Consider the following 72,089-nt stretch of genomic DNA (forward strand, 5'->3'; position numbering starts at 1 on the left):
CTCAACAGTACTCAAAAGATTGAAATTTATTTAGTCTTTGCTATTTTCCCCATTATTTCCCAAAAAGCCTCGTGCTGGAGCTGTTGCTGTTCTAGATGCAGCTGTAGCGGAATTAAGCTTAGCGGATAACGAAATTTATACGAGGCAGCAACGAGATCCGTTTGAACTTCCAAATAGAGTTTTTAACACAATATCGAGTGCCGAAAGACGATGTAAGTAACTTGTGCGAAATATTAAAGAATTGGACAAGCAGTATGTTGAACAGGATGTTCTAGCTGCTCTGATGTTTTATGGCTCTGGTTTGTTTCAACGAGCAAGTAGCTACGAAAAAGTGATGAGCCAACCATCTGTCAGTGTGGCAACAGGAAGAGTAAGTGAAGCCATTATAGCTAGAATGTGTGCATTTCCCACACAACCAGAGTACGTTGAAGAAACCAAGGTACGTACAAATGACTTTATTCAACATATAATACACTAATTCCGAGTTTTACTTTTCAGAGGTAATTCTTGAGTAGGTGCGTTGAACTGTACACATGTCAATTATTCCATCAGTGTACAAATAGTCTGCGATAATCATCTGAAAATTATTAACCTTTTTGCTGGCTGGCCAGGCTGCATCCATGACTCATTTATTTGGTGTCACTCGGGTATGTTCTGAGATTTCTTGCATAATAGAATGCCTGTGGGATATCTGCTGGGTGATGTGACCCTGTGTTATGACTTCATTTCTAAACCCTAACACTCCAAACGAGGTTGAATTTAACATACGCGACAAGCGAGATATTCCATAACTTTCGCCAAAATAGTTCCCAAACGTTTATACATTTATTAAAGGGAGGTGTATGCCATCGTAGCAAGCAAATCCTGGATTTCTCCAACATCTCGACAAATATGCTTCTCAACTTCCACGAAGTCGTCCATCACACTGCCCAGCATTTGTTTCAGAGGAAGTTTCTTTGATGGTGGCTCTAGAAGTAGGAAATGGTTAAGCTTCAAGTGGAAGTTTCCCTACCTCCAACTGATGAAGGCCAAGCGGCCAGTTCTCAAATCAGTCTTGTAGTGGTTATCAATATCGTTCATCTTAGCAGGTAGTTCTCATGAACAAATGGCAAAAGATATTTGTTACTAATGGATTTCAACTTACAGTAGACGCTGCTTCTTTGTTGATTGGAAGAGGACTTGGAATCGTCTCTCCATCGTGATCAAAGAAAATATATGCAATGGAGCTCTAATGACTTTCTTCACCTTGTTCGTTCAAAGCCGTATCAGCGGAAGGAACAACCTCACTGGACCCGGATTGGCAACTTATGTCATGGGCCACAGCATTAAACAAATCCACGAAGTTGGTGACTGAATAACCATTGCTGCCCCCGGATAAAGATGTTTTGTCAATTAAGTGCCTTACATTCGAAGTGCAGGGAAAAATTTCAACTCCCCAAACTGCGCAGGGACAGTGGTACTCCTTTGAAAGACATTCTAATATTACAAGGTGTTCAGATCTTTTGGAGAAAGATATTTCTAGTCATTGCTGTGCGTTATTCATTGAAAGAATGGGTTTTAGGGGGGTATGTGTTAAAAACAAATTTCTATTAATTTCTCGCATGTTTGTTATTTTCTTTAATTTATTCAATTTCATTTTTACTTGGAATTTTATCATATTTTGATTGTGGAATATTGTGCATGTACACTGTTTTTTTTTGACATCTTATATGTTTTTGGTTGGCCTTTTCAATGACTTAACCTATTGGTTTTTACATATGTTTTAATTTCGGTACTCATTTTTGTTACATTTATGGCTACCTAAGTAGCTAGCTATTTCTTTGGAACTATGAATTGCTAAGCATGAATTGCATGTTGGTAACCTATTGTTAATTAGTATATTAGATTTTTAATGGTCGTACTCGTTACTTCCAGAAGGAACTGGTGTCTCTTGGGGAAGAGTGGAAACGATACTCCCTGGTATCCCTTAATTTATATGTGACGTTAGTTACGAAAGGGCTAATGCTCTCCTCCGTTGGAGTTAATTCAGGCACATCCGATGAAGATCGTCCATCTGTTTCTCGCAACTTCACAGTAACATTAGCAGCTCTGTCCTAATTTTTTCAGGCTGTCTGTTGTTTCGTCCAACTTAATTATCACAGTTAGTGATGATGTCCCATAATTCAGATTAACAGGGTTCGTACACGACCTGGAATACCTGGAAAACCTGGAAAAGTCAGGGAATTTTAAAATGTTTCCAAAAGGTCAGGGAAAAGTCAGGGAATTTTAAAAGGTTTCCAAAAGGTCAGGGAAAAGTCAGGGAATTTTAAAATGATTCCCAATGGTCAGGGAATAGTCAGGGAAATTGAAAATGGTCCAAAATAGTGAGGGAATTTTAAAATGACCCCAAAAACAAATCCGACAAATAAATTTTTGAAAAATGTATTAAAAATACACAATTAACATATTTCAAGATTTTACCTCAAAACATAAATTTATTCTACAAAAATGGTCAGGGAAATTTGGCAATTTAGTCAGGGAAAACCTGGAAATGTCAGGGAATTTAATACCGGAAATTTTGTACGAACCCTGATTAAGCGGATGTTATAGCCCCTCCATTATGGCTTCTCAATGCAGCAAACCCATCATCCTCCATCTTCGATACAAGCAGGGTCGTGCAGAGGTTTGCTGGGCCCCCGGGGCTAAAGATACTGGTGGGCCCTTTGATTTGCATCCCCTTCGACCCTGGATTTTTTTCCCTAGATCTCTAAATTTATTTTCCCAGGTCTTCCCCCTTGATGTTTTTGAGTGGGCCCCCTTTCTGTACCTCATGGGCCCTTTTCAGTTGGGCCCTGGGGATTTCCCCCCTCTGTACGGCCCTAGGTGCAAGTACTTCGATTTCTTCATGATTGTTTTCTTTCTTGACTTAGGCCCCATAGGAAATAGTAATAAAACAAGATTTTTTTTATTATCACAGCAAAATTTATTAAAGAAGAAATTTGTATGTCATACTGGCTTTAAATACCAAGTGTTATACCATAAATAGAAAGAATAATCATTGTTTCATTTTAATATTGTATTTTATGCCTATGATTTCATTGAATTAAATTAATGGTAATTGGATGAATATTAGCACCATTATTATATGTTAATTCTAAATCCTATGAAAATTGCAATTAAACATTAGTCATGCCGGCTGCAGCATGTGAAATTTCATGTGTTTAGAGACTTACGTAACAGGTGGCGGAAAATATTAAAGTTCGAGATGATTTGCATAGATGGCAGTAAAATTACGTTTGTAGGTCACGCTATAGATGGCAGTCAAATTACGTTTGTAGGTCATGCTGTAGATGGCAGTCAAATCAAGGTCAAATTACGTTTGGCGGTCACGCTGTAGATGGCAGTATTTGTTTTTGGGTTTTTTTCTCCAAATAGATGGCACTTTATTATGAGCTTTGAGTTATGCTAAAATAGATGGCAATGAAATATTTCTTCCGGCAAACGCGTAACATGTGACTTTGACTCACTCAGATCCCGCTAATCAGGTCTCTTAGTCAAGAGGGGTGAAACGCGGGGGTCGTCAGCGTTCCGCCCAATGAAAGCTCTTAGTCAAGATGACGTTCAACTTACCTTAAGCGCAGAATACGGGTGTTTATATCAGTTCCTAGGGGGCAAAATAAATAAAGCTTTGTTCAAAAAAAAAATTATTAATAATAAACCAGTTCAAAACTAAATATCGAATTATTTTATAAATAAATATTTATGTAAAGGTCCATACTAATTTGTATTCACGGTTAAAATATAGGACAAAAATTAAGACTATTTACGAAGAAATACCGTGAATGAGAGACAAAAAATAATAAAGGTAAAATTATTTTTAATCTATAAAATACGAGATGTTTCAAGCCGTGGCTCGTCATTCAGTCTGATAAGAAGTTAAAAATCATACACTTATATAACGTTAAAAGCATGTACATACATTCCGCAGAGAGATGCAACGCAAAAGTGACCTGGTGGGGTTTTTTTTTTGTGGTTCCTAACAGATACAGTTGGCGCAGTCACAAAATATACAGGTCGGTAATATAAGCTTACAATGGGGGATTACCTAATTTTGAATTTTAGGAGTTTATCGATGTTCCAATTGTTTTTTAATGTTATGCTAATTCTAGATTAAAATTGTTATTAAATTTCTTAATGTATATACTTTCTGTTATCTTCCTTTTAAAATATTCGTTTTCTTTGGCTAGAATAGTTACGTTATCCCAATTAATAGTGTGCGATGGGTTATTTTTTAAATGGATGTAAAAGGCATTCGTTGAAATCTTTTTGGTGACATCACGTTTGTGTTCATTTACCCTTAGTTTTAATTTTCTGCCGGTTTCGCCTATATAGACTGCATTGCACGCGGATCACTCAATTTTATATACTACGCCAACTGTCTCGGATGGGTTGTTTTCTTTTTTTGGTTCATTCCGTTCCCACTTTAGTAGTGTACCACCCAGGTTTTTGGCTTTTTTATTTATAATTTTGATGTTAAACGTCCTAAGTTTTCTCGTTAGTATTTCATTAAGACCTTTGTAATATGGAAGAAATAACCAATTATCTTTGGATTTATCTGTTGGGGGATTGACCATCGGGGTACATACATGGAGGAATTTATTTAGTGTTTTGGTGGGGAACTGGCTTGATTCAAATTGTTTTTTAATTATACAAATATCCTTCATTGGATTCGTTGAGATTTTATTTAAGCGGAAATTTTGACTTTTAATTATGCCATTTTTGACATGGTGTGCATGGTAGGAATTATAATTTAGAAATTTTTAGTGAATGGGTGGACTTTTGATATAAGTAATGGTCAGGGTTATTTCGATTTTTTGTTCTATCTATTAAAATGTTCAAAAAAGGTAAAACATTATTGTTTTCGATCTCTAGCGTGAATTTGATTTTGGGGTGTTTACTATTGATATTATCTAGAAAGGTATTAAGTTCTTCTTTGCTGAGATTCCACAGGGGAAAAAACATCTATTGGGGTGTTAGGATAAAGACCTACAACATCAAAACTAACCATAAAACAATTGTCACTAAAATCTAAGTTGTGAAGTTTGTCTATAAAATCAAACGAGTTCTTAATGGATCTATTGGTATCTACAAGGGTATCAAATATCAAAGCGAGGTGTATGGCAAGATTGCGCGTGGGGGCAGCTGACATATCAACAATAGGACGCATTATTGGAGTTTCTAAACACCAATGTTAACAGCAAAGCCTGCACTACACTAAACTGACGAAACTAATAAGAAGTCATAATACATTAATTAAAATAACAAACGTTTATTAATTAAAACATATTAATAATGAATACTGTACAAGATGGAATGACAGAATATAATGCTACTATAAACGCTGTTGAGCGGATATATATATATATATATATATATATATATATATAAGGTTAAAAAATAATAAACAAGATTAGCAATAATTAAAAAGAATATCTTATTTACATTTAACATTTTAACCTGTTAAAAAACGAAACGGGAAAAAGCCGATAACGTTTCTTATCTTCAACACGCATGGGATTATTTACTTTATGAAGTTTGACATAACCTTTTAAATGTGGAATACGAGGGTCATTGACACGAAGTGCGAATTTTTGTTTGTTATTAAGTTCACCCTTTTTCTCTAGTTCGATGGTGAAATTTGTGATGTCACGGGTTTGTTTCAGTATACTATATTTCTTATTTTCAATATAGTCGTCATCGTTGATTACAGAGTTTAATTTGGAGATGTAGCAGTCCCTATCTAAGATGGTGATTTTTCCTCCTTTATCGGCAGGAACTATAACTATATTATTACGGTTGGCTAATGATTTAAGGCTTAGTCTAAAATCCCTAAGTAAGTTATCTTGGATGGAGTTGTGGTTGTATGTTTTGAGTTCTTGGGTGACGATGTGACAGTTGTCGCTAATTTGGTTATCGTTAAAATTATTTGTGTTTTAAATAAAAAGTTTTTCAATCTCTACCGCGATATTCAGATGGTTGATGTATTTTGGTTTAGGGATAAAGTTAAGGCCCAAGCTAAGCACCTTGATTTCATTGTCATCAAGGGTAACACTAGATAGGTTTACGACATTGTCGGTATTGAGAACCGGGGGTCGGGGTAGGGCATTTACTTTTGATAACATGTCGGCCCGATGTAACATTTCAAACTTACGTCTCTGCTTGTCACTAATGTCTTTAAACATAAGGTTGTAGTTAGTTGATATCCAGCGTCTGATTTCTTCGCCTGTTTGGAAATCTACCGCAATGTAGAAGCGTTGTACACTATTCACAATTTCACGATTCACCTCGCTTATGATGGTTCTGATTTCGCCAATCTTTGCTTTTAAGATGGTTCGTTGTAGTTGGTCACAATGTTTTTGGACTTCTCTCTGCGGAATGTATGTACATGCTTTTAACGTTATCTAAGTGTATGATTTTTAACTTGTAATCAGACTGAATGACGAGCCACGGCTTGAAACGTCTCGTATTTTATAGATTAAAAATAATTTTACCTTTATTATTTTTTGTCTCTCATTCACGGTATTTCTTCGTAAATAGTCTTAATTTTTGTCCTAAAAATATTTATGTTAATTTTCTCGTAAATATAACTTTATTATTTCCAATAATCAATTAATTTATAATTTTCACACAATATCACAATATATTGAGAAAAGTATTAAAAGATACCACAAAAACCTTTTACATTTCGACGTAAGTTCCTTTGAGAGAGAGTTTTGGGTAATAAAATGCTCGTAATTTTCCAAACATGCACTTCTTCTATTTAAAAAGCATGGCGGCACTGATTATCTATCGATAACTTGTAACGGATTATTCTACAGTGAACATTAAACTGAGAGTTTGATTACTAAGTCGATCTCCTGTGAAAGCGTTGTTAATTTAAATAATGAAATAACTAAACTCATGATTAATTGCTTTTAATAATATTGATATCAGGAACTAAATCTACATTTAAAGTGTCAAAACAGCAAAATCAGTGCAATCTCGCGCAATAAGCGAAAATCTTTAAGTAACATTAAACATTGTTCATACTTCGGTACAGTTATTCTTTTGAAACTGAACTTTGTAACCGCACTACGGCTTCTGGATTAAACTGAACGAAAACCACAGTATACGAAATACCCAAACCGATGAAAGACAACAATATCTTCTGGGAGATAGAGAAGCAGGATCCCGCTCTGAAGTACAGTTTCCTAGAGAGCAATTCGCAGTACAACAGTAATATTTGCTTCGAATTTTCTTCGCCCGTAAAAGCGGGTAGAACATCAAAAACACGATCATATTCCTCGGGCAATTTCGACGCGTGGAATATTAGTAACATCAGTAGCGCCAAATCTTTCAGATAGATTGAAATAAACGAGAAGTAGTTATTAGTGGATTTCCCTAAACCTACACTTACGCAATGACTACACGTGAACAGTGTAACTGTAAACCAGACGAACACTACATTCGCGAAAATTTTGTTCATTTCGTTAACCACGGCTCTAATGTCCGCCATTTGTTTTCGAAATGAAAAGAAACAAAAAGATTCTTGATTTATGGAAAGTCTTTTCACGTTATTTTTAAAAATTTCGGCTACAATGTTGGTTAAAAAACAGTACAACAATACCTGCCCAATTCCAATTCCGACAACTGCCGGGATATTTAAACTGTTGAATACCAAAATGTGCTCTTTATGATATTTCTTACAACCGAAACAAGTTAAGTTTAATCTATTGGGCTGGTGGTTTTTAGTTAAGGTTTCGCTAATGTTGGTTACATAATAAAAAGTCATACAACATGAAAATATAACGGCTATTATAAGTATCATCACAAACCGTAACATAAATATATCTACTATTTTCTTATCAATTGAATTTGCCCTGAGAATAACATCAGAGTAAATCCTTAACAAACATTTCCTATTTAAACAGAAATAAAAAAACGACAGCACAAAACCGCTGCTGGATATCAAAGGTCCAAGATTAATTTGCGATTGTTTGTGGCGAATGCCGTTTAGAAATAATAAATTAATTATTAAATATATAACCCACGTTAGAAAAAGCGACGCCAGTGAGGACCAAACTATTAAAAATTTCACTGCAGCTGTCCAGATTCGCTGCGACACTCTCAGATGCATCATTCTTATGAAATTGATTAAATATTTTCTTCGCTATAGAGCTAATATATCTGTTCGAAAAATAAGGTCTGTTTGTGTGTAGGAAGGGTGGGTCTTTAAAATATTAGATGATCTTTGTTATTTGAAAAAAAAATCGAATTGATTTAGAATCGATTTAAAATTAAGGCGTTAATGTTTTGTTATCATCCAAATAAAAAGTATTATTTTTCATTAAACTGAAATGGACGTTAAAATAAATGAAATATATGTCTCACCTTATAAAAATATCGCTACCAATTTATTGAATGTTAGATAAAATTAAGCAGATATATTAGATCTATAATAGCATCTGACCAAAGATGCACAAATTATTAATTGTCTCGCTAATTATGCACGCTACTGGCCAAAGTTACGCACTTACTTTCCACTTTGTACACTCTGTTTAAAAAGTCTTCGACAGGTGAAATTTTTGCCCTCTTTTTAATTCTGCTAGAAAACTATATACAGATCGATGAAACCAATTGCAACTATTATTTATTTGCCAATATCTTTCGTTATTTATAGGTTTCGTCCACCAAAAATTAATAGTTTTGGCAGCTACCGTCAAAACTAATTTTTGACAACTTTTTAAATATTGGTTCTACGGTACTGACTCGCGCGTTTTTGAATTAACAATGGTCGATTCATATTTAGAAAGTGGAAAAAATTTCCCTATACAACCAACGGTTGAGAAGTTATCGCGTTTACAAACTTTCCTTGAAATTGGGAAACACCTAAAATGCATCAAGCGATTATTAATAACGCAACTTCGACAGCGATTCAATAACATTGAAAATATATTTAATTAAAGGCCGGTTTAAAAAAAAAAACAAATCCCAAGAACAACTTGGCAAGTGATTTTAGGAATATCCTTTTTTATACGCTAAAGCTTTTAAAAAGCTATTTGCGTTAGATATTGTTTATAATAATGGTTACCACAATTTTAAACCAGCCTTTAATTAAACATGCTGTTGGATCGCTGTCGAAGTTACGTTATTAATAATCGCTTGGTGCATTTTAGGTGTTTCCCAATTTCAACGAAAGTTTGAAAACGCGATAACTTCTCAACCGTTGGTTGTAGAGGGAATATTTTTCCACTTTCGAAATATGAATCGACCATTGTGAATTCAAAAACGCGTGAGTCAGTGCCGTAGAACCAATATTTAAAAAGTTGTCAAAAATGAGTTTTGACGGTAGCTGCCAAAACTATTAATTTTTGGTGGACGAAACCGATAAATAACGAAAAATATTGGAAAATAAATAATAGTTGCAATTGTTTTCATCGATCTATCTATTATAGTTTTCTAGCAGAATTAAAAAGAGGGCAAAAATTTCACCTGTCGAAGACTTTTTAAACAGAGTGTACATGTTAGACTAAATTTACGCAGATTTTGAATTGGCCTGAACCTTTTTTTCAGAAATTTTAAATTTGAAACTTAAGTGCATATAAGCCCATGGTAAAATTTAAAAATCGGTGCTGTCTAAGAGTAATCACTTTTCATTAAAAAAATTACAAACGGGCTGGTCACCAAACCATTCGAAATTTATCAGGCCTCATCGAATTTTTTCCAATTAAGTTTCAATAATCAATTTTTAGCATCATTGAATAACAATTATTATAAGCTTTCGATTTTTAGTCCAAGCACTGTTCCAACAGTTTTTAGATTAAATCAAACAGAAAGCCATGTTGAGGTACCCATTTTAGTATTTTTACGCTCATCAAGCGCTTGAGTCTACCCATCCACGTCGCATTCAGTTGATTCAAATGTTTTTACGATTATCAGTGATAATGAATTTTTAATAAACTATTACATTAATTATTTTGTTTGTTATTAAAAGAATAATTATAATTTTGATAAGATTCATAATTAAAAAAATTCCGACTTTGCGTATGGATATAAAAACACTGCAACATTTTGTTAGGAGCGGGGAATGATTCCAAAATGTTGGTAACGTGGCACAGGCTGGAATTTTAAATCTAGATCTACGTCCAGGATGAAAAAATATCCATTTAATGTACACCCGGGAAACTTATACCTTCATCGCTAAAATAATTAACGAAAACTGTGCTGAAAAGCTAATGAAATGGTGCGTAACTTTATAATAAAGTATTTCCTCGGGAAACTAGAATAGTTATTCAATTAGAGCCCCGCCTTCGCATCTCTATAATATCAAAATTATCTTCCGTCATCCGAATCAAATTCGTGTTAGTTATTGTTATTACTAACTTTATGTTCATCGTACAAACTTTCTTGAAAGCAATGAATCAGCAAGAAATTAACGCGGATAAAGGCTTAACAGTTGTCGATTGATAATCTCTTCAATTTCAATGTTCTAGTGTTAAGATAGTTCACGATTTTAGAATTTGATTGTTTTGATCTGTTACTATGAGTGGAGTTACGTGAAATTCGTGCCAATTTTACAAATGATTTTATTGCCAATTAAACAACGAATGAAATTATAAAGAAAATATTAAAAGCAGAAAATGATATATTTATTTAAAAAAATCTTATTTTAAATTTCCTATCCCAACTACGCTACGAATATCTAGCCAAGAATATCTTTCTTTAAAGAAAGACAGGTGCTGAGAGGAATATGAAGTTGATTTAGTCGCTTCAAGGTAACACAATTTTGATTTATTTTCGTTATTAATCACACTGAATTGTTTTATAAAATCGAATAAAGAACTTATGGAAGTTTACAAAACTATCAAAAATGATCCTATAACTTTAACAGCTTACGCATTACGTGTTTAAGATATTAGTTAACGAGTAACTAAAATTGGCGGATACCAGTTAGTTTTTCTAAATATTTAAGTAAAAAGTAAAGGTGATGTCCTTTACTTTGGAAGAGCGACTAAAATTTAATCGTTTTTAAGGATTTAAAAAACAATTAATTTTTTTCAATTAACTTAGAGCAAAAACGACAATTCTGACGTTTTTCTGTAAAAGTCTTCGTCGTTTGTCAAGATAAACAAAGCCCCGACTCGTTAATCTGCAATGACTGCCTCCAAGTGTCTCCTACGGGTCGTCGCCTCAACGTCCGCTAGAAAGCTATAGACAAACTATTTCTTCGATAAGTTGTGCTAATTAAGGAGTAATTCTTCACCATATACAAAAATCGTTTTAGTTCTTAAGGTGTAAAAAAATTGCTAATTTCAAAAACGTAGTATTAATTTGGACTTTATGTTAGTTTTATTCGTAAAAAAATTTACTCATTCTTTTAACCCATAAATTTTGCCACTTTTTCCTTAACTTGTAAAAATTACTTCCCTCGAATTCAAATCACCTTTTTAAAGTAAATACCTTTAATATTAACTATCTAAAACGTGTCACAATTTACTCAATTACTGCGAAATTTTCAAGGCATACCTTAATGTTACGATGCATTTAGAAAGGTTTATTATCATGACAACACTCCGTGCAAATTTCGATAGTAATTTGAATGTCAGTTTAAATCGAAAGAACTAACAACACTAGAGGTTCTCAAGCCAACCGGCTAAAGAATTGATGGAGAGTTTCTCAGGAAGGATGAAAGTGGTAGTCAAGAACTCTCCAGACGTAACTCCTTGACCACCCTAAATCGTTGCTAGCGATCATAACGCTTGCTCGAGGGTAAGCAGCAAAGTAAGCCCGAACGATATCTTCCATGTTTATGGGATGATAACCCGGTCTTCGGAAATATATTACCATAAAATTCAAAGTCACAATTCACGAACCACTCAGAGGACAGTGCGGTGATTAGGTCTTCTATTAAATTAGCTCTTCTAAACAATTGGAAAGCTCTTTTAGCATTACGATTGCCTTCACCAAGAAATATAGCTCTAGCATCAACGGGCAATGTTATAAAAAAGGGTTTTTTTTTAATTTAATGAATAACATGTCAGAATGAAAAATCATACGTGTCCTTGTTCCAAGTAATCTATTACTTTCAAACAAAGTGTGATGAGATTATCTTAGACATCGTACCACCCGATAAAAAAACGGAAACTTTTTTATACTTACAAGACTTATATTGACCAAGGAATACTAATAATTATTAGTTGCCTTCTCAATTCGTTTTCATTGCGTCTATTTTCTAAGCATCAAGTAAAACAATATATCGTGATTTACTTAATTTATTTAGGCATTTAGAGAAGCACGCTGTTCCGGTTCACGAGACAATTCCTCCTCCACAACTTAATCCTTGAAGAGAGTAAAGCCGGCATCGAAAGTAGAAAAACAAGTATGTTGAGATCTTGACTTCATCAATACACATCAGGTTGAAAGTAACAATTATACAAACGAAGTATATTGTAAGAGTAAAAAAGCGAATTCGAAAACTAATGTCACGTAATATGGTTATTTTGCGTCGTACAGTTAAAGCTATTGAGCGCGGACAAAACTTCGCTGAAATATTAGGGGCGTTCACCTGAAAAGGCAGAGAGGGGGATGTCTATCCGGTGATTGAGAATTTCATTCTCAATCACCGGATAGACACAAAGAGCTTGGCTCCAGCCGTTCACCCGCGCCTATCCCGTTCCTCCCCCACCCGCGCCCCCATCTCAATCACCAGAATTTCTAATCACCAGAATTTCTAATCACCAGAATTTCTATTCACCAGATTCTCCCGTTCACGGGTTGCTTTCCCCCAACCCCCATTCACTGGATACTTTATCTCTCGTTCACCAGCTCCTTTCCCCCATTGCGTTCACCCCTTCTAATCACCAGTTGCTTTCCCCCATCCCCATTCTCCAAAATTAGTTTTCCTCGCGCAGATATCTGGAGATTAGATTTTTACCCGTTTGCTTATCGCTTCAGAACTCCTTAATTTCTAATCTCTAGGCAATAATAACAAGTTATTTTCAATTTAATTAATTTTTTATTTTATTTTAGAACTTTGTTTACATGTTAGTAGGTACTATCAGATATTCCATTAGATGGTTATCTTGTGCATTACACAATGAAAACAAATTAAAGTAGCTAAGTTTACAGGTTAATTGATTATCTACGAGTAAATTAGTAAAATCTTGTAGTACTTCCGAGGGTGATTTAAAACAGCCAAAATAAGATTTTACTTGATGGTACGAATTAAATTGATCTGGGTACAAAAATAAACCCTCGAAAGGTTTTCCATATAATAATTCGTGAATTTTTTTAAGGTTTTTAACAATAGCTAAGTACATGCATTCGATAACATTTTTATGTTCGTTTAAAAGATTTATTTGAAACCGAATAAAATCAATTTTTTTTTGGAACTCACCGATTTCGCGAGCTCCCAGATCCAGAACATGACCGTAGGCAGAGTTCAATTTGATGTTGTTGGTAGTGGCGACGACGGATACGTTGTTGTCGTGATAGTCGATGATGTTGTGGGTTAGAGACGATGCTCCGGTTTGCGTAGCGGCGAAAAGCTCTCCCCAAAGAGAGAGTAGATTGGTGAAAGCTTCGGAGGTCAGGAACAGAATATTTTCGTTCGATTTTTTGAAGAAGAGAACTTGTAATTTTGATCCGTCGAAACCAAAAGAAATGTAGACTGATCCTCCTAACGTGATTTTTATGTTGATACGTCTTTCTTGGCCCCTGCGTTTGGATACGGTATGCGTCTCGGCTATAGAAAATGAAAATGTTAAGCCTTTGTCCATTGAAATAGTAATAGTATTAATAAAATAATGCTTACCAATAGATCGTTTTTCCATGTTTACGGTAGATGACGAGAGCAAAGCGGATGCACTTCTTTTCAGTTCAGCGTCTCAGAGAGAAATGACGCATGGGAGATTAATCAGTTCCTATCTTGTTGAGATTAATTCATCACGTGATCTAAACTTCAAATAACCCTCAAATTCTATCGGCTCTCTCTCTCTGAGATAACAGTTCTAGACACTCGAAATTAAACCGTCCCGTGCTCGAAACTGCCTCTAATTATCCCCATTGACGTCACATATTAATCCACTTGGAAGAAGAAAAAAAACCCATTGTAGTTTCCTTTCGAGAGCTTGTGATGCAATCATATCCTAGAAAACAATACAATTAATAGAAATTAACATAAAATTAGTATACTTTTAATACCATTTTGTGAGCTACAGTGAAAAAAGTTACAATTTTACGGTAGAAACGTTTTCAAAATACCACAAAATGAACTCAAATAAGAAAATTGTAATTAAAATAATCACTACGGCTATAATTTTAGAAGGTTGTTTCAGGACGGTGATTATGGCAGATGTTTGTACTTCAGTGTCCATATCGGAAATGAAGTTAAATGGAATATTTTGCGAAAATAAGTATAAATTTTAGCATAACCCTAATATATTCTCGAGAACTGAACAAGTTCTTTGGGAATAAGAGATAAGCTTACTATCTTCCCCTAGGCCCTATATAAGGGGGGCGCCTGAACCGGGGGAACGTCACTCTATTGTTGTTCTTTGTGCGTCTAGTACCAGGATTTTTGAAGCGCGCTCTCTCTCTCTCTACGTAAGTTTATTTTGATTTTTTTTATCGTAATTTTTTGAATAAGGTTTAAGTAAATCGGCATTAAAATGAAAGGTGTACAATACCCAGAAATTAATTTAGTTGATACCCCGGAAATGATTATAATCGACTCCCCTGAATTGATTGATATAACTGATAACGAGCTCCCGGAAGTACCCATAGTAACTTTACCCGATTCTCCAGAAATGGAAATAATAGATTTAACTGATACCCAAGACCCTACCCTTTCCTTAACTACAGTAACTGATTCGCAATTGGAACGTTTAAAAGAAATGACAATGGTACGAGATTATCTTAGAGAATATCAACTAACCCATCAAATCTGTTCGCCCCCTATCGATAATTTACCTTCACCCCTTTTAAGACCTAGTTCTATTCCACATGACGAAGTACGTTTTTCGCCCTCGTATACGCCTATGGATGCTCCCTCACCCTTTCTAGAATCAGATGACACATGCCACTCTTTATCTTTGGAAGATAATTTTATCATGTCGTCCCTCAGTACGGACAGCATTCAGCGCTTAGCTGAGAACGTACAAGTTGCCCGACGGGACGCGGAGGAACTTGCAGCCGCAGCCGCAAGGGCAGCCGAAATGTTCGAGGAAGCTAAAGCGTTGTTAGCTGCTCGTACGGCTAGTAGTAGTAGTAGTAGTAGGCCACCTCATAATATTTCCCCTCAGCGTAATAATGACCCTATAGCGGTCGCAGGCCCCTCACGAGCTCCGCAGTATTCACCTCCATCGTCTCAGACTGCTGAGAAAAACGCGAACCCCGAGAACGCAAATTTGGCTGCCCCCACTTCGTCTCCTCCTCCTCCTCCTCAAGTTGGAGGTGGGTTGGTTGACGTTCCAATAACGCCTCCGTCCTTTCCTAATTTACCAGGTTCTGTTAAAATATTGAATAATAATATCCAAAATTTCCCAAATTTTGGACTAATGGGACGGACTTTAAATGTCCGGTTAGAAAATAATATAGAAAATGGTATTTATATATTGATGGAAACCCTATTAGAGGACTGTTTGCCTTCAGATATGGTTTCGGTTTCATTCGTGAACGTCACTAACCCCGGTTTTCAAATTAACGTCAGTTTCCGGCGTCGGGACCAATTAGACTTGCAATGGTTGATGACGTATATCGATGAAAAAAGCTATAGATCCGAGAACGATGGTAGTTTTTTTGAAGGAATAGTTACGGTTACGTTTAATCGAGTCAGATTACCGCAAGGAGGAATTAGATCAGTTGGGTTAGGGATTTCCCTTGAAAAAGAGTTTTCTTTTTATAAACATTGCACGATAACGATAAATAACCAGGATAAAATTTGTTTAGCACGCGCTCTTGTAGTAGCCATAGCTCATAGAGAATACATGGAAAATAAAAATGATGGAGAACTTAAAAGAAAATATACTACTATAAGACAGTGTAGAGGAAAAAATATTGAAATGCTATTACAGACCCGCGAAGCTAGGACCCTTTTGGCTTATTCTGCATTAACAGACGAAGAATGCGCGGGTCCGGACGCTTTAACTCGGTTCCAAGAAATCTTGCCCGAATACAGTATTATCGTTTTTCGATTACGCGATCCCGTACCCTTAGTTATTTTCGGCGACGTCAAAGAAGAGAGGGAACTAGAAGGGCCTCTCCGCAAACGTCTTTATCTTCTAAATATTGACACACATTTCAACGTAATTACTAACCCCAAACCCCTTTTCGCGTTTAATTACTTTTGCGAAAATGTTTAGTAGGTTTTAATAATCTCAGTGAGCATAAATGCATTCTTTTCTGTCACGCTTGTTGTAGAAAACAAGATTGCAGGAAGGACGTAGATAAAATAACTTGCCAAACATGTTTAAGAGTTTTCCCTAATCAAAATTGTTACGATTACCATTTATCAGGACCCGAGCCCTTATGTAATAAAATTTACGTTTGTAATCTTTGCGGAAAATTTATCAGTATGTTTAAGCGTAAGGCAGTACACGTTTGTGGAGAGACCTATTGTCTTTCGTGTAGTGAGTTTAACCCCGCAGATCATCTATGTTACATGCAACCTTTAAAGACCGTCCGTAAAGATTCTGCCGATAAAACTACTCGTTCTCGAATAAATAGCAATAATAAACGGGTCCACGACTCCGATAATGAACAATCACCACTGACCAAGAGAAGTACTCCAAAAACGGAAGTCTTTGTTTTTTATGACTTGGAATGTAAACAAACAAATCGTACTGACGCCAATGCTTTGATTCACGAACCAATTTTATGCGTCTCGCAAAAAGCGTGTAAATTCTGTTTCGAAGAAAAAGATAGTCAGTACGCATGCGCTAAATGCGGTAGTGGTCCTCGGGAGAAAATATTTCTCTCAAAAGACCCCGTCGGCGACTTTCTAGAGTATCTTCGTACGCTTAACAGAGTGGCTGATAAGATAATATGTATTGCCCATAACGCTAAAGGTTACGACGCGCAATTTATAGTACGTAAAATGGTCGATTTAAAGTGGACCCCTAAAGTCTTGACAGACGGGACCAAATTCATGAATGTACAGTATAAAAAATTAAAATTCTTAGATTCCTTAAATTTTATGCCCTTTGCCCTTTCTCAATTCGTTTCCACATTTGGTTTAGATAATAATTTAAATAAGGGACATTTCCCGCATTTACTGTTTAATACCGTAGACCATGAATTTGATCCAGCCCGTTCGAACGAAACCAATTACGTACTACATAATGACATGCCTCCGATGGAGGCGTACGACCCTAATCGTTTAAGCGGTAAGGCCTACGATGAATTTATCCAGTGGTATAACGATTCCCGGTCCGAAGCTTGCGGAAATTCGGACCCCAACTTTAATTATTTTGATTATAAAAGAGATTTAATCCGGTACTGTCGCCAGGACGTAAACATTCTTTTGCAAGGCTGTTTATCATATCGTTCTATTTTCATGGATAAATTCAAAATAGACCCGTTCTTAACTGCGATAACGATTGCGGGAGTATGCAGTTTTATCTTTAGGAAACACTTTTTACAGCCCGATACGATTGGTGTAGTGCCCCCTTTCGGCTATCGTATGAACTGCAACCAGAGTTTTGGAGCGATCGAATGGCTTGAATGGATGTCTCACTTACGAGGGAAGGAAATTCAGTCTGCTTTTAATGGATTTGAACCTAGAATTCTTAACATTAACGTGGACGGACTTCTCGATAACGAAGTCTTTCAATATCACGGTTGTTATTATCACGGGTGTAAAACGTGTTTTCCTATCAATAGAAACTTAGCGTTATACGGCGACCACACTCAGACCCATAATTCGCGATACGCGTCAACCATTGCTACCACTAACCGCTTGAAACAATTGGGATACACTGTCCATGAAAAATGGGAATGTACCTTCAAAGCTGAGCGGAGTACTAACTCCGTCATCGACGCATATCTTTCTACCGAAAATTTAAAATTTAAAATTAAAGAACCAATCCGCCCCCGCGAAGCCTTTTTCGGAGGACGTACGTCAGCCTTGAAATTACATCACAAGTGTAAAGAGGGGGAGGAAATTAAATACATTGATATTTGTTCACTCTATCCGTGGTGTAACAAGTATTGCAAGTTACCAGTGGGACACCCTAAAATACATGTAAAAGCTCCTTTCCCGGACATTTCTACCGTAAACGGATTAATAAAAGCCACAATGTTACCGCCTCAATCTCTCTACCATCCCGTTTTACCCCAAAGAATAGGATCGAAACTAGTGTTTGCCAACTGCCAAAAATGTAGTGAGTCTCGAAACCAGCAGGATTGTCCCCACGAAGACTCAGAACGACAAATAACTGGTACTTGGGTTGCAGATGAGGTACAGTTGGCAATCGAAATGGGTTACAAGGTCATTTCTATTCACGAAATTTGGGAATACGAGGTAGTAAAATACGACCCGATATCGAAAGAGGGCGGTCTTTTCTCCGAGTACGTCAACGCGTTTCTTAAACTCAAACAGGAATCCAGCGGCTTACCCACGGGAATAGAGACCGATGAAGAGATTAAGAAATACGTTGACGAATATTACGAAAAGGAAGGAGTAAAACTTGATCCTACCAATATTAAAAAGAACCCTGGACTTCGTACCATCGCGAAGCTTTGTCTTAACTCTTTTTGGGGTCGTTTTGGTTTAAACCCTCGCAAAGACCAATCGGCTATTATTAGCGATCCCAAAAAGTTTTTCGATTTATTCTTAGACCCAGACATAGAAGTTAAATCGGTTATTCCCTTAAGTCAAACGCATTGCGTGATCAAGTGGGCGTTTTTGAAAGATATTGATCTTGTTTACCCAAACACGAACGTAGTAATTGCTGCCTATACGACCGCAATGGCTAGGATCAAGTTATACTCTTATTTAAGGAGATTAGGCCAGCTTACGTATTATTATGATACGGATAGTTGCATTTATCTAAAAGAACGAGATGGAATAGAGATTTATACGGGCAACTATCTCGGAGACATGACCGATGAGTTGGCAAAGTACGGAAAAGGCTCGTACATCCAAGAATTGGCAACAGGTGGCGCAAAAAATTACGCCTTTAAAGTACTGAACCCTACGACCGGTAAAGTATCCTACGAAATGAAAGTCAAAGGGTTCCGTATAAATCAAGGCATTAAAGATTTGGTTAATATGGACACGCTTAAAAGATTAATAGGTGTTGACGGAGAAACGAACGAGCCAGTAACCGTACCCCAGCCGAGGCAGATTTTGCGTCTACCCGATCATACGGTCGTTTCCGTCGACCGTACTAAAATCTATAGACCCGTCGTAGACAAGGTACGGTTACTGGACGACTTCACTACGGTACCCTACGGCTATAAAGCGAATCTAATTGGTACTGAGGACGGGGACGTAGAACCCTCCAATCGCTAATTCTCGTTTAAAATTAGTCTCACCACTCTAAAGTGAATATAGGTTTCAGTCTTACGACTCTAAAGTAAATATAGTCTTGCGACTCTAATGTGAATATCAAACCTATACGGGGTAAGGGACGCAATAGGTTATTCGATTATATTTTTCCTCCGCTGAAGAGCCCCATAAATTTAACCGAATTTTAATTTACATTTTCATTTGTACGCTAGTACTCGAAGGGAGATAACCATGCAATTTATTCATCCGTTTAATTGCGTAACGGCAGGCCCGAGTCAGAGTGGCAAAAGCTATTTAATTGAATCTATAATTAATCACGAAGAGGAAATGTTTGTTCCGGGTTTCAAAGAAATACATTGGTATTACGGAGAATGGCAAGCTCTATACGATAAAATGAAGCACAGGGTAGTTTTTAAAGAAGGATTGCCTGTTTTATCTGATTATGACGGAAAAGATCCTATATTATTAGTTATCGACGACCAGATGAGCGAGAGTAAAGGTCAAATTGGTGATTTATTCGTGAAAGGCACCCATCACCGTTCTCTAAGCGTTATTTTTATTACACAGAACTTATTCCATCAATCAAAAGATAGCAGATCCATATCCCTGAATTCGCATTACATAATTTTATTGAAAAGTCCCCGAGACCGTCAGCAAGTGGCTTATCTCGCTAGACAAATGTTCCCTGATAAGTGGCGTTTTGTAGTTGACGCTTACGAAGACGCGACTTCGAGACCTCACGGTTACCTAGTATTCAATTTAACTCAAACTTGTCCCGAAGATCAAAGAGTCTTGACTAATATTTTACCGGGAGAAACGTGCTACGGTTATCTCCCTAAATAAATAAATAGAACTTACATTTCGTAACTTCAATCAGTTATGAATCATGTCTCGTAGAGTACGTATCGAGAGAGACGCTCTCCGATATCTCGGTCGTTGCAAACCCGTTCAAAGAAAAGCCATTTTAGCTAAAGCCGACAAATCCCTCATAGACGCTATCAGTGAATGTATTCATAACACTTTAATTGGTAACGTAAAACTATCAAATACCCAAAAAACCAGGTTATCTCGTCATAAAAATACCCTTCGAAAACTAGCTAGTAAGCGGGTAGCTTGGAAAAGTAAAAAGAAATTGTTAGTTCAGTCTGGGGGCGGATTTTTCTCGTTTCTTCTACCCGTCGTTTCAACCCTTCTTGGTTCTATATTTGGTAGTAAACAATGAAACACGCCAGAAAAATGATTCTCGTCCCTAGCGGCGTTTTAAAGCCAGACCCGTTCCCGCACCCCCTCGCTCTGACAGTCTCTGAATTAGACGTTAAGATGGACCAAATATTAAATATGAAAGATTTAGACGACGCCTCGAAATGGATTTTATACGAACAAGCTTTAATGACACACGGAAATCTACGTAAGCAAGCATCGGCTCCTAAAGAAATCGAAATTGCCCCCGCATTCGACTCGCTAAGTAGGGACTGGATAGACGATTTGCCTTTGATATATTACCAAAAAGCGCAAAGCATGGTGGATCAGTTGGAAACTGTACCCGAAAGAATACGGTGGGATGAAAACGGGGAGCTCGTAATAAACGGTCGACCTATTAAAGGTTCCAATATTAGCGAAATTACCAAAGCGTATTTAAATCCTAAAACCCACCCAAAACCTATCGGATATTTCGCGTTTATTTCCAATTTAACCCAATTTAACTCTTCACCGGCAATCCAAGGCTTTCCCTCCCCGCTAGCTCCGAGAACCCGACAACGACGTTCTCCCGTTAAGCGCGAGTATCCGGTTCCTCAAAGTGGGCGTGCGCGCAGGAGAGATAAGCCCCGTCCCCCTCGTAGCCTCGACCGAGATCACTCCTCCACGTCTGACTCTTCTCTTCACTCTTATAAACAAACAAGGAGTCGCGCGCAAAAGTCTAAAGTATGGGCGAAGCTATTTTAGAAAAAATATATTTTAACCCGAAGCATCCGGCTTCTTTCGGAGGCGCTGAAAGGTTATTCCAGTCCGTAAAGTCTCACGGCTTAAGTAGGGAAACTGTAGAAAAATGGTTAAGAGGAATCGACGCTTTTACGATGCATAGGCCGAAATATAAAAAGTTTCAACGAAATAAAATAGTAATTAGTAATATAAGGGAACAATACCAGGCTGATATTAACGATATGCGCTCGTTAGAGGCAGATAATGACGGATACAAATACATTTTAACAATTATAGACTGTTTTAGTAGAAAAGCGTGGGGGTTACCTCTTAAAACTAAATCGGGGAAAGAGGTTTTGAAAAATATAAAAATTGTTTTTAAAGACGGAATTCCATATAAATTTCAATCGGACAAGGGCACGGAATTTAGGAATAAAGAAGTACAAGGATATTTCAAAAAGAATAAAGTTAAATTTTTTAGTACCGAAAATGACGAAATAAAAGCCTCTATCGTAGAAAGGTTTAATAGAACGTTAAAAACAAAAATGTATAGATATTTTACCCATCACTCCACAAATAGATATTTGGAAGTCTTACAGGACTTGGTCGAAGCGTACAATTCCTCTTATCATAGCTCAATTAAAATGGCCCCTAATGACGTTTCGGAAAATAACGTATTACGTGTGTACAATAATATCTACTCTAAATATTATGCCGAGAAACTGAAAATGAAACCGCAATTCCAAGTAGGGGATTTGGTTAGAATAAATACAACTAAAATGATATTTCAAAAGGGTTTCGAAGCTAATTATACCGAAGAAATATTTAAAGTCGTAGCTATAGTTAAAAGACATCCCCCCGTTTATAAAATAAAAGACTTGGCAGAAACCGATATAAAAGGAACGTTCTATTTTCGAGAGCTTCAAAAGGTCAGTGCGCCTCGTTCGTTCAAGTTAAACAAGATTTTACGTCAGAGAACTAAAAACGGAGTAAAACAATTGTACGTTAGTTGGCTAGGATATCCTCCATCGTTTAATAGTTGGGTTAATCAAGATGACGTCTGGGATTTACATAACTCTTCCTAGTAATACTAGAGATAAGAATAAGAATAATTCAGAAAATACTCTAGCCTCGTATTCTACAACGTTGGCCAAACCCATTAGTTTACGCGGAGATTGGGAAATTGCTCTGGTAGAAATTATTTATCCTTTATCTTTTTATAACGTAAGCGAGCCAATGGGATGTGGAATAGAAATTAAGGAATTACTATCGAAACCTCCAGCCCACATAGTAGATTACAAATATACCTACGACTTCCGCGAGATACCTCAGGGCTACTACAAAAATCCTCATGAACTTTTGACAGTACTTAATGAAAGTATTAAAAGTTTGAACCTTGATTTAAAGGAAAGCGCTAATTCAGAGTTCGATAATGATTCATTAGGAAAATTTGAATATAGTTTAGAAAGTGGACACGTACAATACACTTCCTATAGTAAACATTATTATCAACTCGAGTTAACGCCAAAGTTGAGGAAAATTTTAGGATTTAGAGATAATGTTACTGATATTTCACCTAAGGTAGCATTCAGATCAGATTCCCCTATGCAATTAAACTTATTCATCCCCGATCTTATGTTCGTGTATTCCGATTTGGTAGGAAATGAAATGGTTGGGGATACATTAGCCCCCCTTTTGCGAACAATTGTTGTAGACCAAAACGCCCCCAATGGATCAACCGTTTCAAAAACTTTCGATTCTCCGCATTACCTTAAACTGAGTAGAAATTATTTTGACTGTATCGACATTAATATAAGAACTAGTTTAGGTGAATTCGTGCCATTTCAGTTTGGTTCAGTCACGTGTAAAGTACATTTACGACGAGCTCAGTAAAAAAAAAAAGAATGGCTTATCAGTACGTTGATAGAAATTGTCCCTACATGCAATATTATTTAAATCAGGCGGGGGGAGGAGTAGATTTACCTTATTTCTCTGGGTTTGCGGGACAAAAAGGACACGGAATTGGTAGCTTTTTTTCAGGGCTAGCTAGGTTTGTATTCCCATTCCTAAAACAGTCTGCCAAATACGTGGGAAAAAGGGCTCTTTCTACAGGAAAGAAAGTACTCGGAGACGTCTTGCAAGGTCAGGACTTAAAAACGTCAGCCAATAAACGAATGACAGAAACTGTGGACGAAATGGCAGCGCAAGAAGGTTCGGGTCGTCGCAAGAGAAGAAAAACTACTAAGAAACCATTGAAGAAAAAGAAAAAGAGTTCAGTTAAACGCCGCAAGTTCACGCGTACGGTTCGCGATATTTTTGCTCTCTAAAAAAATGGAAGTACTTAAAAGCGAATTAAATATTTTCAACGAACTACCAACTCAACTCAGCGTTGAAAAAGGTCAAACGGTATGGTGTAAGCCAATTTCATCTATCGACAGCAGTTCTATCATCGAATTCGTGGTACCGGGTACGGGAGACTCTTACACAGATTTGGCAATGACAATGATATATTGTAAAGTAAAAATCGTCAAAACCAACGGTGACAACTTGGATGCTGGGTCTAACGTTTCGCTCGTGAACAATTCTCTGCATTCGCTATTCAAACAATGCGAAGTGAAACTCAATGATACGACGGTTTCACCATCGGCCTCAAATTACCCCTATAGGGCCTATATCGAAACCTTGCTCAACTTTGGGTACGATGCAAAAAACACTCACCTTGCGACATCTGGATGGTACGATGACACGGCTGGAAGTATGGATCTGATAACAAACGCCGGATTCATAAAACGTCAGGTTCTAGCTGCTGAATCAAAAGAAATTGAACTTTACGGGAACATTTTTTGTGACATTTTTAATTTCAACAAATATTTAATTAATGGCGTACAACTTAAGGTTTCACTCACTAGAAATAGCGATAATTTTACCCTTTTTAGCGACACTGTCGACGCGTATAAAGTCGAATTTATAGACGCTGCTCTAATTGTACGTAAAGTTAAAATTATGCCTAAAATTTTATTAGCCCATCAGCAAGGATTATTACGTAGCAATGCCAAATATCCCTTTACTCGTACTGAAATTAAAGTTAAAACATTAGCTAGTTCTATTCAGAACGATAGTTTTGACAATATATTCTTAGGTCCGATGCCCAACAGAGTCATTATTGGTTTAGCCACCAACAAAGCGTATAAGGGCTCCGTTAAGTCTAATCCTTATAATTTTGAAAATTTCGACCTAAATTATCTGGCTCTATACGTTGATAACGAACAAATCCCTTCGAAAGCGTTGACCCCTAATTTTAATAGTAAACAATTTACGCTGGCCTATCATTCGCTATTCTCGGGATCTGGGATACTCTACCAAGACGAGGGAAATCACATTGCGCTGGCTCACTTTCCTCTAGGCTTTGCCCTATATGCTTTTGATTTAACCCCCGACAATTCGGCCAGTGACGTCACGTTTTGGAACCCCGTAAAGAGAGGGCAACTACGTTTAGATTTAGGATTTGGTACCCCTTTAAAAGATTCTACGGTCGTTATCGTGTACGCTGAATTTCAATCTTGTTTACAGATAGATAAAAATAGGAACATTATTCGAGACTATTAAAATGACTACGACAAACGTGGACTTATCTCAGGCACTGTATAAAACACCGAACTTTTTAGGCGTGTTTTCTTCAGATAATTTAAAACCCATGGTGAAATATCCGCAATCGCTTATCATTAATTTTGATAAAAGGGGCGAAACAGGTTCTCATTGGATTTGCGTCTACGTCGATGGCCGAAAACGGGGATTCTATTTTGATTCAATGGGGCTTCCCCCATTTTTACCCACAATCAGAAAATATTTAAATTCAATGTGTAAGACGTGGACATTTAGCAAAAGACGATTGCAAGGACTAACTAGTAACGTTTGCGGCGAATATTGCGTAATGTATATTTTGCATAGAACTAAAGGACAGAGTACAAAAACGTACTACCAAAAGTTTTCCAAAAATTGGGAAAAAAACGACAGCAAGATATTTTTATCTTTCGCAAATCATGCTAGAAAAATCATCACATCGAATTTAGCGAATCCATTAGCTAGAGAGAGAGGTATGGTGACTGACTGGAAAAAATCCGGTTCCAGAGGATAAAACAATATATTCCCACGCTATCTGGTATCTTTTAGAGATATGACCCGACCTCTCTCGAAAACATGCGCGCACTTCTATGAGTGCCAAACCATTTACTTTCGAATAAAATAAACCATCCAAAAACAAAAAAATTAAAATAGAATCAGAAAGTATTGGTAAACTAGTTAGGACAACGTGGGTGGTTTACGCAATCTAGCATGAAAACAAAACATTGGTAGAAATATATTATTGCATTATTCCTGTACGTTCTATTTAAAGTACTTTCTAAAAGTCATTGAAATCTGTTACCGTCTTGAACCATTGAAATATGTTTTCTACCCGTCATTAACAAAATATCTTTAGTACACGCAAAATAAGATTGGTGAAAAAAACATTGCCTTAGATAATTTAACAGGGATTTAGTTAGCTTTGGGTCTTGTAATGATAAAAAAGATTGAAATTTGACTCTGCCATTTTATTTAATAATATAAACTCATGTACGCGAGAAAAACAATTGTAAACAATTTTTCCTATGTAACTTTTTTCACTCTTAATAAATACTTTAAAAAAACGTAACAAAAAAAGACTCTTTATTGAAAATCGCTTACCCTTTTTTTCCAGAATTTCGTTAAGTCAACCAGTCCAATGCAAGAACGTACTACAATGCGGACTCTTATCTGTAAATTTGTTAGACTTTGCACGAACCTAAACCATCTTCTCGTGACGTACGCTAAGAGGAAGATGGTGGAAATTCCCAGTCTCACGAAATTAATTATCTACGAACACTATTTAACCAATGGAAAAATTTACAGACTTTACCCACACTGAATAGATTCCACACTCAATCACTAACTTAGATTTCATCACGGAAAAGAAGGAGATAGGATATAGGGGCTAGGAAATGGTGGGGATGGAAAATGGTATAAAAAGGGAGTAAATCAATTAGAACAAATTATTCTGATCTGGACCGATGCAAAAAGAAATCAAAATGCGGTAAATATTATTTTAACATTTAAATAACTTTTGGGACAAAAAAATTAAAGATTTTAATTTTCTTCATGTAGAATTGAAGAGATTATAAATAGAATTTTATGGACGAGCCGAAATGACGATAGTATAAAATATGAGCTTAGAATAAGGTAATAAATTAAATTTCACGAATTATATATGCTGTACTAAAGTTAAAATTTTATGTATTGTTCTGTTAGGATTGAGGAGAGAGAAGATGTAGCAGGAAATCGGATGTTCCTACAATTTGTAGAACATCAGTTATACTGGGATGATAGGAGCTCCATACATAGTAGTATGATTCTACTATCCATACCTATTAATATGGAATAAAAAAATTAACTTTTATCACGATTCTTTTATTTTCCTATCCAACAATAATCATTTCAGTATATATCAAACATTACAATAACAAGGATTATATGCAATTGCAATTGCTAAAATAGTGTATTCTACCGAGTTAATAGTCTCTAAGATTTCCTCCTGGGGGTTCCCCCCGAAACAGGATTAATTTTTATCAAAGTTGTATCAGAAGTAAATTAGGGGGGGGGGGGGAAGTAAGCGCAATGTATTTTCAGCTATTCTAATCTGCCTAATTTAACACGTGACGAATTTTTTATCGCTAACCGATGAGCAGTAACCTCTATTTTTGGTTACATTTTACATTCTCCCGTGACATCAATTGGTTTCAACCAATGAGAAATCAGGATTTACTTGAAGTTTCGAGTGTTATTTGATCTCTAGATATACGACTCAGCGTTCTTTTAGTTCCTGGACCTCATCGAGAAGAGACACGTAGATTTTCGCGCTCCGTTCCCCGCCTTCTCGACTCTATTTACTGGCAAAGGCTTAAGGATTTCCGTAAAAGTAAGTGACTTTATTATTTTACTGTAGAGGGAAATTAGGCCTTGTTTAAATTGAAGTAAATAGACTTAGATTCTAGTCAAATAGTCTTAGAGTCTAACCAAAATAAATAGAAAAAACATTTATTGAAATTTAGGCTTAACCAATTAGGCTTAAGAATGTTGACAATAGCTTATAGAAACTATCAGTTTACAGTATGGACATCGAAGCGTATCGACTTGAAACTTTTCGTCACTGGAGAAACCCCCACGTTACTAAGGAACAACTAGCGAAGGCTGGATTCTACTATATTCAGCGGGGCGATGAAGTACGATGTTACAAGTGCCATGGCGTATTAGAAGGATGGGAATCAGGAGACGTACCAGAATGGGAACATGCTAGATTCTTTCCACACTGTCCGTCGAGGGATAATTCACCATCGGAAAAAAAGTACCTTTCGCAAGAATGGGAGATCCCGGCACCACCAAGGGCAGCGGCACTGGAGGATGACGATTTCATATCTATTCCGGTCAGACGTGGTGAGGTAGAACTTTTATTAAAATTATTTATACAATCCGCACTTGCAGAAGGTAGTTCGTTTCAGCCCATTAAATGAAATTGTACATATTCCTTACGAAGATCGAGTTAATTTTTTTTATATTGATAAAATGCGATTTAAACGCGTTATTTATAATGTCGGTCTAATATTAGAACCTGTTTTACGCAATCATGTAATTAAAAGTAAAATAAAATTGGAAATTAATTAAATTGAAAATAACTTGTTATTATTGCCTATAGATTAGAAATTAAGGGGTTCTGAAGCGATAAGCAAACGGGTAAAAATCTAATCTCCAGATATCTGCGCGAGGAAAACAAATTCTGGAGAATGGGGATGGGGGAAAGCAACTGGTGATTAGAAGGGGTGAACGCAATGGGGGAAAGGAGCTGGTGAACGAGAGATAAAGTATCCAGTGAATGGGGGTTGGGGGAAAGCAACTGGTGATTAGAAGGGGTGAAAGCAATGGGGGAAAGGAGCTGGTGAACGAGAGATAAAGTATCCAGTCAATGGGGGTTGGGGGAAAGCAACCCGTGAACGGGAGAATCTGGTGAATAGAAATTCTGGTGATTAGAAATTCTGGTGATTGAGATGGGGGCGCGGGTGGGGGAGGAACGGGATAGGCGCGGGTGAACGGCTGGAGCCAAGCTCTTTGTGTCTATCCGGTGATTGAGAATGAAATTCTCAATCACCGGATAGACATCCCCCTCTCTAAAGGCCCTTTAAAGTATGTGTACGTTAGTCTATATTATATTTCTGAACTTTGAATTTATAAATACTAACTTCACGCCCTGAAAATTTACTAATAAGGTCTATCTGTAAAATTTCGCAAGTGCCAACTTTCATAATTTGATATTTACGTATGATATTTGATAAATTCAAATGGTTTTACCTCTCCGAGGGAACTATGTTTAACATTATTCGTACTTCGGTACAGTTATTCTTTTGAAACCGAACTTGGTCACCGCACTACGGCTTCTGGATTAAACTGAATGAAAACCACAGTATACGAAATACCCAAACCGATGAAGGACAACAATATCTTCTGGGAGATGGAGAAGCAGGATCCTGCTCTGAAGTACAGTTTCCTCGAGAGCAATTCACAATACAACAGCAATAATTGCCTGTAATTTTCTTCCCCCAAAAAAGCGGGTAGAACTATGTTAACTAGGAGTTGTTTTAAAAATCACCGTTTCTGTTTGTTGGTTTGTTGTTCAATACTAACGCGTTCGCAGTTTCTCGAATTTTGGAAAAGGGTTTATGGGTTTTAAAATGCCTGAATTCAATTTCGTGTTTGTGTTGCGACGCGTGTCGGTGTTTTGTTTGTGTTGATCGTGTTGTGTGGTGTATGTACGGGTTTCTACTCTCCAACTTCTTAGGGTTACGTTAAAGGTCTTAGCATCCAAATACCAGGGTTAATAATCATCAAGCGACTTTATTAATCCATTAGTTCAGGTGGCCGGGTTACAATGCGTAGGAGGGTGGTGGCAAACCCTTCATGCCACGTGAGCCAACAGCTCCCTACCCTAAATATTACCTTTAACCTCGACAAGGTTTTATTGAAGAAGAAACTGAAGAGCTCGGATTATACCAAATGTTCAAGGTATATGTCTATTGGTCAATTCGGGATCCAAACTCGAGCCTTCTTGCATGACAGGCGAGTGTTCTATCACAGAACCACCGACACATTATTTTTATTATTATTGAAAGGGGTAGAAAACCGTGTACTTTGACCCTAGGTCTATTTTGCAACGCTTAACCTTTGACTTTGAGTAAAAAGTCCTATTTCGGACACAAAGCTAAGAATCTGCTTGGCCGGGATGTTGAAGAAGTCACGGGTCTTCAACCGGTTCATACCGAAATTCTCAAACCTTTAAACCGCATAATAGTGTGAAAAATATAAAAATAAAGAGCGCGTTTAATATATATATATATACAAATGGTCATTTGTTTGGTATAATTTGTGTGTTGTGTAGTATATTGTAGTTGATTTGTGAATATTATTAAAAATGGAAATGAGATCATTCTTATTATTAGAGTAATGCCGCAAAGTGCAAAGCCGTAAAGAGCAATGCTGCAAAGAGCAATGCCGCCAAGTGCAGAGCCGCCAAGTGCAGAGCCGCCAAGTGAAGAGCCGCCAAGTGCAGAGCCGCCAAGTGCAGAGCCGCCAAGTGCAAAGCCGCCAAGTGCAAAGCCGCCAAGTGCAATGCCGCATAGTGCAATGCCGCATAGTGCAATGCCGCATAGTGAAATGCCGCCAAGTACAATGCCGCAAAGCCGCCAAGTGCAATGCCGCAAAGAGCAATGCCGCAAAGCACCCCGGCCGCAATGAGTATGGTCTGCTAATCAAAAATATTACAGCACAGTTGACTACATGGTCTATCAGAATTAATGTTAAATTTACCATTAATGATATTGTTTAGTTTTTCCTAATTTGTATTGATGTTTGGTTAATGTATTACTTTAAAAAGGTTTGAAATCTAAATAATAAAACTAAGCCCCTTTCGTCGCATTTTTTTCTGATTGTCATTCGCGACACTAACGTGGCATCGCCGCAGGTACACGGAAGTACACACCGAAGTTATGCCTAGCTCTTCGCTTTAATACTAAGTCATTGAGTATATTTCAGAAATCGGGTCTAACGTGACATCGCCGAAGGTAATTTCTCGGTGTATAACCCGTGGTCGTTGCGCTTCGCCTTAATACTAGATCATTGAGTATCTACATAATAAAACTCTAAGACACTTTCATCCAATTTTTTTTCGCGACTCTAACTTGGCATCGCCGAAGGTACCCGGAGGTAAACACCGAAGGTAAACCTAGCGCTTCGCCTTAATACTAGGTCATTGAGTATATTTTTGTCAATGAGTTTGTTTTTCGAATTTCGGATCGGATTTCGTACTGGCTCGAATTTCGCATGTAATTCGGGACTCAAAAACGAGCGTATTTTTATTTGTTCGTCATGAGAGTAAATCAGCCATTGGATACAGGGGGTTTAAAGGAGTAGAGGGGTTTGGGACGCCTGCGAGTTTTTGAGTTATTTTTGCGGGGAAAATGGTACCACGGAAATTCTCGCATGGGAAAAGGGGAGAGGAGTACCACGGTAACTATCACATGAGAAAAGGGGAGGAGGGGTACCACGGAAATTCTCGCATGGGAAAAGGGGAGGGGAGTACCACGGTAACTATCACACGAGAAAAGGGGGGAGGGGGTCCCGCGGTTATTATCACATGGGGAAAGGGTGGGGGGACCACGGTAATTATCACACGAGAAAAGGGGGGAGGGGGTCCCGCGGTTATTATCACATGGGGAAAGGGTGGGGGGACCACGGTAATTATCACATGAGAAAAGGGGGGTGGGGTCCCACGGTTATTATCACATGGGGAAAGGGTGGGGGGGACCACGGTAATTATCACATGAGAAAAGGGGGGAGGGGGTCCCGCGGTTATTATCACATGGGGAAAGGGTGGGGGGACCACGGTAATTATCACATGAGAAAAGGGGGTGGGGTCCCACGGTTATTATCACATGGGGAAAAGGTGGGGGGACCACGGTAATTATCACATGAGAAAAGGGGGGTGGGGTCCCACGGTTATTATCACATGGGGAAAGGGTGGGGGGACCACGGTAATTATCACATGAGAAAAGGGGGTGGGGTCCCACGGTTATTATCACATGGGGAAAAGGTGGGGGGACCACGGTAATTATCACATGAGAAAAGGGGGGTGGGGTCCCACGGTTATTATCACATGGGGAAAGGGTGGGGGGACCACGGTAATTATCACATGAGAAAAGGGGGTGGGGTCCCACGGTTATTATCACATGGGGAAAAGGTGGGGGACCACGGTAATTATCACATGGGGAAAGGGTGGGGGGGGCACGGTAATTATCACATGGGAAAAGGGGGTACTACGGAAATTATCACATTTTAAAAGGGGGGAGGGGGTACCACGGTAATTATCACATGGGGAAAAAGGGGAGGAAGGGCCTTACTGGGGTGGTTCTACTATGGGGAAAAGAGTACCATGGAAATTATCCCATGGGGAAAAGGGGGAGGAGGCCTTACTGGGGGGGAGGTTCGACTATGGGGTAAAGGGTACCACGGAAATTATCGCGTGGAAAATGGGTCGGGGGCCTTACGGCGGTGGTTCGACTATATATGGGGTAAAGGGTGCCACGGTAATTCTCGCATGGGAAAAAGGGGGAGGCGGCCTTACTGCGGTGGTTCGAATATAGGGAAAAGGGTGCCTCGAAACACACCCTATATTATAAGGAGCGCTTGGTACGTCAGTCGTCGTCGTTCGTCTGAGCTTTCGGGAATGTTTGCTTAGACTACGGTTACATGGGGCTCTGAACATCGACTTAAGGGAACGTCTACTTTCGACGACCGTCCGTCTTGCCATATTCTTAGTACATAAATACATTCTTGCAATAATATGATTTATGCAGTTGTTAATAATCCATATTAAATATCTGCTCTAAGAAAATACTAATTTAATCACCGAGATAATATAAAATCACTTGGCCTCAACATCTTTTGTATTGGTTTGAACACCCGGGTATCCTGAGGGTGGGCGGTGGCCTTTCTTTAACATAGGATGGTAAATTATATATCAAAAGATACGAAATCACATGGCCTCAACAGCTTTTGAATTGGTTTGCCCACCCGCGTATCCTGAGGGTTGGCGGCATCCACTCTTTATCTTAGGATGGCAATTTATATATCAAACGATAAGAAATCACGTAGCCTCAACAGTTTTTGTATTAGTTTGCCTACCTGTGTCTACTAAGGGTGTATGGGTTTGCCCACTCGAATACACTGATGTGGAACTAATATTACGGCCTGGGTCGACTTGTTCTATATACAATCTTCAAAATAGTTTGATAACGTTGTACTGGAAGTGCATTTTAATAAATTGTTGGAAATTTCCATACATCTCTCAAAACTGATGCACACGTTATTTGAACCATACTCTTAGATACTGGATACATATATTTATAAAAATTCTAGTTATTCACATTTTATTTGCGAATTAAACCTTTGGTATTGAGATGGAGTATGTATTGGTTTTTAATGCTCATTTTAAAATGCGGGATACACTCTATCTCAGAAACACTTGCTTGATACATGGATAAATGGTTATAAATCGGATAAAGTTATTTTTTGTATTAAATACTAAGCAAAGTTATTCTTAAAACTTCCAATACTGTCCTCAATTTTGAAATAAATTATTTTGATTTTGTTTACTAGCATATATGAAAGGCTTCGTTTCATGAACTCACAAAAGGCTTCTTATATTAATAATTTAATCTAGTTTAAAGTTTTTATTTTTATTTTGTGCTATGTTAATTATTTAATTTGAACCAATTCAGCAAATTTGTATATTCGAAATGTTTTATCTGTAATAGGTTTTAATCTATAACTGGCCAAAGTAAGAGGAATACATACTTAGTGTCGTATTACACCTGAATTAATGGCCTTAAAAGTAGGCCTAAGGTGGTGCCTTGGTATTAGCCCAGCTGATTTTTATTGTTATTGTAATTATTATTACACCAATTTTATTTTTAAATTCGTATATTGGTTCACTTATTAAAATAAAGGATTAAATAGAGAATCGATTTGTTGTCGGACGAATGGGAATATAGTTTACTTATCGTTTATATTATACCAATTTAAAAATGTGTCAGTCGATTGGGAATTCGGTCGAATAGGCCTACAGCTATCATAACGTATCATTATATGCTAATTACTACATGTGCTAAAGAACATAACATACTCCCAACTAACAATTAATGTAAACAATAGTATTGTTAGTTAAGTGTATTTTTTTAAACATAGCCCATTTTTATTTCCAGAGAAAAACCACTTCGCGTGTACAGATATATTCCAAACAATATTAACTCACTCGAAGTTTCATTTTGGGGCGATATAGCTCTTTTTCAAGTGACACATATAAAGTGTTTTTGGATAAAATATGAAGAGAACTGCTTTGTGAGTCGAGAGTCCGATGCTTTAAATTTAATGGTTGCATAAAATTAATTATCAGAACATCATAAATTCTACGGGAAACGTTAAGTTAACAAACTATTTATTAATATTACTATTTTGCACAATGCACATAAAAGCTATCTTATAAGGCTTAATTTATTTTAGTGTTCCTTTGTTTAGTAGCTCGTGTATCATTGTTGTCGGACATAAACTATCAAAATTGATTTTATTTTTTCAATACGAATATTAGTTAAGGATTTAGGGTCCACTTTAGTATTTTCTCTAAATGTTTTGGATGCTTTTTTTTACCTGAAAAATTCTGGATTTTTAAAAATATTCCTTTGGCCATTGTCAAGGTAAAGAGTTTGGGCGAGTTTACAGCTTGACCATCATTTCATCTCCAACGGCTTAACGTGGAGGTACGAAGTTATTTTTATTTTGTTTATTAAATGTTGGGGATTTCTACAAACGTTGGTGTGCTGGCCCCATTTTATCACTTACATTAAATTGAAGGGTTTTAAATGTTTGACGTTTGACCTCTCAAAACTCAATTTTCAAATGATTTTTTATGAATTATCATTATCATGCAAAATCTCAAGGAATTATTTATAGTACTCCAGTAATTTTTTGAATAAGCCCTCGAGACAATCAAAGCCTTTTTTCTATAGCATTCCGACTGTAATGATAGGTATACGTTTCCCTAATCACTTTTATATACGGAAAGGTAAATTTTTTAAAGAAAAATGTTTTCACTCAGCGAATTTACTTTTTCAAATTTTATTGCTTCTGATTGGGTGTTTAAGTCGGTTTCAGTTGTAAATCAGACTGCACTAGTTATATTTCTTATTATATGTAATAAATATTTAGTAGTTTCTTAAAAACAGTGTTAATGGAAATAGAACATTTCAAGATATTAATTAAACATAATTCACCTGCAAAATAAATTGACATCTACCCCTGATATCAATGTAAGGAACGCCATTATATAAAAATGTAACTACGTTTTATTTCAAAAGCACTCGGTTGTTAAAATGAATTTGGTTTCGTAACTGCAAACACAATTCAATGAAATGTTGGTTGGAATTCACTCTATATATAACCATGTTTATTAACTGTTAAATATAATATGAAGTATGATAATATATATACATGTATAATACAAGTGTAAAATATCTTTCAAATATTATTTAAATTGTTATATATTTGATACCACTTGCTATACCTTATTATGATTTTATATTTGTGAACTTATCCTTAATTATTGTACTATTAGGTACAACTAAATGTTATTTTCTTTTTTAATATAAATTAAATATAATATAATATATATAAATAATATATAATATATTACCCGGACACCTGAATTAAAGGCTTGAAAAGTCGCTCGATGACTTAGGCCTATAAGGTGGTGTCTTGGGTTATTATTTATATTCAGATAATAAGTTAAGATTGAGTGTAAACATTTGGCTTTTTACCTTGCATTAGAAATACATTATTTTCTTTTAAAAATCACTGTGTTGTTTATTGGAAACTTAACATTCCAGTTCAGAAATATAATTTTTTCACTAAATTGGTATTTCTTAAACTACCACTCAACTAAGAGTATAAAAGGTAAGAATTTACAACACCTCTTTGATTTCCATATTAAAACTTGTTTGCTCGAATGAAAATTTCTGAAGTATAAGATAGAAATACAATTTTTGTTCAAGGCGGTACAATTCTTTGGTTAAAAACGTATGCACAATTTAAATTAAATATATTTGTTTTGGATAATTTTATTTGAGATAAGTTAGATTAAATCGTCCCGATATCTTTTATTATAATTTCGTGACAGCTGGCCTTAAAATTTCGTAGCGATTCTCTGAGATTTTCGGACAATGTTACGTGCTTTAATTGATTTTTTCAACAATGTCTTTCAATTAGGACCTTAATATACAAAACTTGAAATAAATCGAGATTGAAGAATGAAGACACCTAAACTCCTGACGTACTGTTCAACCGACGTAAGACTCCTATGCTACCATTAACATTTGCAGCCCATTTTTTTGGAAGGGCACAACGTAATTGCATGATGACCCATCTCGGGATGTGGCTGACCTATCTCGATCTGGAGATACACCGGTTCACTTTCAGCACATACGTGGGCTTAAATTGTCTAATGACCAACCGCTCATCCTTGACTTCCTAGATTCCTTTGTGGGGCCTTTACTACGAAACGTCTCCAGTTGACATCGAAGGTAATTTTAAACTAATAGTGGAGACCACATTGAACGCAATTGGCCTGAAGTAAAAACCTATTTCATTCGATACGCATTTGAATCCGAATATTTTAATTTATCATCTGTACGTTTCGCAGTTACACAGGCGTTCTGACGAAAAATGAGATGGATTACGGCGAATTTTACGGTCCAAATAACGCCAGTGGAATGGTCGGAATTTTGCTACGAAAGGTAAATTTGATATATATCAACATACATGTAGTATCGTCTAAAGTGTCGTCGTGTAACTTGCTTTGCAAAAAAAAACTACTAAAGAGTTAGGATAATCATCGGTTATTTCAATCTGCTACAACCAAGATAAAATATTTCCTAGGAAAATTAAATGCATTTTTTTGTACAGGAGAGCTTAGTTCGAATCTCGTTGAGCGTAATATAGATTTTGAGGAGTCGGAGGTCCCGTATATCAAAACACTTAGTACAATGGGAAATCCGGTACTTATCTCAAATATCTTTTGTTATTTCTTTAAACACTACATATATAAAGCCTGCTTAATTCGTAACCTAGCTTGACCACCCGACACTTGGCTATCTCAATTTCACCGAAATTCGATATCCTTTTTCACTCACTTTTCTTGAATATGAATATCTAAAAATTTTATTGAAAATACTCTGTTAAAATATTCCATTGGTCGTCTTCGTGAGAGGTCTTACCGGCTTCGCTACACAATGCAAGCATAGCGCAGATCAGCGCAGGCCTACAGTTTCATGGTTCATTTCCATTACTTGACAATTTATTTTAATGGAAATGTCTAACAAATGCACACGTATTTGCTACAAATATTGAAAGTTCGCGTAAACTCCTTCAGGGTAAATATCGTCAAGTAGATTGGTAATGGGACAGGCGTTATCTCTTTAGAATAGCGTACCACTTTGTCTCTTGTGTTTAAGACATTAGGTTATTTAAGATCGATTTTTAAACGCATATTTTATGTCGTTTATTATATCAGAAAGCATCTTTGTAATTTTTGTAGGAGGCCGATATTAGTTTTGTGATGATCGAACCAAATTTCGAAAACATCCAATACTTGGATTTCACGAACGTGGTCTTGCAGGAGGACTGGACAGTAATATCATCTAATTACGCAGTGTCTGTTCATTCGGACGCTTCGTTTTTCCACGCTTTTGACATTACGGTAGGATCATTCTTTTTTTATTGCATAAAAGGTTATCACAGATGATCACGAAATTTTTTATGAGTATGAACTAGATTTAACAAGCTAAATGACCTGTTCTTAACGTTACTAGGGGAAATCATGTCTACTTTCTGCTACACCTGGTGGCAGATTGTACATTTCATTGATCGACCTTAATTAAATATCCAATTTACTTAAAATGTTATAAATTGTCGTCAATCAGGCATCCTTAAAGATTATTTACAACGTTTTTCACGACGAGACTAAACAGTATGCAATAGGCATTGTTTATCTCCAAAACGTGGGCACCACCATTGCCGCCATTTACTATCATTTGATCATTCATTCTCCGTCGCTTAGCTGGCATTGTAGGTGGTGATTTGGCAAAATTCATCCCATATGTCGTCATTAATTTCCAGGCTTCTGCTAATATATTTTACACCATTCTTTCTTTTATCATTTTCTAAGCATTCTTTTTCTAACAAAATTGCGTGCTAAAGCAATTTTCTGGTTTTCATGTCGACAAAATTGGTGTAAGCTGTCTACAGTCATTCTCTAACTGGTCTAAAAATATATTCACAAAACAAACCAACAAGAAAACATTACTCAAACTTCAATTAGAACCAGCAATCTTCTAGCGAAGCTCCGGGCAGAAAAGTGTACTACAAAGAGGGCGCACTGTCTCACTGAAGGGTGACCGAGACTTTCTGAAACAAGTATTCCACCGACCGTGGCCCACCGCTCACCTTTCGGAGACTACCAGGTGGATTAGGGCAAAACCGTCCCACCCATAAGAACGGGGATTCGATGACATGACCCAGAGATGGATGGACTGTAGAAGATCAGTAGAGTTAAAATTGCACTAGGCCACTGGACCAAGTACAAGAGACAAAGCCATTTACCATCATTTCGTTACAGTCCTGGTGGCTCGAGGATAGATGGCACACTCACGGCTGAGCGTGCCTAGAGAGACAACCCAGCTTCCACAGTGCAGTGGCCGGTGTGGGGAACGAAAAAGCAGGAGTCCAAAACAAGACCGACCGCTGTATGAAAGGGGTCGTATTGTAATTGTAATTTGAAAGACAGCGAATAAAGGGCATTAAACCAAGTGCCGACCTCTTAAGAGAAGATTAGCTTAGTATCAATCACTTAACGATAAGTCACGCAAGAGCTTGAGTGATACTGTTGAAATAGGAGCTTCCCGCTCGTGGTTTTAGTGCCAGTGATAGGATAAGGTAAATCCACCTCCGTATGAATTCCAAATGTTGGACAGCGTCGGAAAATACTGAACCAGATCGCTAAGGCTAGACTACGATGGCAAAATCCGAAGGGCGAGTTTCTAAGTATGATGAATACCGAGACTGCTTAGGCAACGGAAAGCAACGACTTTTCCCAAGAAGCTCCATCTAGTAGAGTGTTGGTTACGTCTTAAAAGGCTAACGAAAGCAGGTTGTTAGAAATGTTCTAATCAGGAGCACTCCGAAGAAGGTATGACAGCTTAGGAATGTCCAAGGAGTTTATTATCGGAAAAACACATGATGGTCCAGCACTTTCGCAAGATTTCCGAAAATGATTGACTATACAACAAAAACGGAATGGCCTCAGCCGTTAGTGGAGCTCCCAGGTAAATGTAATTAGAACAAAGCGACCAGTCGAATACCAAAAGCCACTAATTTGAACATAGATCAAAGCGTTCTTTCTTGAATACACCTGAATTCAGGAGCAGAATCTCACATTTCAATATTTTCAACGCAAGGTCAATATTTGAGGATAGATTGAAGGCGGAGTAAGTCCTTGATGACTTCATCAGAATCGCTATATTATTCCAGCTCCAACGTAGAAAAACATACAGTTCTAGAAACTCCAAGAGTTGCTGAGGTCTTAGACTGTTCAACCCCCTAGTTGAACCAGACGGAAAGGACCAAATGACAACTTTGACATGGAATTCCTCCACGTTTAGGCGCGGTAAGGAGAAGAACACATCGGCCTCGAAACCGTGGTAAGCTCCAGAAGGATTCTTGCTTTTGAGAGTCTCGTAGGACGGTTGGTAGCGCAGTCAGTGGCCGCGAAAGTCTTCAGAACAGATAACAAGAATGGCTCCAGTACAATCTCCGCTTTACTTCAATAATCCTAAAATAATTTACGCTTGCTTCAATGTGATTTGATAACCCCCTGATAATTTGCGATTTTGTTCTGGACCAAAGTTGGCAAAGAAACCGGTTTTACGTCGGAAACAAAGGGAACTTGAAAACAGGAAGAGGAAAGGCTACGTTATGTCAACGAATCTACCGAATTCTCACGAACGATAGTAATAATTACAGTTGACCGACCCGTTACCGCTATCATCGCACCCTTGGGGTTTCGACAAACAACGGATTTTAAATCGGCAAGAAATCTGACAAGTTCTCTAATCCGTCTTTCCACATTACGTGAAGGTGGGGGATCCATATGCTCAGATTAAGGTTTGGCACATGAAGACGAATGATTAGAATTGTCGTTTAAACATTTGAAAAACTTCCCGCACTGAGAACACGGCGCTTTGGGGTGCCATGCCGCTTAACCATTATTGAAGAACGCGTAACCGACTGAACCGCAGCTCGCGGAAATGTTCGCCAAAAAATCTTCCGACAGCCATTTTACAGAATAACAATTTTGAGAAATATAAGTAAATACTAAAGATAACGCTAAAGCAACAATTAAAATTAATAATGGTTTAGTCCCATGTAAAAATACTCGAGGATTATAATTTCGAATTTCTTTCCAAAATCACGTATCTCAAGAAATGAAGTATAAACAACGAAAAAATGGAATTAGGACAAGTAAAATTTTGAATAATGAAAGAAACACACTCAAAAAGAAGTTTACAAGACAAAAATTTAAATAGCAACAAAATGCATCTTAATTATAAATACGTTAAAATATAATACCCCAGATAGGTGGATATATACCTGTTAAAATATATATAACCGTAGTGCAGAGGAACATACTAAAAAAAAGAAAACATACCTAAACAAAATAAGACAAAATCTAGGTTATACTCGGAAAATATAATTTAACTTTGAAAAATTCTATAATTAATTTTAATTAAAATGCGTAAGACGAACGCCGAACGTTATCCGTACGACGAAAAACTAGTATGGTCTTTACAAGACGGATAGAGATAGATATCGCGAGTCCGATGTTATACGAATATGAATTCCACTAAAAAGATCGAACAAAGAAAACAAAATTTAATTTAACGACTAAAACCTAAAAACACCGTAAACTAAAGGAAGTTAACACCAAATCGAAGATAAACATTTCAGGAAACCGAATAAATTAAAACGCGACGAACTATAAAAGTGCAAACGAAAAATCATAAAAGCCAACGCGAACCTCGAAGTCAAGCGGCGAAACCCGAAAAACGCGATTTTTGAAACAGTCTAACTTGGAAAACATATTGACGAAACGTCTTCAGTGAATTCAGGTTTAATCACTATAAATATGACCCTAAGCCTATCATAAGGTCCCCATAAGTAAAGGTCCCCAAGTAAAGGTCTAGCCTAGGGGCCCATGGTAACGGCGTTGTCCTGGAGAGAAGAAAATTAACGGACGACGATAGGGCAGTAGCGACATCCTCTTTTTGAAAATTGCTACATCTAAAATATTATCTTACTTAACCACGCTCGAGTTGATAAATGCCACCAAAACGAGTCTAAATCTCAAATTTGAAAAATAAATACCTTCAGGAACACAAAACTATTTCCAATAGCCAGTTTTAGGTTCTAATGAATGATTTGGCAAAGATAAGTGTTAATTTGAAGTTTCAAAGCGATAAAATTGTGAGTAAGCCTTGGCTACGGTGCTAAGGGCTCGCCGCGGAGATTTATCCCGTGTGGTTCTAAGTTTAAGACTTGTGCGCATTCATAATGCATTTCGCGAAATTTATTTCAGAGATGCATAGTTGAGGACGTAGCCACTAGGAGGTGCAGATTCTGAATACCTACCTCTTAATAACGGGTATGTGATCGTCAAAACTTTGGCCTAGACCTTTGCTTATGGGGAACTTATGATAGGCTTATGATAAGACAGACTAATCGCTTCATTTCTTTAAAACTTAAGTATGGTATAGAACTGTTTCCACTTATATAAAACGATAGTAAATTTCTCCTTATTTTAATTATATCGTATTTTCGTCTACATTATTTCCGATGGAATTTAAGGGTAGTTTATTAAATTTTCCGATGAGAAAAACCTTTGTATTTGTGATTCTGAATTACTCTATATCAAAATCTGATTCTTACCTCACCACATTAAAAGCATGTGGAACGATTTGCTGATCGGTGTCTTCAAGATGTAGCTTTTGCTAACTTCCTAAGTTCATTTATTCCAAAGGTATACTATTATCTAGCTGACGGTTTGCCCCCACAAAGTGTTTTAAATATACCGGGTGCTGCGCGGCCCATTGGACCAGCCCTAGGCTTCACCGCACTGCTCGCGTCTATTGTGTGTTGAAGCGATACGGTAAACTCGTCCTTTTCCACAAATAATTAAGACAATTGGCCACATTTTACGTTATCTCTCCTCGCACTGCGCTGCCTCGTCTGGCTCAGCTCGCTTACCGTACCGTGTCCACTACCAATAGTCGCGAGTATTGCGGTGAAGCCTAGGGCTGGTCCAGGGGGCCACGCAACACCAGGTATAACCAACATCTGGTTTCTTTGTAAAATTGCAAAAGGGCATAGTAAAGGTACTTAATTATTTCTGGGTTTATTGCCAATAACGAGTTTCCCACATTTATCAATTAAAAATTATTTCCGAATTTTATATGATCGAATTATAATTTTTTCGAATTCTCAAAATGGAGTGCGATTTCCTGGAAATATTATTTTTTTAAAAGAAGATAATATTCTTCAAACACGTGCTACATGACGTTTTTCCTTGTATCCGCCTCTCGTTGCGTACTGTAATTCTGAAGCCCTTAAAGTATTTTTAATACGTTTAAAATAATTGGTTGTGGTGGGGAATATTTATGTTATTCTTTAAATTATACATCAATTTATAGACAAAAAGTTAAAATAGTCGATTTTAAATGACGGTAGTACTTAATTTGAAAACTCTTATGAAAACACCCCTATCTGGCATTAGTAAATTTTGCCCGATATTTGAAGATACGGAAAAAGAAGAAATCACATAAGTAAAATGGGTATCAGAGACACTTTTTCAAATACACGTATGATAGCATTGACCAAGTTTCCTATTTTTGGTCTCTGAATTTGCATTTTTTTTAAGACTCGGGTAGCACTTGGAGTATATCTTTTCTGCTTCGCAATCGTGTATTCCGCTTTGGAATTTCAAATTTCAAAGGAAAAATATCAAGGATTTTTACTTCCGAAATTGTTTAATGTCTTTAACATGATCTACGCATGCATGGCTTCTTTTCTTGGACAAGGTAAGGTTTTAAGTCTTTTCATACATTTATCTGGAATTAATAATATAAACCTATATTTTAGAAGCATGTTACCAAGCGAAATTTAGCCAAATCTTTGGTAATTTTATGGGTTTCGTTGATATATTGTAATTTTTGAGAGGTTTTATAATATTTACATTTAAGGTGTTTCTGTAGTTTTTGGAATGTTCTGGGGGTTTTGAAATTGTTTGAGGTTTTAGCAAGATTTTAGTTTGGCAGGTTTTCACCGTTTTTTTTTAAATATTGGGTGAATTTGGGCCAGTTTAAACAATGCGTGTGGAAATTCTTTGTTTCGAGCTAAGAAAAAGGAAGATATTCCCAACTATACATGTTTAGTCTTTAATTTCAATTTTTATTAGGCAAATAGTAACCTTTTAATAATTTTACATTTGATTTGACAAAAATACCCAATATTTTGCAATGATTTGCACCCAAAATCATCTTTCAAAGTGTTTTGACAAAATTTATCGCAAAGCTTTTCTATCTCTACTTTACTGATGGAAACAAATTAACCATTTTGTGCGAAGTCGCATGCATAGACAGATTCAAAACCAATTTTCTACATTTTCTGCGATTGCTTTTTTGTGAGTTAAACATCAAATATTTTTTTTATAAATAAATATTAAAAAAAACCAACTAGGAACATATTACCGACCAGCTTAGATCAGAAACCTAATAACTTTGCATTGAAAGTCTATTACTTACATATTGAACAGATAAGCGGCATAGTTTGAACATAATCTTGAATAGAATAGACTAAAATTGAGTAGACAATCGCCGAAGTATGAGATAAACAGTCCAACTAAGAGATAAATACTTAGCATACTTAAAATAGAAAGTGTGTTAAAATCCAGCTGCAAATCGGCCACATTTAAGCACCAAAATTCATCAAGCTTGAACAAAACAAATAAATAACATGTGTCTTCAATGACAAGAATTAATACAAATTCTGGCTAAACCTCGTTGGGATAATAGGAATTATATAGGATTAATGGCTTACTCCGAGTTTTGGTGACATAATTTAATTAAACAAGAATAAATATATTTCCCTATGTGAGCTAAGATGCAGTATGTTTTATCTCAAGTACTATTTTGCGGTTTGATATTCTTTAAACTAATTATCCTTAGGTTCAGTTAAGGAAGTATTTGAAGAATATCAAACTACTTAGCAGTAGTGGTAAAGTAGGTAGACTTTTCAATCAAAGCAAACGAAACAAGAATTTTTTTAAAATAAACTTAGTTCAACTGTAAGATTAACAAAATTTTGCAATCCAAAGCTACTCTTGTATAGCATAGTTCAAAAGTATAAAAGTAAACCGCGGTCTGTAGAGTAATCATGATACGAATAGATATACGTTTTATTCCAACACGATTGCTGGACAGATATCTCAGTTTTGACACAAGTAATTCGGTTTTTAGTTCCACATCGAGATATATAATTTATATATATATCGAAGTGGGACTATTGCTATGGATGGATTGTCGTTGAAAAGCAACGACACGGTAGATGGAGCTACGAAAAATAAATTATATAAATTATTTTATTGGCGGCGCCGGGACTCGAACCAAGATAGCCGCTGGCCGCGTAATCTCTAACACCGACGAATTTACCAACCGAGCCACGTCAATCTGTACAAATTTCACTCGGATTTTCTAGTCGCTTTTAGCGACGCGGGGGGATTTGTCTAGTTAAGTAGTCGCAATTCTCGTTCGTTTTTCCGCGTTATTTTACGTATATTTACGGCGTTTTAGGGTCAAGTTAACCTCAAACCCCCCCCCCCCGCCCCCAACCCAGTGGAATTCCACGTAGGGTGACACGGGCGTGGCGGGAAGTTTGAATTACAGTGTGGGGCTACGCAACTTTTCCCGATGGCCAGTTTCAGGTCTGTCAGGTAAACAGGGGGCACAATTTCAACCCCCCTTATCGAAACCGTGTATGGTCAGAAGTAATAAATAAGTGTGGCACTTTCTTATCGAAACCGTGTATGGTCAGAAATAATAAATAAGTGTGGCACTTTCTTATCGAAACCGTGTATGGTCAGAAGTTAAAAATAAGTGTGGCACTTTCTTATTAAAGAGAGAGTGCCTTGTATGGTCAGAAGTAATAAATAAGTGTGGCACTTTCTTATCGAAACCGTGTATGGTCAGAAGTTAAAAATAAGTGTGGCACTTTCTTATTAAAGAGAGAGTGCCTTGTATGGTCAGAAGTAATAAATAAGTGTGGCACTTTCTTATTAAAGAAAGAGTGACCGAAAAAAAGTTGGTCTCATTCGATAGAACTCTGACGCGCACGCAGTGCCATAAATTTCCGCCCCTCCGACCAACCCCCTTAAAGGGAGAGTAACCGGAAAACAAGTTGGTCCCATTCGATAGAACAATAAAAGTAAAATATTGGAATCGTCTACGCTCGCGTCTACGTGAAAGAGTGAGACTAAAAAATCCAAAGCAGTCAAAATTAGGGCCTGTTGCAAAAGTATGCTTTGCTAGAATCGCACATTTTAAATTCAATGGGCTAGCACTTTGGGGAAAGACTCTCCGTCTTGCCATATTCTTAGTACATAAATACATTCTTGAAATAATATGATTCATGCAGTTGTTAATAATCCATGTTAAATATCAGCTCTAAGAAAATATCAATTAAGTCACCGAGATAATATAAAATTCGATAATGACATATTCTATTAATTTCTGTTCTGAAAAATTACATTAATGGGTATTTTTTTTAATGAATTTCCGAATTTACATGACTTTTGGTGCCTAAACTACCCAAATGTTTGATATAAATTTCCTAAAATAAACACATTTGAATCCCAGTTTAAGCATTTCTTTAAATCATATTTCCACTAATTTCAATAATTTAAAAGAATTATGTTTGTCGTGTTTTGCTTACCTATTTCACCTTTGATACTTTCCATCTATCTAACGATAGGAATTCAAATGGCCTCAACAGCTTTGGTATTGGTTTGCCCACCTGGGTATCCTGAGGGTGGGTGGTGGCCACTCTTTAACATAGGATGGTGAATTATATTTCAAACAATAAGAAATCGCATGGGCTAAGCAGCTTTTATATTACTTTGCCCACCCGGGTCTTATGATGGTGGGCGGCATCCACTCGTTAACTTAGGGTGGTAATTTATGTATAAAACGACAAGAAATCACGTAGCCTCAACAGCTTTTGTATTAGTTTGCCTACCTGTGTCTTCTAAGGGTGTATAGGTTTGTCCACTCTAATACACTGATGTGGAACTAATATTACGGCCTGGGCTGACTTGTTCTCTCTACAGCAGTTTTTGTGAGGCTTTCAACCGTCGTTTTTTCGGTGTGGTAGTAGCAGGTTCATAAAGACATTCTCCCCGTCTGTCTCGTAAAAGATTATAACGATGTCTTTCGTCCGCGCGCTGGTTTTTACGAAAAAGGTCATTTTGTTATACAACTACCTGTAGTTATCTTCAAAAGGGTCTGCTGAATGAGCAGGTGCATTGTATTAGTCCTCCGTAAATTGTTGACTGTCTCTTGCTCGATCCCTTTTTAAGTTGAAATATGAAATCTTAGTCGATTTGTCTATTCAGCACCAACATAGCTGATTAGCTCATGTGTCTTTGTAGCTGATAATTATAGTAGAAAATATATAGGTTATTTGAGGTAAAGCATTATGCGCTTTACGTTTGTTCAATCTCTTTCTCCCGAGCTGAAACGTTTCCGCATAAGAACCGAACGCAGGCACCAATATCTGGTCTGGAAAATGTAGCTATGTTAAAAAGCTAGATAATTTTGGACAAGCGATAAATCTTGGCCGTTTTTGTTCTTTGAATGCAGAAGACTTCTAGCATAACCCTTATCTTAGTTGCTTGATGATTTCTAAAGCATCTGTCTGTTGAACACTCCAATCGAATGACATGGGTATATGATACGTTGCCAAGCTCTCTAAAATTGGAATGCTTGAGAAGTTTCTTGAATAGCTCATCGATTCCATTTTTTTAGCGTAGATGGCCATCTACGCACCAAAGAACATACGTGCACTTACAATATTCTTCAATTTTTTTGTAGTGAACTGGAATGAAACCTTCACCTAGTAGTACCTGATTAGATTTCATGTCTCTGGCTGTAGCGAATTATTTGGTCCATCCAGGCAGAGCTTGAGTTTGCAAACTTTCTCCTCCAAATTGAGTTGGACGAAACCTGTAGGTTTTTCTTTTTACTGGTGTGACGTTCCTTTGGCTCCACTGGTGGTTAACTTTTTGTGAACATTCAGTATAAAACCACGGAAAAACTGTGTGGCCACGTTTTATTAGTCACCACTTAGCGTTATTGGCACTCATTTATTCCCCAAAACTGCTGGGGATTTGTTCTGAGATCACCTTTTAAAATCGTAATTACTTGGAAGTTTTACGTTCATTTAAGTTCATAAAAAAGTGATGGAGACGAGAGAATTAAATCTAGTTGTAAAAACGAGTTAAGCTAAGCTACAATAAACCAGGGGAACATTTTCCAAACGGCGGTCATTCTTTTAGGTTTGATCCCCATTACGTTTGAGAACGTTGATTATGAGGTCACCACTGACCTCCCCTTTTTGGATGGCGTCACCACGAGACGGAACACAGTTGCCTCATATAGTTCGTTCTTAGAGCATTTTGTTAATATCAAAATATAAGAGAATTTTTTGGCCCTAGTAAGCCAAATGTTTTCTATAAAATACGGGAGGTCACGTGTAAAGGTTTTTCTACGTTACTAACTATAGATATTGAAGATAGAGAGCGCGCGCTCGACTCGTTAAAAATTTTGATGTTTGAAGTCCACGTGCCAAACGGGCGTGCCAATAAATTATTAAAAGGCTTTAGCCCTTGACGTAGTGAAAAATATGTTATACTTTAATTTTTTTATGGTTTTATTTTATGGAAATACCTATTGAAATATAATTTTTTTTTTAAATAGATATTTCTATAAAATAAAATGAATAAAAATAAAAAATATAATATGTAGTATGTTCTTCGCACGTGGGATTTGCACGCGCGCTAGAAAAACCTATATTCCTCGGAGTAGAAGGAAAGTGAGGGCGAGACATCGATCCCGGGGTCGGGGTCAGGTTCGGGATCGGGGTCCGGGATTTAAGGGGTGAAATGAGGGTAAAATCGTCCAAAAGTCAATGTATTTAGGGTATTTCTCGCGACGATTTGTTTTCCCACATATCAACATATTGTGTCCAGGCCAACTTGTTCATTTATCTACGCTTATCTCGAAAAATACTTGAACGTATATCTTATCAAGTTTTATCGTACGTAATAAGTTGAAATGATGTAAAAATTGATAACCTAGGCGACGCGTGCGCAGATTACCCCGGGGGACGCGGTTAATTTGAATTTAAGAGTGTTTTGACGTCATGGAATATTCGTTGTTAAAGTAGAATGGAAATATTTTTAAACTTCATTTTAATATCATTGTAGTACGCTTGACACTTGAACCAATCTCACGAGTATTTCTTAAAACGAATATCTCGATCGCGTTTTATCGTACGAAATAAGTGGAAATTATGTAAGTTGTATGATTAATAACCTAGGCAGGAAGATAGCGCGCGCGTGCGCGGATTACCTGGGAGGCGCGGATTGCCCGGGCGCGCGGTTAATTTGAATTTAAAACATGGATTCCCTCTCCGAAATAATTCATGTACCCAAAATTGGACCGCAAGTTTTTTTCTTTTAGGGGAATCTCTATGGGAGTTTAACATTACAATAAAGCTAATAGGTCCAGTTTGAGGTACTTTTGGTCCGAAATGGGGTACATAGGGCCGAAAATGGTGACTTTGGTCGTTTTAAGGGTACTTTTGGTCTATTTTGGTTCATTTTTGGGTACATCAGAAAAGCAGTTGGAAAAACGAAGAGCCTTATTTTTTTTTCCACCCATCTCCAAACTCCAAAAATTTATTGCTATAATTTATTTATCCCTTCCGTAGGTATAAAATAAGATAAAAACCACTTACCTATATTTTAATTACGGTAAATTAAAAATACTTAATTAGTGTACTAAGTTACGTTTAAAAGAACCTTTTGTAACAATTCCAATATGTAAATATAGGTATAAGGATTGAAAAAATACTTAAAGTGGTTTTACTGATAAACTCTAAAGGAATTTAACTTTAAAGGGTATCTTAGATTATTGTTTTTAATTTTATTCAAGTTGAAAACGTATTAAGAGTCCTTCAAAGTACTATAAAAGGATTTTATTTACGAACTTAATTCATATTTTCTTCAAACTTTCAATTCGCTTTTATTACTATTTAAATACGGTAAAATATAATTCTTATACACAAATATAGTCAGAAAGATACTATAAAACACTAAAATTAAAATTAAATTAAATTTGTGTGGATAAGATTTGTAAATATCATTTTGAAACTAATAACTTTCACGCTTTATTTAAGTCAAGCCAATAAAAACAATTACCTATATTTAAAATACGGTAAAATATAAATACATTTCCGATATGTAAATAGGTAGAATAACACTATGAAAAGTTCCTTTTTCTTCTTTTAATACGACAACACACAACTCTGATACGCAAATATATAAAGAAAATATATAAAAAAAATTTACTCTACGTTCGATACGTTAAAATACATTTCCGATACACAAATATAGATAAAGAAATACTATAAAATGTAAAAAGGTAGAAAAATACTACACATTAACCATTATGAATTTAAGCTTACAACATCCTTCACGTATAGAGCATAACATATATGTTCAGAGTTAACTTGTTTCCTCGTTATCTTTATCGCATGTGTTTTAAATAGCGTATGGAATAAGTTAAGAATGTACTGAAATGGTGTATGTTTAAACCTCGTAGAATAAAGAGTAAAACATATGTTCAGAGTCGGCTTGATTACTAAAGCGAATAACACAGAGACGTTTCCGGTGTAGTCACGTAGGAAGAAAAATACTACAACACTCTCTATACTCTACATTCAACACGTTAAAATATACTTCCGAAATGCCAATATAGGTAGTAAAATACTACAAAATCTCTATACTTTACCTTCAATACGTTAAATTACATTCCAATATGTAAATATAGGTAGTAAATACTACAAAAGCCTCTTTTCTTGGCGTTCAATATGTTAAAATAGATTTCTGAAATGCAAATATAGGTAGTAAATACTACAAAAGCCTCTTTTCTTGGCGTTCAATATGTTAAAATAGATTTCTGAAATGCAAATGTAGGTAGTAAATACTACAAAATCTCTATACTCTACCTTCAATACGTTAAATTACATTCCAATATGTAAATATAGGTAGTAAATACTACAAAAGCCTCTTTTCTTGGCGTTCACCAAAATTGGACCGCAAGTTTTTTTCTTTTAGGGGAATCTCTATGGGAGTTTAACATTACAATAAAGCTAATAGGTCCAGTTTGAGGTACTTTTGGTCCGAAATGGGGTACATAGGGCCGAAAATGGTGACTTTGGTCGTTTTAAGGGTACTTTTGGTCTATTTTGGTTCATTTTTGGGTACATCAGAAAAGCAGTTGGAAAAACGAAGAGCCTTATTTTTTTTCCACCCATCTCCAAACTCCAAAAATTTATTGCTATAATTTATTTATCCCTTCCGTAGGTATAAAATAAGATAAAAACCACTTACCTATATTTTAATTACGGTAAATTAAAAATACTTAATTAGTGTACTAAGTTACGTTTAAAAGAACCTTTTGTAACAATTCCAATATGTAAATATAGGTATAAGGATTGAAAAAATACTTAAAGTGGTTTTACTGATAAACTCTAAAGGAATTTAACTTTAAAGGGTATCTTAGATTATTGTTTTTAATTTTATTCAAGTTGAAAACGTATTAAGAGTCCTTCAAAGTACTATAAAAGGATTTTATTTACGAACTTAATTCATATTTTCTTCAAACTTTCAATTCGCTTTTATTACTATTTAAATACGGTAAAATATAATTCTTATACACAAATATAGTCAGAAAGATACTATAAAACACTAAAATTAAAATTAAATTAAATTTGTGTGGATAAGATTTGTAAATATCATTTTGAAACTAATAACTTTCACGCTTTATTTAAGTCAAGCCAATAAAAACAATTACCTATATTTTAAATACGGTAAAATATAAATACATTTCCGATATGTAAATAGGTAGAATAACACTATGAAAAGTTCCTTTTTCTTCTTTTAATACGACAACACACAACTCTGATACGCAAATATATAAAGAAAATATATAAAAAAAATTTACTCTACGTTCGATACGTTAAAATACATTTCCGATACACAAATATAGATAAAGAAATACTATAAAATGTAAAAAGGTAGAAAAATACTACACATTAACCATTATGAATTTAAGCTTACAACATCCTTCACGTATAGAGCATAACATATATGTTCAGAGTTAACTTGTTTCCTCGTTATCTTTATCGCATGTGTTTTAAATAGCGTATGGAATAAGTTAAGAATGTACTGAAATGGTGTATGTTTAAACCTCGTAGAATAAAGAGTAAAACATATGTTCAGAGTCGGCTTGATTACTAAAGCGAATAACACAGAGACGTTTCCGGTGTAGTCACGTAGGAAGAAAAATACTACAACACTCTCTATACTCTACATTCAACACGTTAAAATATACTTCCGAAATGCCAATATAGGTAGTAAAATACTACAAAATCTCTATACTTTACCTTCAATACGTTAAATTACATTCCAATATGTAAATATAGGTAGTAAATACTACAAAAGCCTCTTTTCTTGGCGTTCAATATGTTAAAATAGATTTCTGAAATGCAAATATAGGTAGTAAATACTACAAAAGCCTCTTTTCTTGGCGTTCAATATGTTAAAATAGATTTCTGAAATGCAAATGTAGGTAGTAAATACTACAAAATCTCTATACTCTACCTTCAATACGTTAAATTACATTCCAATATGTAAATATAGGTAGTAAATACTACAAAAGCCTCTTTTCTTGGCGTTCAATATGTTAAAATAGATTTCTGAAATGCAAATGTAGGTAGTAAATACTACAAAATCTCTATACTCTACCTTCAATACGTTAAATTACATTCCAATATGTAAATATAGGTAGTAAATACTACAAAAGCCTCTTTTCTTGGCGTTCAATATGTTAAAATAGATTTCTGAAATGCAAATGTAGGTAGTAAATACTACAAAATCTCTATACTCTACCTTCAATACGTTAAATTACATTCCAATATGTAAATATAGGTAGTAAATACTACAAAAGCCTCTTTTCTTGGCGTTCAATATGTTAAAATAGATTTCTGAAATGCAAATATAGGTAGTAAATACTACAAATCTACCTTCAATACGTTAAATTACATTCCAATATGTAAATATAGGTAGTAAATACTACAAAAGCCTCTTTTCTTGGCGTTCAATATGTTAAAATAGATTTCTGAAATGCAAATATAGGTAGTAAATACTACAAAAGCCTCTTTTCTTGGCGTTCAATATGTTAAAATAGATTTCTGAAATGCAAATGTAGGTAGTAAATACTACAAAATCTCTATACTCTACCTTCAATACGTTAAATTACATTCCAATATGTAAATATAGGTAGTAAATACTACAAAAGCCTCTTTTCTTGGCGTTCAATATGTTAAAATAGATTTCTGAAATGCAAATATAGGTAGTAAATACTACAAAAGCCTCTTTTCTTGGCGTTCAATATGTTAAAATAGATTTCTGAAATGCAAATATAGGTAGTAATTACTATAAAAGCCTCTTACTCTACGTTCAATACGTTAAATTAATGATATGCCTCCGATCGAATCGTTCATTTTTTCCTATTTAAATATACGCATTTAAATTAGAATTGCTTCTAGTGTTCGGCAGTCGATTAATTTTTATCCACAAATTTTCCGATTTATTTAAAAAACGTTGGTAAACAGAATATAATTTTAACTTATTTAATTGTGTTTTTTACCCAACCAAGCATTTATTTGAATAAAAGTGGTATTTATTTAAATAACCAATAGTTAAATAAAAATTGTTAAATGTTTAAATAATCGAAAGTGAACAAGCCTATTTTTTAAATAAAACAAACAGACTTTAGAGTTGATAAGATTTGTAAATATCATTTGAAACTAATAATTTTCACGCTTTATTTAAGTCAAGCAATTACATTTTTAAAAATGAAAGAAGTTAAACAATATAAAAATTTGTAAATATTGTAAATATTTTTAGGTAATAAAGAAATTAAGAAATGTTTTAATTAAAATATCTTTCATTTTCTACTACATTTTTAAAAATGAAAGAAGTTTAACAATATAATTATTCTAATATAATTTCAAAATCAGGTATTATTTAAAGTACAAATGCATAATTTGGTGAAGCAATTCTTATTTAAATACTTTTATTTAATTAATTTGTGTATCTGAATTGTATTTATTGAAAAATAAGTGGGTTTTACTATTTATCACGGTTTTATATATATATATATATATATATATATATATATATATATATATATATTGGAATTGTTACAAAAGGTTCTTTTAAACGTAACTTAGTACATTAATTTATTTTGGAAGTTCAAAACGCATTAAGAGCCCTTCAGAGTACTATAAAAGGATTTCATTTACAAACTAAATTAATATTTTCTTCAAACTTTCAATTCGTTATAATTTGAATTTAAATGAAAACATCATGGATTATAGGTGCGTAATCTACTATTAGACCGGACTAATTAAAAAAAAATACTTAAAGTAAGTGGTTTTACTGATAAACTCTAAAGGAATTTTGGAATTTTCTAGAATAGCAAAGTAAAACTAAAACGTAAACCAAGTTTAAAACGAAACTAATAACTGGGAGAAAGGTTGGCGCCCGTGCCCCAGCGTCCGCGCCAGCCCCGTCGGTGCCCCATTTCACATTTCAGACGTCGACGGAGGCTCGGGGCACCATCAGGGTGAGGGCGCGGACGCTGGGGCACGGGCGCCACCCGCTTCTCAATGTCTGACTATCATCTCGCAGTTCCATACTGGGCTATTTGACCATCAAAATGACCAAATACACGTATATTTGAACATTTCCTTGACTACATGACTGAAAAATTGTTTAAAGCTCCATCTACTTGGTTACAAAATTTGTTAAATACTTGGCTTTAAGGCCATCTAAATTAAAGTTAGAAGAAGCTAGACAAAGAGAAATTGTTCTGAAAAATAAAATTAAATATATAAAAACTAACCAATAGTATTTCGAATACCAAATAATTCGACGTATTTGTTTTTGAAATAACTAAATAGTTTGCATATTTGTCAAAAAAAACTAAAAAAGTAATTGAAAATACTATTAATTTTACTTGCAATAGTAAAATACTAAACCAAATGTATAATTTATATTTTATTTTATTTAATAAATTTAAACTATAATACTAAACTTTTTCAAAAAAAACTTTTACAAACAAAATTTAAAATACACATTTTTAAAATTTAACTACACCAGCTCCAAGTCAGCTAGCGACTTTTTTTTTAAGTAACTACTAACTACAATTGAAATCAAAGGATCTGCTATATTTTTCATGCTTTGAAAACAATTCATTAAAATCTCGAGTTTTTAAATATATGTAAAACACGAAGGAGCAGATCTTTTATCACAAATTTTCAAAAATTATATTTAATTTAGTTTATAATAATATAGGGAACTCAAAAATTAAAAAACGAAAAATCAAAAAAAATTACTTACTTCAACCTTTCTCCCAGTTATTAGTTTCGTTTTAAACTTGGTTTACGTTTTAGTTTTACTTTGCTATTCTAGAAAATTCCAAAATTCCTTTAGAGTTTATCAGTAAAACCACTTACTTTAAGTATTTTTTTTAATTAGTTCGGTCTAATAGTAGATTACGCACCTATAATCCATGATGTTTTCATTTAAATTCAAATTATAACGAATTGAAAGTTTGAAGAAAATATTAATTTAGTTTGTAAATGAAATCCTTTTATAGTACCCTGAAGGGCTCTTAATACGTTTTGAACTTCCAAAATAAATTAATGTACTAAGTTACGTTTAAAAGAACCTTTTGTAACAATTCCAATATATATATATAAAAAACCGTGATAAATAGTAAAACCCACTTATTTTTCAATTAATACATTTCAGATACACAAATTAATTAAATAAAAGTATTTAAATAAGAATTGCTTCACTAAATTATGCATTTGTACTTTAAATAAAACCTGATTTTGAAATTATATTAGAATAATTATATTGTTAAACTTCTTTCATTTTTAAAAATGTAGTAGAAAATGAAAGATATTTTAATTAAAACATTTCTTAATTTCTTTATTACCTAAAAATATTTACAATATTTACAAATTTTTATATTGTTTAACTTCTTTCATTTTTAAAAATGTAATTGCTTGACTTAAATAAAGCGTGAAAAATATTAGTTTCAAATGATATTTACAAATCTTATCAACTCTAAAGTCTGTTTGTTTTATTTAAAAAATAGGCTTGTTCACTTTCGATTATTTAAACATTTAACAATTTTTATTTAACTATTGGTTATTTAAATAAATACCACTTTTATTCAAATAAATGCTTGGTTGGGTAAAAAACACAATTAAATAAGTTAAAATGATATTCTGTTTACCAACGCTTTTTAAATAAATCGGAAAATTTGTGGATAAAAAATAATCGACTGCCGAACACTAGAAGCAATTCTAATTTAAATGCGTATATTTAAATAGGAAAAAATGAACGATTCGATCGGAGGCATATCATTAATTTAACGTATTGAACGTAGAGTAAGAGGCTTTTGTAGTAATTACTACCTATATTTGCATTTCAGAAATCTATTTTAACATATTGAACGCCAAGAAAAGAGGCTTTTGTAGTATTTACTACCTATATTTGCATTTCAGAAATCTATTTTAACATATTGAACGCCAAGAAAAGAGGCTTTTGTAGTATTTACTACCTATATTTACATATTGGAATGTAATTTAACGTATTGAAGGTAGAGTATAGAGATTTTGTAGTATTTACTACCTACATTTGCATTTCAGAAATCTATTTTAACATATTGAACGCCAAGAAAAGAGGCTTTTGTAGTATTTACTACCTATATTTGCATTTCAGAAATCTATTTTAACATATTGAACGCCAAGAAAAGAGGCTTTTGTAGTATTTACTACCTATATTTACATATTGGAATGTAATTTAACGTATTGAAGGTAGAGTATAGAGATTTTGTAGTATTTACTACCTACATTTGCATTTCAGAAATCTTTTTTAACATATTGAACGCCAAGAAAAGAGGCTTTTGTAGTATTTTTCCTCCTATATTTACATATTGGAATGTAATTTAACGTATTGAAGGTAAAGTATAGAGATTTTGTAGTATTTTACTACCTATATTGGCATTTCGGAAGTATATTTTAACGTGTTGATTGTAGAGTATAGAGAGTGTTGTAGTATTTTTCTTCCTACGTGACTACACCGGAAACGTCTCTGTGTTATTCGCTTTAGTAATCAAGCCGACTCTGAACATATGTTTTACTCTTTATTCTACGAGGTTTAAACATACACCATTTCAGTACATTCTTAACTTATTCCATACGCTATTTAAAACACATGCGATAAAGATAACGAGGAAACAAGTTAACTCTGAACATATATGTTATGCTCTATACGTGAAGGATGTTGTAAGCTTAAATTCATAATGGTTAATGTGTAGTATTTTTCTACCTTTTTACATTTTATAGTATTTCTTTATCTATATTTGTGTATCGGAAATGTATTTTAACGTATCGAACGTAGAGTAATTTTTTTTTATATATTTTCTTTATATATTTGCGTATCAGAGTTGTGTGTTGTCGTATTAAAAGAAGAAAAAGGAACTTTTCATAGTGTTATTCTACCTATTTACATATCGGAAATGTATTTATATTTTACCGTATTTAAAATATAGGTAATTGTTTTTATTGGCTTGACTTAAATAAAGCGTGAAAGTTATTAGTTTCAAAATGATATTTACAAATCTTATCCACACAAATTTAATTTAATTTTAATTTTAGTGTTTTATAGTATCTTTCTGACTATATTTGTGTATAAGAATTATATTTTACCGTATTTAAATAGTAATAAAAGCGAATTGAAAGTTTGAAGAAAATATGAATTAAGTTCGTAAATAAAATCCTTTTATAGTACTTTGAAGGACTCTTAATACGTTTCCAACTTGAATAAAATTAAATACAATAATCTAAGATACCCTTTAAAGTTAAATTCCTTTAGAGTTTATCAGTAAAACCACTTTAAGTATTTTTTCAATCCTTATACCTATATTTACATATTGGAATTGTTACAAAAGGTTCTTTTAAACGTAACTTAGTACACTAATTAAGTATTTTTAATTTACCGTAATTAAAATATAGGTAAGTGGTTTTTATCTTATTTTATACCTACGGAAGGGATAAATAAATTATAGCAATAAATTTTTGGAGTTTGGAGATGGGTGGGAAAAAAAAATAAGGCTCTTCATTTTTCCAACTGCTTTTCTGATGTACCCAAAAATGAACCAAAATAGACCAAAAGTACCCTTAAAACGACCAAAGTCACCATTTTCGACCCTATGTACCCCATTTCGGACCAAAAGTACCTCAAACTGGACCTATTAGCTTTATTGTAATGTTAAACTCCCATAGAGATTCCCCTAAAAGAAAAAAACTTGCGGTCCAATTTTGGGTACATGAATTATTTCGGAGAGGGAATCCATGTTTTAAATTCAAATTAACCGCGCGCCCGGGCAATCCGCGCCTCCCAGGTAATCCGCGCACGCGCGCGCTATCTTCCTGCCTAGGTTATTAATCATACAACTTACATAATTTCCACTTATTTCGTACGATAAAACGCGATCGAGATATTCGTTTTAAGAAATACTCGTGAGATTGGTTCAAGTGTCAAGCGTACTACAATGATATTAAAATGAAGTTTAAAAATATTTCCATTCTACTTTAACAACGAATATTCCATGACGTCAAAACACTCTTAAATTCAAATTAACCGCGTCCCCCGGGGTTATCTGCGCACGCGTCGCCTAGGTTATCAATTTTTACATCATTTCAACTTATTACGTACGATAAAACTTGATAAGATATACGTTCAAGTATTTTTCGAGATAAGCGTAGATAAATGAACAAGTTGGCCTGGACACAATATGTTGATATGTGGGAAAACAAATCGTCGCGAGAAATACCCTAAATACATTGACTTTTGGACGATTTTACCCTCATTTCACCCCTTAAATCCCGGACCCCGATCCCGAACCTGACCCCGACCCCGGGATCGATGTCTCGCCCTCACTTTCCTTCTACTCCTCGGGTTCTGAAGTGCGCACTCTTAGACTTTGTAAAGGTTAAAGACTGACGTAAGAACCACATTTAAACAAGAAGGCCAGGATACTTTATAAAAACTATTTAATGTTCTTTCAAAACATAAGAGGTCTTATAGTTTCCTTTAAATCATTTTTCTCGACGTTTGAGTGTATTATTTAATGTGACGTTACCGTAGAAAACCATTTTCCCACCAGGTCTAGGATTTAAAACTTATTTCAACGTTCAACACTTTTATTTAATGTTGTGTTATTGTAAAGTTTAAAAAATGTATCATCAATGTTTATTTAACGGTCAAAATTTGTAAGTTGCATTTCAACGTTTGATACGTTCATTTGAATTTAAATTTTAGGGTGAAATTACCGTTCGGTTACGGTAATTTCTTAGAGTGTATTTACGGTTTCTACGAAAACGTACCATTAGCAATGTTGAGGTGCATGTGGCTTTTTCACGACGGAGCTCCACCACACTTTTACCGAATAGTAAAAGCTCACCTGGTTGAGGTGTTTTCGATAAGATGGATTGGTAGAGGGGGGACCATAGCATGACCCGCTCGATCACCCAAGTTCCCCCTCCCCCAACTTTATCCCGGGGGACACATTAAAGACTTGGTTTACAAGACTAAGGTACGCGACATTGATGACCTACGACAACGAATAATTAATGCCTGTGAAACCATCCGTGGCATTGTAACCCGGCCACCTGAAATAATGGCTTTAAAAGTCGCTTGATGACTTAGGCCTAAGGTGGTGCCTTGGGTGTTTATTATAACGGGTTCAAGAATCATTTGTACGACGGGCCCATTTAGAACAGTTATTGAAAATTATTTAAATTTGTACAGGGTTGCCACAAAATTTTCAGATTCAAATTCCCTGACTATTCCCTGTTTTCCCTGACCATTTTAAGAGATTTTCCCTGACTTATTAAGGCCAAATGTTATTGCAATGTTGAAAAAATTAGCCAAACCTTCAAGCAAATAAATGATAATCGTGGAATTTGTCATACATCTAGAGTTAAATTACCTTCAAAAAGTGCCCAGATAAAATTGAATTCCCTGACTTTTCCCTGAATTTTTACAAATTCTTAAAATTCCCTGACTTTTTAGGCCCATTTTTAAATTCCCTGACTTTTGATACCAGTGATCGTTTTCTTATCTTTTTCGGAAATAAAACAAATGCTTAGTTAAAGAAAACAATTGGGTCCAAGAAATAATAGACACTACACATTTGCCCGTTTTTCGATGTTTAGGAGGTCGATTTTTGTCCAGTTATTCGGAACCAACTTTTTGAGATCCATGTTCATTAGAAAATTTCAACTCAATATGACCCAATGAACACGTCACTTAATTTTAAACAAGCTTTCCGTAACACCCTGTACAGTGTATTTTTACTTCCATTTTTAATAATCATTACGTCTAAATAAACCCTCTACAGGATCCATAGCGAAATCTGGGATTGAGGTATCTCGGTACCAAGAATCAATTTAGGTACCATAAGAATATGGGAGGACCGCGATTCAATACCCGTCCTCGCAAACTTTGTAGCGAAAGTTCATCTGCTTCGATATTTCGAGTAACTCACTCCTGTCATCTATGATAAACCTGCGCTACTACACGACCTTGACATATTATTTTTTGAGTAATTGAAAATGGAGCTCACTAAAAAAAGAACTATGCGTAGAAATGTTGAAAAGAAAACGAAATCAAAACAATTATTGAAGCAAATACTACTTATTAGAAAAAAATTACCTTCGGAATTATTATTTAATAACCAACTAGTATTAAGATCTTTCAACCCATTGTCGTTAATAAAATTATTTACACTAATTTCCGCCAAGGAAGAGAATAAATCCGATTTAAACCCATTTGGGCAGATTTTGCTTTTTCCGCCATTTTAACCGAAAAAAATTAAAACGCCAGATTCTAACGCCTGAGTGCGCTGTGTACGTGGTGTGAAAATTGCAGACGAACTTTCGTTACAAAGTTTGCGAGGACGATACCAGAGGCTAAAGCTATGCTCCAATATTCTTATGGTACCTAAATGGATTCTTGGCGGTACGAATTCCAACTAGTTCCCCATTGCCTGACTGCTGTTCGGTGGATACACCTGACGCGCGAAATTTTGGCTTGAGCGTGGAAATATCTAGTGGCATTTGATCGTCACTAGAAACCCGTTCCAATCCAGCTTGTCAAGTGCAAGCTACGAGCAAAATTTCAAGCGATCATGGAAACATATATCATTGTAGCGGGAGCGTGTATTTTGAGATATTTCATCTCCTTTAGATTCCAGACAATCGACGAAGCAATCGCCAATTCCTTCCGCCATGATAACGTCTCCAAGGTAGTTCTTCCCTGACGCAGGTCCCATAGGATTAAAGATCTTTAGATCGTTTGTCGCTGAGTCCATGTAGTATGATCCAGTTGATGTTCTACTCGAAGATTAAGGATGCTTATTCTCGGTGAAGATTCTCCTTAGCGGTTTTTACTTCCTTGTGTCAGAACTTCAGTGGTTTCTTGGTGTGCGGCCTCTTTGTACCGTTATACGATTACCAATTCATCTATTTGCATTGAGAAAAGTTAACAGCGGTGTGTTCCTAGGTTAATATGATATGAGTAAATATACCTCGAATTTCTTCAGCAGATGCTTCTTTGTCCAAGCATGGGCCAAATAATGATAAATCCAGGACATGACTCTTTGAGAAATCCCGTCCAATAGCGGGAACACCCGACCACTATCGCCCCCTATTAGGAACAGCGCGCGATTGCGGACCTACGTCATTTTCGGAGCAAAATTTTTTAGGGGCCGTTTTCAAAACTAATACACGTGGTCAGCGTAGTAAATATCCAGGAATATATATACACAGCTGTCACATTGAGTGTTGTTATTAAAGTAAGTACTTATTTTTATACATACCAAGTTCATAATTAGTATATTATTTATAATTCAATAATATTAAACATACTTTCCTAGAATGTTTCATCAAAACACTTATGAGATATTAGGAATTCCTGCTCCACCAGTTATTGTGTTATCTGGTATGGTACTATCAACTAATGATTATGATAAATTATCTTATTATACAAGTTGGTTTTATTATAAATTGATCTATACAGATTCAGACTATGATACCCCTGAAAATATTTGTGATATAAGCAATTGTGATAACAACTGCGAGTTTGAAGGTGTAAAACCTTTTTCATCTACCCCTAAAATAAAATGGTACTACCAATATATATATATATATCTAATTAGGTTTGGTTACTTTTTTATAATTAAGTATTTTATACAGTGAAAATACTCCTCCGAAGACAAAGTCAAAGAAAAAACGATTGAAGAAAGAACCAATTCCAGTCAGTTGTTGTGATATTTTCAACCAGAGTGATTTTGAAGATGTGGAAACTTTGCCCTCTACAGCCAATTTTCAATGGTTATACCAATATCTTTTTATCGATTTAGTTTGGGTTGTTTTGTTTACATCAAATTATCTTATTTAGTGAAAATATTCCTCAAATGATAAAGAAAAATCAATTGAAATTGGCCAAAAAGCAAACGACAGAAACGCCAATTGCTAAGGAGATCCTAGTCAGTGTTAAAGACCCGTCAACAAAAAAATTGAGGCCTAAACCAAAGGAGAAGACAGTTGACAAAGTGAAATATGAGGTTATGTTTCAAAATGTATTCAAATTTGCCATCGGAGCTATTGAAATAGCCATAGAGGAAATGGATCTAACCCCCAAGGAATCACAATTTTTAGTATGGGTCATTAAATTAAATAACCCAAATAATATTATGGTATTTCAAGAGTTATTAGAGGATTTATTAACTAGAACTCCTGAAGATAAATTTGTCAGTAAGTCTGAACAACTAAAATTCTCGCAAAGTTTTATGGATGCAATTTTGTTGTCAGCAAAGGATATAATTGTAAGCCAATTAAGTAATAAATTATTTTGAGTAATTTCTTAGATAGATTTGTTATTAACAGGAACCAAAAGTCACCGTATTTGACCAAAAAAGGGCAGTACAGTTCTTGTTGGGGGAAATATTCATGCGGAGTTTAAGGTATGACCCTCAAGAAATAATTCCCGAAGAATCACAGAAAAATGGAAATGAAGGAGCCCTTTACTACGTAGTAGGGGCTACTATAAGATCATTACAATCGAAAAAAGAGGGGTGTAGACTTTACCAAGAGTTTACATGCCAAAAAAATTATACCAATGGTGTTGCATTATCAACCAGAAAATGGACTGAACTACAAGATAGGGGAGGTCTAATTTATGCAAATGTGAAAACTTATGAAATATTTGTCAAGATGCATGCCATTGCAACAGATGTTTTCTCTAAAAAAAGCAAACAAAAATTTGACAGGAAAGTTGAGGCAAAACGCTTAATAGCCAACGATGAAGAAATAAAGACATTTTGGAATTAAACCTTAAGAAAATGTGACGTAGAAAATGCTGTGGGTGAAAAGTTGTTTGCTAAATTAACTGACAAACTAATAAACACTGAAGGCAATGGGCATGTAAGGAGTGAAAAAGATTTTATGAAAGCAGAGCAAAGAGCGAAAAACCAAAAAGCTAGGGCTAAGAAAGCTTTAAGAAAATAACTTGAAGACATTAGTAATCAAGGTAGACCAAAATGATAGGATTGGAAATTATTTTAATTGGTGGTCTCGCTTTCAAAAAATTAAATAAAATTTTTTAAACAGTCTTTGCCTTGCCACAATTCTTGCCCAAAGCGGTAATTTTCATTTTACCAAGTTTTATGGCTCGAAGCTTGGGAATAATATTGCAAAATTGCTGATATGTCTGTCGGATGCTGACCTGATCCATTTGCTTGGCGGTGACGGCTAAATTCATTTTCAAGGGGATCCTGATTAAAATTAGCTGTTAGTACAAACATGGCACCCTTCAAAAGTAAAAACTCTGTCATTTCTGCAATAGCCATCGCTGCAAATAATATCACAATTAATAATATATATAAACGCTGCTTAATATAGTCATTTCTTACTAGTTTGTTTCAGTCCAGATAGGGTCTCTTGACTGAGAAGCATTTTCTTCCTTTCCTCTGTTGAATATGGCGTTCCGTCTACTTTTCGTCTGTTAATAACATCATTTTCCCAATCATTGAGATATTTTAGGAAGTCTTCTCGTAGCCACTGTAATAATTTTTTACTTTAGATTTCAAATAACTGAAAATTACATTTACATAAAACATTACTTTTAGCCTCTGATCGTTTATGGTCTTGTATGGGTTTACCATTGGATTGCGACTGTGATAACCATCTTGAAAATTCCTTGAATTCATACAATCGAACCACTTATTAAATGTTCTTATGAACGCTACTGTTTCTGACTTTTCACTGCCGAACTCCTCTTCGATTGCGTTAGCAACTGAACTACTCAGAACCTGAGTGGCAAACTTGACTTTCATCTTTTGTTGAGATTGGGGGTATACATGGTCATCTGTCAACTTAAAAGCTTTTCTTAAGGTTGACTTACTACGTTCCATTTCATACAATTCTATAATTGTATCCCAAAACAAATACTGTCCATTTTTAAACATTAATCTGTATTTGCAACCATCACGACTGTTAAGAAGACAATTGCGAACGGTTTTCAATAAATGTACCGGATCGAAGACAAACTAAATGAATCTTTCTTCATCTGAAGCGTGAACATTTAAACACTTATAGCATCTATCTGCATCACCTTGGTGTCTTGTAAAAACTTTCCTGTTTGTGGAGGCACCATCCCCGACTACGGCTATGATTTTAAATCCTTTTAATTCTAAAAGAGAAATTGCTCGCCAAACAAGGAAGTGGAGCTCATCACCAGTAACTGTATCCGTTGGAAAGTGAGCTATGGCAGCTTTTAGTCTAGTTGTCGCTCCTCTAAGCATGAATACCAAGGCGTGGGTTGCAATAGGTTTCTCTTTTTGATCGAAGAGTTTTGAATCAATCTCCGCAATTTTATCATATGGATCCTTAATTTTTGTGTATCCAATTAGATCTCCAGTTTTTCTGTTGAAAATGAGATCCTCTTTGATTTTCATTTCATCTAATATTAAAGAGAAATATTTTTGGTTGTCTTCCAGAGATTTCATCTTTAGGTCATCAGCTAGCTGAATAAACAACCCTGGGTTAAAATTGGGTTTGCGTCCAACATCCGGCGTGTGTCGTAGTAACGTTCGGTAACTTGGTAAATGCAAAATTCCTGAAGTTTCAAGTTATTTATACAAATTTGGCGATGGTTATACATGAAAAGACACCAGTGAACTACTAATGGATGCCACCTTCTACCCTTTTTGTTATTTCGCTGGCTCATCTTCAGTTGCGTTGCCAAGAAAAGGTTTGGAAAGTCTATTTTAATGAGCTCATCTTCAGCTTTCTCATTGAAGTTTTTATTGAGAACATCTTTAAGCCAACTTTCTGCTTTATCCCCAGCTGGTTCGCCCTCTTTTAAAATTAATTTAGTGATTTTTTTCTCTCTTCGATTCAGCTTCTTCCTCAACTTGATTTCATTATTTTTAGTTTTCGTTAATTCAACTAAAAGTTGAGAATTGTTTAGACTTTTAAAGGAGGATATCCTTCTCTTCTCCCGTTTCAGTCTAAAAATTTCACCACGAAATCGACTTCTTAATTTTACACAGTTACCACATCTTTTCATTTGCGATAAAATGCAACACGACTGGTGGCGTATCGAATCAGTTATCCAACAATTAGTAGCATTTGTGACAGCTTTCTCTTTGAGAATTTCCCTGTAAATATCTTCTCGGGTTCCAGAACACACATGAAAAGAATCAACTTTCTCCAAAAACTGTGATAAGTCTTTGTGACTTATTACTTTAGTGGGAATTAAAGGGATAAGAGGGTGCTCTGTTACTGGCTGGTTCAATATTCGTAAGGAAAAGCTAAATTCAGGACTAATTCCTATTGATATTAAAGCCCCCTCCGGTCTGATAGTTCATCTTGAACATGTTAAGTCCACCCTCAAAATTTACCACCCATTGCTCGGGAAACTTAAAAGATGAAAACAGTTCTTTAACTGATGGTTGCTTCGAAGTTAAAACAGTTTCAACGTGCGAAACTATTTCTATTTCATCTGTATTTTCAAGAGATATTCCCCATAAAACATCTTTCGGTTCATGACTTTTGGATAAAACTGCAGAACTACATGTACAATCAACATTTGATAAACAATCTTGGCTGCTATACTCATCGTTACATAAGTATGTTTGCACGTAATCATGTTCATGTAGGTGTTGTAATTCAGGTTGGATGTGCGTTTGAGAAGATTTTGTACTATTTATTTTCAGAGGAATCGCTTTCTCACCATGCAACATATTGTCAATTTCCGCCTGTGGGTTATGGAGATACTCTTGTTTTTTAGTCAAATCTGGTATTGCTGCAGAATTGATATGAACTGACGGTTTTAGAATGGACAATGGTTTTGGTAGATGATTGATAATTGACACAACTAAAGGAAATTAACATTAACGACCAGTAACAATTTAAATATCGCTAGAAAAACATACCTGGGGCTATGACAGGGGGTTCGGGCAGTTTAATCCAAAGTTGAGTTTTGAAAAATGTATCATCCTAGTGCTAAGTGCATAAAAATGTATCGTAATTTACACTATTAACGGTAAATCCGGGTTTAAATTTCGATAGCCAGTGAGCCCACTGTTGACATTGGACAGGTTTTTGCTTAGGCTTAGGGAATGCAACAAAATCCACTCCATACATATAGGGTTTATGTAAATAGCGGTTATCACTCTTACATTTTGGAAAGATGCAGCGTTTCTTTTTACCCATTTTGTTTACTTCGCGTAAAATCGTTTAAATTAATCTTAAAATCATGGGCTAAATATGGCAGGATTTTCGAATTTCAACCGAAACTTATTTCCAAATTCTGACTTAGTCAACACTAGATGGCGTTCGGGAAACCGGAAACTTGCTTGAATTTGCCCCTAATTTGTTTTTATTTTTCCCCTCTTTCCCCCCTACTATAACGGCCGCCTGTGTCTTTTAGTGGACGGCCGATTTAGTACGCGTGAAGGTACCAGAGTCATGTCCTGGATTTATCATTATTTGGCCCATGGTCCAAGCTAGTACTGGTTTGCAAGTAGGATATGTTAAGCAATTATATTATCGTATACGTTAAACCTAATGATTAAATTAATCTTTTATGTTAAAGTTCATAGCCAAATGTTTCATAGTTTTTATATGATTGAAAATTTTAAAAGGATTATTTGATGAAAATCACTAACTTACGCTCTTACCTTTTGAAAGTTCATTTTATCTAGAGGTAAAAAGCCGCGTTCACAAAGACATTTTGTTGAGGAGAATTCTAAAGTAAAAGGGGGAAGAGCATTCCGCTTTCGGCGGGGTGATGCGACTTCAGCCTTTCTCTTTCTCCTTCTGCACAAGGTCAGCAGTTCACAAAGACTTCCTTTACTTGCGCTAACAGTTACACAGTTTTATTTGTGGCAGCCATAGCGCACCGAAACCACGAGGTAAACAAAGTCTTTCGTTCTCTTGGGCCTCGGACTCACTCTCTCTCGAGAAAACCGGTGTTTGTGTATCACATGACCGACACGACGTCATAACCGCTTCTCTATTGGCCAAAACTGGCACGTGGTTTTCTGCTGAAGGTCGAAATATCAAACTGGAGTAGATACGGGTTGACCGCCGATTTCCCTCTCGTCTTGAGAAGTTTTCTCTCCCCTTTCGACTTTCGGCGGGTTTGTGAACCGCCGATTTCTAACTTCGTCTTCTACCTTTCGCTTTCAACTTCAGCTATTTACCATTTTTAACGTATTTGTGAACGCGGCTTAAATTAAGCGAGTGCGTTCAAATTTGAAAGGCCATTAGGTTCCGGTAGCTTTCGTCAGAAGCGTACAAACGTGGAAAGGGATATGAAATTGGAAAATAGCTTTAAGATATATTTAGTCATTTTATTATATGTTTTACTTAGTTTTCGTATCATTAATGCACATTAACTTATCAGTATACAAAACTGTAATTTCCTTGTTCATTTTAAAAAAGGAGGTTTTGGAAATGCTGAAGAAAAAGGATGTAGTAACCTGCATTTTGGTCGGATGAGCTTCTGCTAATATTTATCGCGTGGTCACGGGTGGGATAATTTTACAGTAGCGAAACTGAGTTTATATTGATAATTAATTATACACGAATTTAAATATTAAAAAAATTAATGTTTTATTGGCAGACTTTCGAAAAGAGATAGAGCCTCATTCGGAATCTTCTCTTCGAATCGCTTTGGCGTCGTGGTTGTTTTCCTGTTTCTTCATAACTCAGTTTGTGGCTGGTTCTATTTTCTCAACGCTAACCCTGCAACCGACTAAAGTTTACATCGAAACATTGACCGAACTTTTGCGATATCCAGATTTGCCAATTTATATACCTAAAACCTCACCAGCTGATGTGCATTTCAAGGTAAAAATTATCATTTGCTATATAAATAGTTGTGTTTCGTACTGAGCGAGTGTTCAAAATAATTTGCCTTATATTTCTATTGCCCTAAGAAAAATAACTAAAGGATTAAATTTTAATAATTCTTAATATCATGACTATGCTCAAGTATTGACCAATATAAAAGATTTTAAATAAAAACGTTTAATTCGGCAAAATGATCAATAATATAAAAGGAATATTCGTTGGGGGATTATAAACGATTGGTGTGGATGTTGTTTTATTTAACTCAAATATTTAGACTCACCATTCTAGTAATAGATAGAAAAGATAAATATATTTTCATTGCTGGCGTGAGCGAAAACTTCGCGTCGCTGGTTTCGAGTGGGTAGATATCTCCTGAAAGACCAAAATAATTAATAGATTTAATAAGCAGATCTACCTAGCTGAATGGAACGTTTATGTTTCTGAAGCGAATCATAACAAATAGCTGGCTGTTACTTCTTTTGCAAAGGAGTTATAGCCGAAAATCTTTTTAGTTCACTTTAGGAAATTATAATGATACAATATATTTGGATTAAATATCAAATGATCGATGACACGACGTCTTTACAATAAAATAAAAGCGAATTGATGTGTTTAGTTTCATCGTCTTTTAAGTTATAGCATTTCAACTTGGAAAATATGTTTCCAAATGGGCTAAACGTTAAGTTGACCCATCCCATTTCAATCCCTAGGTTAAATTTTGTTATGAAGCCTTTTCTTTAAATTGGCCTCTCGGGAAGATGAGGCCTACTTGCGAGATTGAAGTTATTATTATGGTCTGGGCCTTTTACTGTAATATTGCTTTTGTTAAGTTTAAATGTGTGGCAGTAAACTTCCATATTACGAATACTTCTAGTTATTTTCCCCTTGTAAAAAGAAGTTTGCTGGTATTACACTTTAGCAGAAGAAATAATCAAATCTATTTTAATTTTGCTGAAGAATGCAAGAAGTGATGTCAAAAAGAAAGTTTACGCTCAAGCATTACGACACAAAAAGTTACTCCTTCCAACAGAAACAGATATTGTCGGTGAATTTTATCAACTGAAAGTAAACAAAGTTTGCGCAATCCTTCCTTTCCAAACTATTCGGGAAGGAATTAGCTGGTTGAACCTCTGCGAAATATTCGCGCGAGATATCCATGTTTCCGAAGTACCAGTTTTCAGAAACAGATTAGCATTTCCCATTAGAAAAGGAGCGCATTCATACATTTCAAGTGTATTTAAGAAAACGTGAGTAATTAAATAGATTTTTGTTGTCTATTATAAGTTGCAATAATGATAACAATTTAAAGAAATCTTTTGCTATCGTGTATTGGCTGCCATGAATTTAGTCTACCCACAATTAGTATCGATATTGCACGAGAGGTAGCATGTGCATATTTTCTCCAATTAACGTTTTGCAGTAACTTAACTTTAAAAAGCTTGATACATTATTAGTAAGATGACCCACGGCCTACAAGGTTACTGCGCCACAATGAAACGACTGTTGAATACAAGTCTGATGAGCTCCCAGAAATTTGTATTCCACGTTTAGGGGTTGGGGGTTACTATTAACACAACTGAATAGTGTAACGGTAATCGCTTTCCAAAATTTTAAGAGGCAAACTTAGCTTTCACCCCTACTTCTCGTGGCCTTTAATTTCCAGATTAAAAATGTATCCTGAAATTTCTCGCAATATTGAATTATCAAATGAAAAAAAACGTTGATTTTTAATGGGTATAAAGCAAACATTAGCTGGTTCCTAGGAGCAACAAACACAACACCCCACACAAGGAGAACGCAACCCGTCAAAAGTCGTGGATTTTCTTGCGTACATTTTTCATTGGCTAGACGCTTTAGCGCCTGCTGCCGTCGGAAGGAGAAAATTCGGAAATTGCCTCCGACCCCCCCCCGTAAAACTTTCAGCGTAAAGGCTCGTGACGCTCGTCCAATGAAATGTGTACACCACCCTTCGTTAGCGTGTTTAAAGGCTAGCTGCGTTCTCCTTGTGTTTGTTGCTCCTAGCTGGTACTTACAAGTGATAACATTTAAAACAAGTTCCCAAAATAAGATACTTTATCATTTTCAGAGCTCAATCACTGATGGAAGCGGGAATCATTTTCCGCTCATTGACCTTATCGTTTTGGAAGACGGACAAGTGCATGGAAAAGTTTGCAGTAACATCGTCAGTCGAACACATTGCAATCGCTCAATTCAAAAGCGCAATTTTTTTAGTAGCAGCAACCTTCTTTGTATCCGCCATAACCCTTTTACTAGAATACGTTTTTAAATTTAATTTATATTAAGTATGCTGCAATATTTATCAAAAATTATATAAATATGGTTTTAGGTTAAGGGACATGATTTTCATATTTAACTTGTAGCATTTGCTTTTTGTCTCCTTAACAAATAATATTTCGAACTTTAAAGGCCGACTACATAAATATTCGGTTTACTCTGTCTTTCACTGGAAGTAGGCCGACTGCATGGCACACGTGTATTGCAGTAAGCCTACTTCCAGTGAAAGACAGAGTAAACCGAAGATTTATGTAGTCGGCCTTTAAGCAATAAAAATAAAATTATTGCACTTCATTTCTTGGAAATTTTTTTAATCGATCATCCATTAACTTAGCAAAGCAAATCTTAAATTACTAGTGAACTGTTGCTGTTATGAAACTTGGGTGTGGAGATCTAACGCATAGCCACATTAATACATATAGAAAAACACGTAGATGGCCAAACCCCGGGAACCTAGAAAGTTAATGTAAATGTTACCATTTTATTGTAAAAAAAACAACTTTTTATAGATGTAGGACAGTGAATTTGTAAAATTAAACATTACTTCAAACTGAAGGGGGTTGGAAATTAAAATTTCAAGAATATATTCCAAACTTTGATTCGTGATTGAGCGTCTTTTATTAAACCTACAAAATAGGGCAGAATTGTACCATTTAAGGTTCTACCTGATTATATGCCGTCGAAACACTTAAAGGTTGAGTTTTTAACTCTTTTCGATACGAGTGTCAATTGGATTTCTACTTATGCTTTTCATAAAGCTGGGAATTGTCAATTGTATTATTGCAAATTATTCCCCTTTGGACTTGCACCAAATTAGTGAAGTACTCGTAGAACTATCTTTTAATAAAATTATCACTGAAATCTAAGTCCACAATTAGAGTCCTACCGAAAGTTTCACTTGTTCAGACGTTAAAAACAAGTTACTTGAGTGTGCTGGGTGCTTACAACGTACATCGTACCTGTGGTTAAATATCAGGTACTTTCATCGACTTTTCCTTTCTTTACAAAAGAAAGAAATCGGATATTAAAAAGAACTTAAGACCCATGTAAAATAAAACGAGATACAAGAATGAAAAAAAGAAATAACCTCACGTATTTTGCAACTGATGTCAGAATCTTGAGGTTTTTAAGCCGCGTTTTCCCCCGCATTTTTGAAAAGATAGTCGAAGCTCCGTGGCGACCGTTGTTGGGATTTGGAAACCATATCTCGATCTGGAGAAACTGAGATTTCAACTTTAAAGAAATACAATCAGTACGTAAGTAAAATAGTTCCAAGGCCTTTCGGTGGAAATCGCATCTGCTTTTCATCGTGATAAATTCGGAATTAATTTTTCATATTAAATTACGAAACATTGTGATAAACATTTCTTATTACTTAAAAATAAATCGATATCTAACATAGATTTTATGGACTTTCCTTTATCCTATGAAAGGGAATATAAAAGATAATTTTTCATTAGGGAAAGGATATAAAAGGTAATTTTTCATTAGGGAAAGGATATAAAAGGTAATTTTTCATTAGGGAAAGGATATAAAAGGTAATTTTTCATTAGGGAAAGGATATAAAAGGTAATTTTTATTTAGGGAAATAATATAAAAGTAAATTTTTATTTAAGGAATGGTCGGAAACGGATTTTTTTTAGTCGCAATATTTTTGGAAAGTTAGGGAATGGGCGGAAATGAACCGAGCTAAGTACACATCGACACAAAGCCAATCTCTGAGTGCTATTCGCGAGCGAAAACTACCGCTTCACCCCCTTTGGTTCGCCATTGAAACCAAGATAGGTAACCGCTAAAGCAGACGCCATTAGTTCTTCCCCAACGTTATTTGTAAATTGGACTTCATAAATATAATTTCTGCATCGTTTGCTTATATTTTGATAAGTCGTTATGACTTTTTAATTGGTCTGCAGCGGACGCCAACTAGGAGAAGCTAGCACCACCTAAACTCGTTTCGGTCGCGAAATGCCCTGAAATTAATGACGGCGAATTCTTTGGGATTTTCTACCTTTTGATGCATCATTTATATTTATCGTCTTAGCTTCTACTTAGAAATAAACAGCTAACATGGGTATTGTAATTGAATCAGGTTTTAATACCCCATTTATCGACGTATCGTTTTTACCTCTTTGAGGGGACTTTGTACCCTAGGAGGGGTTATACA

General features: G+C 35.5%; 2 protein-coding genes across 3 annotated transcripts; one reads left to right on the forward strand and one right to left on the reverse strand.

Annotated features, from left to right (window-relative positions):
• The first annotated feature begins 547 nt into the window (after positions 1-547).
• LOC149949832 (uncharacterized) lies at positions 548-2,077 on the forward strand. Of its 2 annotated transcripts, none has more exons than XM_090169315.1 (5): positions 548-647; positions 835-1,088; positions 1,147-1,342; positions 1,414-1,565; positions 1,915-2,077. In XM_090169315.1, exons 2-5 carry the CDS (start codon positions 982-984, stop codon positions 1,979-1,981), a joined length of 522 nt encoding a protein of 173 aa, XP_090025441.1. In that variant the 5' UTR covers positions 548-647; positions 835-981; the 3' UTR covers positions 1,982-2,077. The 2 variants fall into 2 exon arrangements, with proteins under 2 accessions (XP_090025441.1, XP_090025442.1); XM_090169316.1 differs by having other exon boundaries at positions 1,150-1,342.
• Positions 2,078-13,055: 10,978 nt separating this feature from the next.
• LOC149949833 (uncharacterized) lies at positions 13,056-24,331 on the reverse strand. The gene is made up of 3 exons (XM_090169515.1): positions 24,167-24,331; positions 13,832-14,165; positions 13,056-13,762 (listed from the first exon to the last, which is right to left on the reverse strand). Exons 2-3 carry the CDS (start codon positions 13,848-13,850, stop codon positions 13,056-13,058), a joined length of 726 nt encoding a protein of 241 aa, XP_090025641.1. The 5' UTR covers positions 13,851-14,165; positions 24,167-24,331.
• Between the last annotated feature and the right edge of the window lie 47,758 nt (positions 24,332-72,089).

The sequence above is a fragment of the Leiobunum rupestre genome, chromosome 3, assembly GCF_980474605.1.
Source record: "Leiobunum rupestre chromosome 3, qqLeiRupe1.1.hap1, whole genome shotgun sequence".
NCBI classification, from domain to species: domain Eukaryota; kingdom Metazoa; phylum Arthropoda; class Arachnida; order Opiliones; family Sclerosomatidae; genus Leiobunum; species Leiobunum rupestre.

Coding starts and splice junctions, on each gene's coding strand:
- LOC149949832 (XM_090169315.1), top strand. CDS start 982: ATGGTTAAGCTTCAAGTGGAAGTTTCCCTACCTCCAACTGATGAAGGC. Junction 1,343..1,413: donor GCATTAAACAAATCCACGAA/GTTGGTGACTGA, acceptor TTACATTCGAAG/TGCAGGGAAAAATTTCAACT. Junction 1,566..1,914: donor AAAGAATGGGTTTTAGGGGG/GTATGTGTTAAA, acceptor CGTTACTTCCAG/AAGGAACTGGTGTCTCTTGG.